Source organism: Mustela nigripes, chromosome 11, assembly GCF_022355385.1.
Source record: "Mustela nigripes isolate SB6536 chromosome 11, MUSNIG.SB6536, whole genome shotgun sequence".
In the NCBI taxonomy this organism is placed as follows: domain Eukaryota; kingdom Metazoa; phylum Chordata; class Mammalia; order Carnivora; family Mustelidae; genus Mustela; species Mustela nigripes.
The window spans coordinates 8,649,128-8,715,375 of NC_081567.1; the positions used below are offsets into that span (position 1 = coordinate 8,649,128).

Here is a 66,248-nt window from a genome sequence, read left to right on the forward strand (position 1 = left end):
CAAGAAGTCCAGAGGAGGAAGTGGGTCTCATCTATTGGGGATCAAGGAGGGCTTCCTAGAGGAAGAGTTGTTGGCAATGCACCTGGAAAGGTGAGGCGGTTTTCACTGAAGTAGGAAGTGAGGAAACAGCATATCCTATAGGGTTAGGATTGCTTAGGAGCGCGTGGACCAGGGGTAGGAAGGTAGGTTTTTAGGCAGAAAATGACACACACGCGAAGCCAGTCTGTCCTGATCCCACAAACCTCCCCTGATCTGGGACTGTGAGGAGGCAGTGCCCTGGGGTAACTGGGTGAACAGCTCCTCCTTGGTTTTAGGTCCTGGGGCACCATGCACTGTGGGTACGTGCGGGGCCTGAGGCACTGTGGGTGCGTCGGGTCAGGTGCACTGTTGGTAAGGGAGGCAGAGCCCTGTGGGAGCTGCGCCCTGTCGCCACCCCCCCACCAGGTGAGGGCAGCGTGCGCCTGGTGGGGGGCACGGGCCCGTGCCAGGGCAGGGTGGAGATCCTGCACGGCGGCCTGTGGGGCACTGTGTGCGACGACGACTGGGGGCTGCCGGATGCTGCCGTGGTCTGCCGCCAGCTGGGCTGTGGGGCCGCCCTGGCCGCCACCACCAACGCCTTCTTCGGCTACGGCACGGGACACATCCTGCTGGACAACGTACACTGCGAAGGCGGGGAGCCCCGCCTGGCAGCCTGCCTAAGCCTGGGTTGGGGTGTGCATAACTGCGGCCACCACGAGGACGCCGGCGCGCTCTGCGCAGGTGCGGGCTGGGGGGGGGGGGGGGGCCCGGGGGGGGGCTCGGGGGCGGGGACAGGGCGGGCCGGGGGAAGGCTGGGGTGGAGGTTCCTCAATGCTCCCCGGTGCTTTCCAGGAAGACCCCGCAATTACTTTTAATGTCCGTCTCAGTACTGCTCTAGTAGTGCCTCTGTATGTCTTTGTGCTAGGTTTCATAGTATTGTGCCAGCAATATTATCTAGCAGCACCCCAAGAATGCCCTCGGAATTTTCTAGCAATTTCTAGGTACTCTTCATGGAATACTAAAGAGTAAAGTAATATTACTCTAGAATTGCACCAGAGGTACTCCTGAATTCTCTCACTGTAATCCAGCGATGAATCCAGATTCTGGATGCTCTTATAATAGTATTTTCACCCACCTGGTCCTTCTCCCATTTTAATAGTTTTTCTGAGCAAATAAGAATAATAGGACCGGGGGCACCTGGGTGGCTCAGTGGGTTAAAGCCTCTGCCTTCGCCTCAGGTCATGATCACAGGGTCCTGGGATCGAGTCCCACATCGGGCTCTCTGCTCATAGGGGAGCCTGCTTCCTCCTTTCTCTCTGCCTGCCTCTCTGCTTACTTGTGATCTGTCTGTCAAATAAATAAATAATTAAAAAATAAAAAATAAAAGAATAATAGGACCAGGGGCGCCTGAGTGGCTCAGCGTGTTAAGCCTCTGCCTTCGGCTCAGGTCATGATCCCAGGGTCCTGGGATTGAGCCCCGCATCGGGCTCTCTGCTCATAGGGGAGCCTGCTTCCTCCTCTCTCTCTGTCTGCCTCTCTGCCTACTTGTGATCTCTCTCTGTCAAATAAATAAGTAAATAAAATCTTAAAAAAAGAAAAAGAAGAACAGGACCAGTAATGGCACTTCACAGCTGGACTCTAGTCTACAAGATACAAATTGTTTGTCCATGTCTCATAGCAAACCAGGGGCCCTCATTCCTGGTTTACAGATGGGAGAGCGTCAGCCCCTTGAGGCAAAGCCTGACCCATGTTCCCATACCGAACCCGGGCAAAGCCACAGCTAACTTTGCTGCCCAGTCTGCAGCATGACCCTTGCTCTTTCTAGTCCTATTTTGTCTTTAAATGGGAGTGAACCTTGTTTTGCAACCCCTTATAAACTGTGGAATGTACAACAGTGCACCCCAAGTAAATTACATACATGGTCAAGCAGGGCAGACCTCCTTGGACCCCGTGGGGGGGGGGGGGGGGGTTGAGCACCAGTGGGCTTTTTACTGGAAGTAAAATCTTTTGTCTTCTCCAGGGACACCCTCCCATTCTCCCCTGACAGCCCAAGGCTGACCAGGAACCTTGGCCTCTGACCCTGCTCCCTTCTCTCCTGCTCTAGTGCTGGGCCCCCCGACTCTTACAGCACTACCACCCTTGGCCACAAGAGAGGACTGGGCCTGGCACACGGAGCCAGAAGGTAAGGAGCCCAGCCTTCCAGGCTGGAATGGTGTAGGGGCAAGGTAGGCAGGGCTGGGAATTAGAAAGGCTGTTCTGGATCTACTGGAAGGGGGCCCTGGCGCGCCAACCAGGTCTTTTGGCCAGATGGTGAAGAGGTGGGTGAGAGAACGAGGAACAGATGAAGCCAGGATGAAATCCAGAGCTCTGGAAAGTTCAGCAAGGCGGGAGGAGACAGTAAGGGAATGCTTTGAAGCTCTGAGGTAACGTTTGGGTGGGTGCTGAGGTTGGCAATGGAGTGGCCTTGAGAGGGTTGAGCTGAAGGTTGAACGAAGGCTGCCTGTATATTTGGAATTTGGTCTGGAACTATCATTAGGATCGAAATTAGGATAATGCCTGGAAATAGGACTCGGTTCATTCCAGTTAAGCTTCCCAAGCACCACAGGTGACCGACATGGCGACACTAGGATTGAAGCTGTGTGGGGTGCAGGTGTGGTACAGCTGGGGGATCTCGTAGGCGTCCCTGTGCCCGGCTGCAGGCCAGAAGGCCTCTTTGTCCCCTTCAAGTGCTCTAGATACCCTGTCTCTGCAGCTACAGGAGTTGGTGCCCTGCCTTCCAGGGAGATGGCACTGTTCACCACCGCTACCTGGGCCGCGGGGAAGAAAAGTAAGTGGCAGAGCCAGGGTTCTGGGGAGGGAGGGCGAGGGTGGGGCTGGGGCTCTGGAAGCCAGAGGTCGCAGCCCAGCCCCTATGGCCGCGGGCCTCTGCGCCCCGCAGGCGGGCGGCTGCGGCTGGTGGGCGGCCCAGGCCCGTGCCGCGGCCGCGTGGAGGTGATGTACGCCGGGGGCTGGGGCACCGTGTGCGACGATGACTGGGACTTCGCGGATGCGCGCGTGGCCTGCCGCGAGGCGGGCTGCGGGCCTGCGTTGGGCGCCACCGGCCTCGGCCACTTCGGCTACGGGCGCGGCCCGGTGCTGCTGGACAACGTGGGCTGCGCCGGAACGGAGGCCCGCCTGAGCGACTGCTTTCACCTGGGCTGGGGTCAGCACAACTGCGGCCACCACGAAGACGCCGGGGCGCTCTGCTCAGGTAAGGCCGCCGCGAGACCGAGCAGAGGCACGTACTTCGGCGCGGGCGGGGCCGCGCGCAGGCGCGTACTGCAGCGCCGGCGCGAGGAGGCGGGCTGTAGAGGATGGGCGGGGTCAGGCGTGGGGGCTCTCTGCGGCACGGCGGCGTGAGCGGGACCGGAGAGGACGCGCGCACTGCGCAGAGGGAGGCGGAGCCCGACCATCGACGCGCTCTGCGGCTGCGCGGCGCGGGCGGGGCCGGGAAGGGAGCGCCCTCTGCAGTGGGAGTGGGGTGGGGCTTGGTGAGGGCGTGCGCTCTGCGGCAGGGAGGGGCGGGCGGGAGGTGAGAGGCGGAAAGCCCCGGACAAAGTCTGGAAATCTGTGTTAAGGGAGAGGCCGCGGTGCTTTGGCTCTGCTGAGTCAAGGACCCACAAAGCCCTAGTAAGCAGAGAGAGTTCATCCGCCTTCTGGGAGCAAACGTCTGACCTTCGGGAGGAATCAGTGGAAAGGGGTGTTTGTAGAGTCTGACCTGTTTTTAAATGCTTCTGTTCATTGATTGGGGTGGAAATTGATAACTTCACCCTCCTTTGGTGCCCTGGGCCTAATAGCTTTGGCCGCAAAGGGGTAGCTTCAAAGGCTTCTGCTTTGGGTCCCAGGGTAAAAGAAAAACAATCCTCATTTATTGATTTGAGAGAGAGAGAGAGCAGGAGCAGGGGGGAACGGGCAGAGGGGAGAGAGAGTGGGGAAACCCACCACGACCCTGAGATCCTGACCCCAGTGGAAACCGAGAGTCCGACTGAGCCTCCCAGGCGACCCAGCAAACCCCATTTCTGATCCAAGTGGCAGAAAGCAGTTGTCCTTCAGGTCTTTTCTCTACCCCTAAATCAGGCTTCCCTTGGGAGGCCTGGAGGTAACCTGGCCTCAAGGAACGTGTTCCTTAAGGTGACAGCCACCTCTTTCTTTTTCTTTGTCCTCGCCGAGCCAGGCCCAGAGGAGCTAGGACTGCAAGTCCAGCAGGATAGTTCTGAGACCACCCGGGTACCCACTCCTCGGCCAAGGGACGGTAGGTGCTCACAGCCCTAAAGATGGAAGTAGAGGCATCAGGATAGGAAGGACCAGAATCCAGGGAGAGCATAGCCTGAGGTTACACAGCTCAACAGATTTGTACCAGGTTTGAGAATCTTTGTTCTGTGCTAGTCTGTTTTCATTAATAGGGATATGGTGTCCAAAAAGAGGTAGGGGGGGGGGTTCAAGGGAGCAATCTTCAGGATTCCTAGGGACAGGAACCAAAATAAGGGAATGTGTCTCCTTCCTGAAGAGATAAATGACAGGATTCACTTTTAAACCTGTGAGTGAGTGGAGATGATGACCTTCAGGGGACACAATCACAGTCTCCAGAGAGTAGCGCTGGGGCTAAGGGTCTGGGATTATGAACAGAGGACTAAGAACAGACATGGAGCACTCGGGATGTGCACAGCACCCCACAAAGGCTGGGGCATGCTCTTCCAGTCCAGAGACTGAGTCTGGACTGCTGCCCGTCCTATTTTAATCTGATTTGTCTGCCGTTATCCATCAGCTCCTAGAGCAATGCTGTGTCTCAGACCACCACCATTTGCCTCTTCTGTCTACCCCTTCATGGCCTGGCATGGGCCAGCCCCTGCAAGCTCTGATCCTTGTCTCCACAGGGCACCTGCGTCTGGTCAACGGAGCCCACCAATGTGAGGGACGTGTAGAACTCTTCCTAGGGCAACGGTGGGGCACTGTTTGCGATGACGCCTGGGACCTGCGGGCCGCCACTGTCCTGTGCCGCCAGCTGGGCTGTGGCCAGGCCCTGGCAGCTCCCGGCGAGGCCCACTTTGGCCCAGGCCGAGGCCCTATCCTCCTAGACAATGTCAAATGCCGAGGGGATGAGAGTACTCTTCTGCTCTGTTCTCACATACGCTGGGATGCCCATAACTGTGACCACAGTGAGGATGCCAGTGTCCTGTGCCGGTCATTGTGACCCAGCCCGTTCTGCAGACCATCTCTTCTGGGAGCCTGCTGTGGCTTCTCCCTCTTCCTCCAGGAAGCCCTCCTCCTGTGACAACTTCAGTTCACCCTACCCTTCCCTCCTCTTGCCTGGGAGAGAACACACTCAGACAGTGTGGTCCTGCCTGGAGGAGCCTAGAGCCGGACTCTACCCATCAACTTTCTGTGTGACCTCACCTGTCATCAGCTACCATGGGCCCGGTTCAGTGAGAGCTCCCACTTTCTGCACAGCCAAAACATAAAGCGGGGAGAAGGGAATGACTTAACTCTCTTCTTTGGTGGGGCTCCTGTTAGAGCATCTTCCTGGAGCCTGGTCCAGGAGGCTCAGGGGCTCTCTGTAAATGGGGTATCTCCCTTACCCCCACCCATATTGGGATTCTCCAAGAAGAGGGAAGGCAAGAGAGGCCCACAGCTCTTAACTTTGACTGTCTAGGGCTGCAGAAGAACCCTGGTCATTGCCCTGGCCTTCTCCAAGAGGGCCCAGACTCAGATGGTGCTTGGCTGGACAAGGGGACTGGAGGGGCCAAAGCAGGGACAGTGGCCCCTCCAAGCAGCTGGAACCAGCATCTCTGATTTATGCTGCCCCCACCACAGAGCCCCCACTTTGCAGTAGCAAAGAACCCTGGGGGACTGTAGCCACCTGTTCATAGGTGCCAAGTCAATAAAGCATTGTCCCCCCCAACCCCCATCTTTTAACTTGTGGGCACAAGTGCATCATTTGTAGCAGCAGGAAAGACTGGTTAGGACTCTGGAGAAAACTGGCTTGGGAACAGAGGGTAGATCAAAAGCATCCTGGAGAGCTCTCAGCAGGCCCCCACATCTTGGAAATGCTGAGTCATGATACAAGGCCTGGGAGGCCCCATAGGGTCTCCGAGCCCATCTCAAGCCCATCTCGGCCTTCCTTTTGCATATAGAGAAATTTTTCCACTGAAGGAAAGGGTCTGCTCCAAGACACATTGCAAGATGGGCAGAGTCACTAGAAGCAAAACTCAAGAAGAAGAAGGGAGAAGGGAGCAGAGCAGCACTGGGGCATTCCCAGGGGCTGCTCCTGGGGCAGCTCACCCAGAGCTCCAGGGGCAGAGAGAAGTGGGGGATCTTGCCAGAGCCCCTCTCAGGCTCAGAGTGAGTAACAAGCAACTGTCGTGGTCAAGCTTCTGTCTTCCATGTCTGGCCTGCAGGCTCTCTGCTTTTGCATGGCTGCGAAACACAAATTTATTATCCTATAAAGCTTTTTTTTTTCCCCCCTAAGGTTTTATTTATTTGAGAGAGTGAGCGGGGAGAAGAGCAGAGGGGGAGGGAGAAGCAGACTCCTCACCCACCGTGGAGACCCACTCGGGGCTCAGTTGCAGGACCCTGAGACCATGACCTGAGCTGAAACCCAAGAGTCGGATGCTCAGCCGACAGCTACCCAGGCACCCCATCCTACAGTTTCTTAGGTCACCAGTTTGAAGTGGGTCTCCTTGCGCTAAGCTCAGGGTGTGGGCAGGTTGGTGTTCTTTCCGGAGAATCTATTTCCTCAACTTTCCAGGCTGTCCACATCGCTCGTGACCTCCCTGCAGCCAGCAAGTAAGTGCATCACTCCGACCTCTGCTTCCATCATCTTCCATCATCTCATCTCCTTTCCTGACGCTCCTGACTCCCTCTTCCATCCTCTGAAGCCCATTGTGACTACGGGAGTCCCTGGATCATCCAGGATACTCCCCCATCTCAAAGTCTTTAACTTAATCCCGCCTGCAAAATCTCTTTAGCCCTGTAAAGTAACCCATTCGGGAGCTCCAGGGATTAGGACAGGGACATCTTGGGGGAGGAGAGTGGGGGAGGGCATTATTTTGCCTCCCACGGGCTCCAGACCTGGGTCCTGGCTCCCAGCCAAGGAGCAAGGCAGACACTTGAGCTCCACAGTCCATCAGCACTTGGCAGGAATGGCTTTGTCTCCATTTGTCCCGGAGCTCTGAGACCCACTGTGTCATTGGAAGGATGAGGACCCAAGCTATGAATGGAACAAAAATACTTGACTTAGGGAGTCTGGGCAGAGGGACGGAGACCCTCCTGCCAGCCTGAAACCCCCAGAGCTGAGTGCATGCCCCAGGCTCAGTTTCTGCTCCGCCCCATCTGGCCACACCCACATTCAGGTGTGCTCCTCCCTCGTCTTGAGAAGTATCACAGCTTCCCATCCCTGGACCCCCTCTCCCATCTAAACAAACTGCTTTCGTCGACACTCTGTCAACCCTCAAAGCAGCCCTGTGGAAGCATTAGCGTCCTTTCTTTCTTTCTTTCTTTCTTTTTTTTTTTTTTTTTAAAGATTTTATTTATTCATTTGAGAGAAAGAGCGAGCATGCGTTGGGGGAGGAGCAGAGGGAGAGGGAGAAGCAGGCTTCTTGCTGAGCAGGAAGCCTGATGCATGGCTGGATCCCAGGAACTCGGGATCATGACCTGAGCCAAACTGAACCACCCAGGCACCCCTGGCCTATGGGGTTTGTCTAAGACTTGTTTTCCACCCAGTTATCAAGGCTAGCACTGTTGTTATGACTGTTGTGGGTCCTTTTTTTTTAAGATTTGATTTATTTATTTGACAGAGATCACAAGTAGGCAGAGAGGCAGGCGGGGGTGGGGGGGGCAGGCCCCCCGCTGAGCAGAGAGCCAGATGCGGGGCTGGATCCCAGGACCCTGGGATCATGACCTGAGCCAAAGGCAGAGGCTTTCATCCACTGAGCCACCCAGGCGCCCCTGTTGTGGGTCCTTTTTAATATTCTGGGGGGCCAGGGCCTGACGACTGGGAGCACACAGATAAAAAAGACAGTGCTTATGCCCTGGGGAAACTCACATAATAATCGCTTGCTGACTTGCTGTCCCTGAGTGGGACAGGCTTTCCTGAAACTCAGCCTGTCCCACTCAGAACTTTTGTCACCTGTACCTAAACCTGGGTTTCCCTGTTCGGTAAGTAACACTACCAATCACTAGCTTAAGCCAGGAACCTGGGTGTTATCCCCAGCAATCCCCACCCCCCAAAACTAATTAGTCACCGAACGCTACTAATTCTATCTCCCAAACCTTGCTAGAATCTGCTTACTTCTCTCCATCTCACATTTCTCACCCCAGCTTCTTCACTGGCTCCCTATCTCCAGCCCATTCCCCACACCACAAGAACCGTGGGCTGTTGACGAACCTAACCTAACGCTGCCACTACCCTGCTCAAATACCTCCCATGGCTCCCCAGTGCTCTTCCTCAACTGCTTAGCTCAATTTGCAAGGTCCTCTCCAGCCTGGCTCTGCCTGTGTTTCCAGCATCATCTCTTGCCACTTGCTGCCAGATTCTTGCCAGACTGAACTACTTTCAATTCCTCTAATGTCTGGGCTCCCTTCCCACCGGGCCTCTGCACACGCTGTTCTCTCTGCCTGGGCTACACGTCACCCTCTCCCCTCCTTCCCCTGAGTCAACTCTAATTTAGCCTCATGTCTTAGCTTTCCTTTTCTCCAGAACGCCCTCTCTGATGCCTCCTCCTCCCGGTGTGGATGAGGCACAGCCAGCCTCATACTCTGTCTGAACCTCCCTAGGGACAGCACTCACCCCTGCAGAGACTGCTGACTTGGCTGTCTCTTCTACTAGCTCAGGGGGCCTTTGAGGGCTGTGGCTGGAGCTGTCATGCCCAGCTTCGTGCACAAGATGCTATGCACAGCAGTTGGTCAAATACTGGTTGTCGGGTGAGTGAAGGACATGAGCAAATATTTCTGAAGCTCTTGTGTGCAGGGCCAGGCTCTGGGGCTCCAGAGCAAGAAGAGACCCAGACCAGCTTCCTGTTTGCAAGGCACAGAGATGACCTTCAAGAGGAGGAGAGAAATGATAAGCCACTGAGCACATCCATAGAGAATTGGAGCTAGTGAATAGTGTTCTAAAGAACATAAAATGGGGGGCACCTGGGTGGCTCAGTTGGTTGAGCGACTGCCTTCAGCTAGGGTCATGATCCCAGAGTCCTGGGATCGAGTCCCACATCGGGCTCCCTGCTCCATGGGCAGTCTGCTTCTCCCTCCGACCTTCTTACCTCTTGTGCTCTTTCTCACTGTCTCTCTCTCAAATAAATAAATAAAATCTTAAAAAAAAAAAAAAAGAAGAACATAAAGTGGGTGTTGTGGTAGGGACTGGGTGGTCAGGGAAGGTCCCCGAGGAGATGAGACTTGAGTTGGGCCTCAGTAATGAGAGGGAGGTGGCCATGAAACTTTTGGCCACAGAAAAATTGGGGAGAGGAACATTCTAAGTCCTTCAGTGGGGATTTAGCTCGGACTGAAAAAGGGCCAGATACTTGGGGCTTTCTAAGTTGTGGGGAGCTTTATTCTAAGGGCAATGGGAATCCATTGGGAAATGGATGACACAGGTGCCCCCAGATGGCAGTCTCTTGAATACCTTCCACCTCTTTCAACTTTTTGAGTGCACCCTGCCTCTTAAAATTTACTTAAAAGGACCTAGTCACCAGGGCGCCTGGGTGGTTCAGTTGGTTGAGCATCTGACTCTTGGTTTTGGCTCAGGTCATGATCTCAGGGTCTTGACATCAAGCTAAGACTCCAAGCTGGGTGTGGAGCCTGGTTGGGATTCTCCCTCACCCTCTGCCCCACCTTCCATCCACACACTGGCACTTGGAAGAAAAAGAAAGGAAGGAAGGAAGGAAGAGAGAAAGGAAGGAAGGAAGGAAGAATGAATCAAGCCAGCTGGGTATTTTCCATTATAGTAAGGATACCCAGCATCACTACCAAAAACTCCAGGAATTCTTCAGAAGCTTGGACTCTGCCGAGCACTCCTGACGTTTGCTGACTTTTGCTTTCTCCTTTTCCTTTCTTTCCTTTCCTTTTCCTTCCTTCCTTCGATATATTCATTTATTTGAGAGAGAGAGAGAGAGCACAAGCAGGGAGGGGGCAGGGAGAGAGAGAATCTTAAGCAGTCTCTGCACTGAGTTCAGAGCCCTGAGTGGGGCTTGATCCCACAACCACAAGATCATGACTTGAGCCAAAACCAAGGTTTGGATGTACAGTTGACTGTCTGCCACCCAGGCACCTGACTCTCTGAATCTTTTATCTGCTTTTGCCTCCCCTGTAATTCTCCTTTCTCTTGTTCACTAACTAAGCCCTTCATTCCTGGTTTCACCAATTCTGGGCTGTACGTATAACACACTTGGCTGGTGATTTGGAGCAAAGACCCAATGAAGAGCTGAAAATTGAAAATTAGATTTTTTTTTAAAGATTTTTAAGATTTATTTGAGAGAGAGAGATCACAAGCAGAAGGAGAGGCAGAGGGAGGAAGCAGACTCCCTGCTGAGGAGGGAGCCCGATGTAGGGCTCGATCCCAGGACCCTGAGATCGTGACCTGAGCCAAAGGCAGAGATGTAACTGACTGAGCCACCCAGACGCCCTAGATACTTTGTTTTTACAAGCCCTTGTATATTCATACACACCACCACTGCCACCTCCCGCCCATTCACATTTCCAGATACTTTTCACTCATTTTTCTCTACTCTAGCCCTAACAGCCTATGCCAGTGCTAGGACCCTCCCTTTCTCCTATTACCTCTTTCCTTCTCCTCCCTGTTTTGCGAGCCCTCTGACTGCCACACTGTTGCTCATTGCTTTCTCCCCCTCCCCCCCACTAAGATTTTTGTTTATTTATTTGAGAGAGAGCAAGAGATGGAGAGAGCACAAGCAGTGGGAGTGGCAGAGGGAGAGGGAAAGGGAGAAGCAAGTTCTCCGCTGAGCAAAGAGCCCAACGTTGGACCTGATCCCAGGACCATGAGATCATGACCTGAGCTGAAGGCAGATGCTTAACCAACTGAGCCACCCAGGCACCCCCCTTTTTTCCCTATTTAAATAACAGTTTTATTGAAATAAAATTCAGTTATCATAAGGTTCACCCTTGTAAAGTATACAGCTCAGTAGGATTTTTTTTTTTTTTTGGGTTGTTTTGTTTTGTTTTTTAGTATTCGCAGAGTTGTGCAACCATTGCCACTACCTAATTTCAGAACATTTCATCCCTCTTCCCCCAAAAAAACCCTTACACCCGTTAGCTGAACTCCTCATTCCTCTTCCCTCAGCTCCTGGCAACCACTAATCTACTTTCTGTCTCTGTGGATTTGCTTATTCTGGACATTTCATAGAGACAGAGCCATGCAATATGAGGCCTTGTGTATGGCTTCTATCACCTAGAATAATGTTTTCAACGTTCATCTGCATTAAAGCGTGTATCAGGACGTCATTCCTTTTTCTGGTGAAATAATATTCCTTTGTATGGACGCAATCAATTGTGTTTAGCCATTCATCTGTTGATGGACACTTGGGCTGTTTGTACCTTCTGGCAATTATGACTAATGCTATGATGCACATTAGCGTGCACGCATCTGAGAATTTTTCAATTCTTTTGGGTATGTACTTAGGAAGAGAATTCCTGAGTCATGTGGTAATTCCACCTCTGACATTATGAGGAACCACCAACCTATTTCCCACAGTGGCCGCACCATCTCACATTCCCACCTGCAGTGCACGTGGGTTCCAACTCTCCACATCCTTGCTAACTTTTATTGCTCCCTCCCCATTAAAAAAAAAAATAGTGAAATCTAAAACAAAAACAAACCAAAAAATTTTAGCCATCCCAGTGGTTGTGAAGTGGTATCTCCTGGTTTTGATTTGAATCTTTTTTTTTTTTTTCTTCAAATTTTTATTTAAATTCTAGTTGGTTTACAGTGCAGTACTGGTTCCAGGAAGAATTCAGTGGTTCATTATTTGCATACAACTCTCAGCGCTCACCATAACAAGTGCCTGCCTTAATAGCCATTCCCCATCCCCCGCCTGATTTGCATCTTTTTAATGACATTCTGTTGAGTATCTTTCCCTATTCTTATTGGCTCTTTATATATCTTCTTTGGAGAGATATCTATTTAAGACCTTTGCCCATTTTTCAATTGGGTTCTTGCTCATTTTTATGCAGAACTGTCTAGCTATCCTGTCTACCACCTAGCCTTCAGGACTAGTTTTCCAATATAGTCCTTTTCGTTTTGCTAATCAAAGCTGGCTCTCCTAATTGAAATTTTGCTGCCTCCCATGAATCTATGTCATTTTTCCTCATTTCACCTTCACAACATGAAAAGAAGGTGAAATCCTTCTGATTTTACATACAAGTATTTAGGGGTTGGCCAAGGTCACATACCTGATTAACCAGGGTTAGGTATCTGCACCCAGAGCAAACTCCCCAAAGCCCCACCCTGTTCCTACCAACTAGCTGGTCCTATTGTATCTCATGACCGCCCAGGATCCTTCTCTTCTGCGCAGAGAAGAGGAACTATGGACAGAGAAGGGTCTGGACTTTCTCTAAGCCACATAGGGTGGTGGGTCAAGCCCATGAAGGGACTCCCATCTCAGTCCACGGATCCTCACCCAAGCCCCACCCGCTGTTTGGACTCCGAGAGAGTGGCAAGGCTCGGCCCTTCCGGCCCAGTCGGGTCGCGCCTTCCTGCTGAGTCACCGCCACGACACGGGGCGGGGCGCGGAGGACGGCGGAGGGGAGGCGGGTAAGATCCCGCCCCGCGTGGGAACTGAAGCCCCACCCCTAGCTCCGCGGTTTCCTCCCGATTGGGCAGACTGGGAACGGCCCAGCCAATCACAGCAAGCTGCGGAGTGCCGGTGGGACGCAGCCTAAGGCGAAGGAAACGACCCCACCTCCCCAGGAATCAGCCCCTCCCGGGCGCGCCCCGCGGGGCTTTTGGGAGCGTCCTGGGCCGGATCACTGAAGGGGTGGGGCTGGCCGGAACCTGGGCGGGGAGGCCGGGAGCAGCCCACACCCGGACGGAAAGGAACGCTCGGAAATGGCCTGCAGGAGGTTGGGGTGAAGGCGACCTTTTCCAGTCTGTGCAGCCATTCGCAGTTTAGAGGAGTGGCCCACCAATCGGGCGGGCTGGGGTCTCTACCCTTGTTTTCAAAGGGGAGTGTTGATCCACCCCAGCAAAGGGATGGGGTTGCTGGGTCACACTGAGGGTGTGGTCCCTGTTGGCCCTCAGCGTTTTTGAGATGTAGGCAAGGCTGGGGAGGTGGTCTCTGGCTCTTAGTGGTTTCTCAAAGTCAAGACCGGATGGTCAGCTCGGTCTCTGACGCTAGCTTCTGCTCCTAGTGTGACTTGGTCTGCTTGACCTTTCTCTTAAAGATTCCGTGCAGTCTTTCTTCCCTTCAGCTCGCTCAGCTACTCATCAAATATTCTGAGACTCTTCCTTGTGTCATGCAGGGATGAAAAGGTCCATTGCTGGGCTACCAGGTCCATGCCCTGCTCGAGTTTATATTCCAGGCGGGAGACAGAGCAAAAGTTGCATCAAAGCCTGATGAGCATTGCAATGGGACTGAACAGTGTTAAGTTAGGGGCAGGTCCTAGGGGCCTCTAATTTATACTGATTGGGACGAGAGCCCAGGGACTGCTTTGAGAAGAAAGGAACTTTTTAAGGAGAGGAAAGGGAACCTGGCTTTATTGGAATGGGAGGAAAATCGGAAGATTAGAATTAGAAGTTCAACCCAGATGGTGGGTGTAGAAGGGAGGAGAGCCTTGTAGGTCATTAACGATTATGGAGATTATCCTGAGGGCACTGGGAAGCTAACTTATCGGGTTATAAAGGAGAGACCTAATAAGATCTGAATTTTACAGAGATCGCTCTGGGCATCCTGTGGAGAAGAGAGAGTTAGTAAGATAATAAGATAGAAGCAGCGAGACCAGTTGGAGACTGATGGATTAATGCAGGGGAAGTGGGGGGGGGGGGGCTGGACTTTGGTGAAAGTGGTATTTGATGAGTCCAGAATGAGCAGGGAGCTCTAATGCTTCCTCAGGCTCCACTCATTCATTCTGTCATTCAGAAAATATTCTGAACCACTCTGAGCCAGAAATGATGCCCAGTCTCCCAGGGAAAGGGGCTCCTGTCTGACCCTCTCAGGGTAGAAGGCAAGGGGTGATGTCTGCAGAGGGCTGGTTCGGAGCTCTCTGTGACCCCACAACTCCAAAGTATTTGGACATCGATGTGGGGGTTCCTATGCATTTCAACCCTCACCAGGCTTTGACTCCCCTCTGCTGTCAGCCAGGAATTACTATTCCTACCTAGCAGATGGAGAAACTTATGCTCAGAAAGGGGACTGCCCTGACCAAGGTTACTCACCCTGAACTAGAGGCAGACTTGGGAACTGGGTATCCGGGTTTCCATGGCCTCTCTCCTCACTGTAGTCTGGATACCCACATTTGGGGTGTTTCAGGCTCAGAGACTCCCTTCACCCTGTCAGACAGAGGGGCGCCTGCTCCCTGCCTCTCTGAGCCCAGCTCCAGCCCCAAGATTGCTTTATTATTAGCAACAGCCCACGGCTGCACGGAGCTGTAGAGCCTCTATCTTGCCAGAAGACTTCACGTGCAGTATTTCATTTGATCGTCTGGCCACACTGGAAAGTGAAGATTATTATCCCCACTTTACAAGTGAAAAGATTGAGGTTTAAAGACAGTAATTATTATGCATCATTGAGCTCCACTAGGGTTCAAAAGCTTGGAAGTACGGATGCATTGAACTCTCACCCCTTGCTACGGGTGCTGGACTCGTAGAAAGCAAAGATGAATGGGATATGGTCTCTGCCCCCAGAGAGGAGACCCATATATAGGGATAGAAAGCATATACATTCCTAGACCTTGTATAAGACCCCAGCTTGCGGGTGCTTAGAGAAGTATTGTGAGTTCAGAGGAGGAAAAAGGCGTCAATCCTAGAAGTTCTGGGAAGACTTTTGGAAAAGGGAACATTTAAGCTGGGATTTGGATAGGTGGGGAGAGGGCGATGGGTCCCTCTATGCCCTCTTCCTGCATCCTGGACTCGTCACACCTACCAGATTTCCTGCGCCTAGTAGACATTCAACATTTGAGTGAACGAAGGAGCAAATGTATGGTGGAGAGGCTGGATGGGGCCCGTTTGCAGGTGGCCTCGGTGATCAGGAGTGTCTCTTTCAGCCCCGCCGCTGAGGGCTACTGTCTGGAGCGTGTCCCGTGGATAGTTAGGACAGAACCATGAAACTTGCTCTTACTTCCCTGTTGCAGCAGGGTTTGGCACTCAGCGTAAGTGCAGGAGGTAAGGGGCGCTGGATAGAGGAACCCTTAATTGGTGGGATCTTGACCAACTCTGCAGCTCCGGGACCTGAGGTCACACAATCACCCTCAGCCCAAGCCGCTTGGCCAGAGTTTTGGAACTGTCCCCGTAGTGAGCCAGGAACAGAAGGCAGCTGTTACCCCCCAAGTTCTTCTTGGCCCTAAAGGACCCCTGTGATGCCCCAGGTTACCCAGATCCCTTGTCTCTGTGGGGCAGAATCACTGAGGACTGTGGTAGTGGTTCTCATTTTAGAAATGGGACTGAAGACTGTAGGGGACCCAGTGACCAGGGAAACCTCTCAGCTAGTAAGGGGCAGAGTGGTGTGGGGGTGGGGTGGGGGGTGGTCCTTGTCCCCAAAGCAGTGCCCCCCACTCCTGCTGCCCTTGAGGAAGCCCTGAGGGCACACTCTTCAGTCTGCCTGTGGGGAAACAGGGTCAGCTGGCTGGGATTTCTGCGGCACACGCTGTGCAGGTGGTAGAGACAGCCCAGCTGCCCGGCTGCCTGGCGTGGCGGCCTCTGCCTTCCCAAAGCAGCCATCCGTCTTGCACTGATTGGGTCCAGCCCAGCAGCTTCCCGGATGAGCCATGGGCACCCAGCCAGCCTGCTCAGCACTTTCTCTCCCCAGCTCTGTCTCCGGCAGTCTGTCTTCTTGTCTGTCCCTCTGTCGACTTCGACTCCTTGTTTCTCTTTCTCTCTCTCTTTCTCTCTGGGGCTTTGTCTCTGCTGCCATGTGTCTGCCTGTCAATATCATTTCTCATCTCTTCTTTTTTTTTTTTTTTTTTTTTTTTGGTGAGCCTCAGGACCTCCTCCTGCCAGCTGGGCTCCTTGCAGACGCCTTGGGCAAGTCCCCTTCCTTGGGGCTGAGGCCTTGCCGCTAGCTCTGAGACTCATCCCTTTGCTCAAACAGCCCGTTCCTGGGTGGCATTCCTGAGGCCTGTGGCCTGGTTGCAGTTTGCCTTTTCCCCCAGGCCCGGCCTCCTTCTGGAAGGTTCCAGCATCCACAGGATGCAGCATCTGGCACCAGAGCCTCCTGAGGGAACCTCCTTAACCTCCTGGGCCTCACCCTAGCCATGTGCACTCCCGCAGAATTTTCTGCAGCCCTTGCGAGACTTCTGAGAATGATGACACTCCACTCTGGATCCTGATACCTCCCCTTCCGGGCTCCCCTTAGTGTCCCCGAGGACTCCAGTCCCTGACTCCCTTCTGGACTCTGTTTCCCTTACGTAGCCCAGTCCTTGGCCCATCTGGACACTCACTCCTCTGATATACTGGGCTCCCTGTCCCCCACACCGTTGGCCGTAGCTGACCACTGGCCTGCTTTGGGGGATCTGACCTTCACCTTCTCAGCTCAGACTTACACTGCAAGAGCTGCAGGAGAAAAACCACAGGGCTGTGCAGACTGGGGCCTTTGTGCCCGTGGCCTCTAGATGCAGCCGGTCCTCAAAGGGCTGGCCTTGCCAGCTCACTCCCCCGTCCTCTCCAGACACTTCCTCAAACCTTCAGCCTGTTCTCCAGCTTCCTCCCTCCCTCCTCTCATGACTCAGCAAATGACTTCAGCTTCTCCTTCTCTGAGAACGAGGTTCCCAGGAACCTCCCTGCTTTTCCCGGGGAGGCCCCTCCACCCACCTGCCCGCCCAGCTGACCCCTCCTTCGGGTCTCCTGCCCTCCCCCACCTCAACCCATCCACCTGTCCCTTCCAGTCCCCTCCTCTTCCCGGCCACTCTCTCCAGCCTCTCCTCCCAGCATTTAAACAACCCTCAGCCTCCTTCCGACAAATAAAACCCTCCCTCTGCCTGAGCCACCGGCAATACCAGCTCCTCTTTCCTTCATCCAACCATTAAATTACGGATGAAAGCAGTCAGCTCCAGATTTCAATTCTTGAACCCGTATCCCTTGCATCTGAAATGGCTCTTTTTTTTTTTTTTTTAAGATTTTATTTATTTATTTGACAGATCACAAGTAGGCAGAGAGAGAGAAGGGAGGAAGCAGGCTCCCCCCTGAGCAGAGAGCCCGATGCGGGGCTAGATCCCAGGATCTTGAGATCATGACCTGAGCCCAAGGCAGAGGTTTTAACCCACTGAGCCACCCAGCCGCCCCTCTGAAATGGTTCTTGCCTAGGTCAACAAGGGTGCCCTAACTCAAGAGAAGGCCTTCTTTTCTTGTCTTCACATGAGTTTTCTGCAGGCTTCTGGCCCCGTGGACACCAGGAATTGAGCACCCTGGACATCCTGGATTGGATGATCACATTGCAAGGTCCCCCAACGATAGGTCTGTGATCAAAGGAGCGAGACTGATACAAAGCGGAGGTCAAGCAAAGCTTTATTTTGTGCCAAGCATCGAGAAACCGATGGGGTCAGGTCTGCCTCTTACAGAGAGAGTGACCCCTCCCTGCCTTGCTGACTAACTTTTAAAAGGCAAGGGCCATGTGGTTGAGCCTGGCCACACACAGGTGGCCACTGAGGTTGTAACACACAGAGAAAGCTGCACGGTCATCTAGGTCACACGCGGGTGGCCAACTGAATTACAATTCACCCCATAGTAGCTATTTGAACTAGCCTATCATCTTGGTCAGAATTGGCACCCAAAAGGCAGGGCCCACACTCCTTGGTAGCTAGGGAGACAGTATGTGCGCCCCACTGATTGGATGTCTCCACCTGGCCCGACTCATCTCCGAATCCGGGCTTTGTTATCTCCACCTGACCTGACCCACCCTTGTATTTGGCCTCTGTTACCTGGGACTGGTCGACCATATTATACTAGTTTCCTGGGCTTGCTTTTAAGTAAGTCCCCTGGGAGGAGGCAGAGTCAGTTTAAGTTCTACTGCATAAACAACAAAATGACTGTTTAATCCGAGATGGAATTGCTCTGGCTAAATAGGTCCTTACAACATCATTCTGTGACTCCTGAGACACAGGGACCCTGGCTTTCCTGGTGCTCCCTCCATCTGCAGGGGCCAAACCCTTCAAATTTCTGTTTCCATGCCCCACAACCTGGCCATCTCATTTGGATATTCCTTCCTTTTTTTTTTCCTTTCTTTTTATTAAATTTTAAATCTTATTAATGTTTTAAATCTAAATTCCATTATAATTAGCATATACTGTTATTGCTAATTTCAGGTGTACAACATAGTCATTCAACAATCCTCTACTTGGATAGCATTGCGTACTGGTCACTTCCCAATGGAACCCATCCTCTTTCCCTTAAACCTGCTCTATGTAGCAGAATCGGACCCTCCCTATCCACCCACTTTCCTCGGAGTCATGCTGGGCATCTCCTCCCCCAGCCACTACTACTGCCCTAACCTGAGCCACCTCCTCTCAAAGGGGCTATTACAGGAACCCCGCCCCCCCCCAACAGGGGGCCTTCTTCCCATCCAGTCTGTCCTCTATCCCAGCTGCCAGAGTGTCTGTGTTCTCAAATGCAAGTCTGACCCCATCTCTGCCTCACTTAAAACCCCTCTTAGCAGGGAATCTGGGTAGCTCAGTCGTTGGGTGTCTTGACTTTGGCTCAGGTCATCACTCCGGAGTCCTGGGATTGAGCCCCGCATCAGGATCCCTGCTTGGTGGGAAGCCTGCTTCTCCCTCTCCCACCGGCCCTGCCTGTGTTCCCTCTCTCACTGTTTCTCTGTCAAATAACTAAAAATCTTAAAAAACAACAACAACAACAACAAAACAAACAAAAACAAAACACACCCAAAACCAAAACTCTCTTGCCTCAAGAATCTGAAAGGCAGCATCTGGTCCATTCTGAGATTCCCAACCTTGGTCCCTCTTGGCACCTTTTTCCCTATCCTCCCCTCCCCACCACCCCAGAAAGCCCCATGATGTCATAAATAGCCAGGAAAGCCCCATGATCTCATGGGGTGCTTCCGATCTGCCCAGGATCACCTGAGTTCAGATCATTTTAGGGAAGGTAACGAAATGTAAAGGTTTTAGTATTAAGCCAAGTGGCTCCTGTTGGGCTGATGCGTCATTGGTTCCTCATTTTGCAAAAGACGGACAAGAGTTCCAGAGAAGAGAAGTAATTTGTTTAAGGCTATTCAGCAAGTCATGTGTGGAGCCGGGGTCCTCTGTGGTCTCTTCGCCATCCCAGGGCTTGACTCCAGCCCGGTTGGCTCAGCCTCAGACAGTTACCTGGAAACTGCTGTCCCTCCTTCTCCAGAAGGGCCTTTTTTTTTTTTTTTTTTTAACGTTTTATTTATTTGACAGAGATCACAAGTAGGCAGAGAGGCAGGCAAAGAGAGAGAGGAAGGGAAGCAGGCTCCCTGCTGAGCAGAGAGCCTACGTGGGTCTTGATCCCAGGCCCCTGAGATCATGACCTGAGCCGAAGGCAGAGGCTTTAACGCACTGAGCCACCCGGGCGCCCCTCCAGAAGGGTCTTCCCCTCCTAGAGACCACCCTCCTTCCCACTCTCATGAGTGAGCAGGTCGCTGGCTTCCTCCCTCTGTTAGAAATAAACCCAGCTGTGTGTGGGGGGAGTCAGACAGCCTTCACTGGCTCCCCACACACAGGAGGGAAAGAAAAAAAAAAGGCAAGAAATCTCCACTGACAGTGATGCCTCTGGGCAGTCGATGAGGAGGGGAGACAAACAGAACAAACAAACCTCTCCACTCACTAGCTGTCTTACCTGGACAGGTTCCTTTCCTTCTGTGTGTCTTGGATTCGCCATCTGTGCTATGGCTTCTCTCCTAGCTACACGGGCAGGGAGCAAGGGCTCTCCTGGTTTTTTTCCTCCCTTACTGGCCTTTTTTTTTTTTTTTTTTTAATTTGCCTACTCTCTCCATTGTCTAGTAATACTGATTTGATGCTGGTGATTACGACTGTTACATTGTTGATTTTATGGATTTTGGTGTGTTCTTTTTTTTTTTTTTTTTTTAAGATTTTATTTATTTATTTATTTGTCGGAGAGCGAGAGCGCACAAGCAGGCAGAGTGGCCGGCAGAGGCAGAGGGAGAAGTAAGCTCCCCGCTGAGCAAGGAGCCCGATGCTGCGGGACTCAATCCCAGGACCCTGGGGTCATGACCTGAGCCAAAGGCAGTGGCTTAACTGACTGAGCCACCCAGGCATCCCTCCTTTACTGGCCTTTCCCTGCCATCTGAATATTGGAAACTCAGGTGAGGACTTAGTGGCAGGAGCCCTGATTACAGAGCCCCCCCCCCCCCCCCCCCACTCCCAGAGCTAGGCCGCTGACACAGCTGATGTGGGGAGCAGCTGACCTGGGCTTGGACAGCAAACTTCGGCTTGTGATGAAGTGCTCTTAGGCCTTATGTAATTCTCTGGCCCATGAGACGTCCGTTCTGCCAGGTCTGGCCGTCCAGCGACTTGGCCATCTCTCTGTTCCCATCATGCACCAGGCACTACGGCTGCGGAAAACACATGCTCAAACCTACTCTCCATGCCCGGGGCAACTGTCTTGGTGTGGAAACAGTTGGGCTTCACATGTTGTGGCCTTAAACATAAATGACATTTGGGGAGAAGGGTTCTCCTTTTCTTTGTAATGCTGGGAGGCAGAATGAGGAATGATGGGCAGATGCTCTGGGAACAGGGGTGCTGTCCCACAGAGGGAAGGGGACCTCAAGGAAACAACCAATGGTCTGGGGCTGCCACCCAGGAGATGGGGTGCTGCAGAAGGGGTCCCCCTCCTGGATGAACAGGATTCCTTTTCTGTGGTCCCTTTCCATCACAAACCCCAAACTCCAGAAACACAACGAGGAAGCATGACTGGTTCTGAAGCCTAGAACAGGCCCCATGCTCCTGAGTCGTCTAGGCTCACTCAAGACTTGGCATGGAGCGAGTGCCTCTGGCCCCTGCCCGTCCCCAGGCTCAGAGTGAGGAGTTGCTGCAGAGTATCTGTCCCTTGGTGCAGCCTGGGCTCCTGTCTGCCTGCTGTGTCAGCACCAGCGTTCCTATTACATGACCAAGTGGGATTTGCACTCTGGAAACGTCTGTGCTGGGCTGACTCAGCAGAATGGCCAATACGAGAAAATGCCAGTTCCCATACTCCTTCTAGCCAGCTCTCAGAAATCCTCTTGGCCGCTTCACTTCCTCCTTAGGAAACCTAGCCTGGCCTCCTTCCAAGTCACCAGGGCCTTCTAAGGTCATGCCGGCAGACCCCCTGTGGTGGAAAGAATTTCCCAGGAGCACACAGCTTCCCAGACCCCACTGCTGGAGATCCTGACCCGCCCTGTCTAGGCTGCACCTGGGACTCTGCATTCTAGACACATCCCCGCAGGTATTGGGAAGCAGTGATGCCCGGCCAGGTGGAGAACCACTGCTCAGCATCACCGGGGAGTGGCTGGTCCTCGAACCCTGCTTATCGGCTGGTCCTTGACCCCTGATTCCTGTCCCAACCCCTCCAGATGCTGCTCCTGTCATCCCATACCATCCCAGCTGATGGAGAAATTGCTTCCTGGAAATAAGCAAGAACTGGTGGGCTCTCTGAAGCTAGCAGTCTTCCAAAGACAAAAGGGTCACCTCACTCCGTGTGATCGATGGGCAGGCTGCCACCGAGCCCATCCCTGTCGGTCTCCCATGATCCTGTGCCCTCTGTCAGAGTTGCAGGGATCAAAACATTGCTTCAGACCCCTCTGCCAAGTCAAAGAATTCATCTGTGTCACTGTCCATTTCGGTGAGCAGGATGGAGGTTTCCCATGAAGGTTCAGTGGGGGAACCCCAAAGTCCTGATTGGTAAAGCATTTGGTCCAAGTTCACACAGCTGAGTTTTGGCAGAAGATTCTAGCTCAGGCTCCTCAGCTTTGGAATGCCCATCTCTTGAGAATGGCACAGTTTCTCTCTTTGCACATTTATTATTTTTTTTAAATCATTTTTACCATGGACAGTTCCTTGGTGTGGTACATTTTGAGGTTGGTTCCTTTTAGGGGAATGCAAAACATCAAATGTAAAAATATATTAGTGTTGCCTCGCTGGCTTCATCGGTAGAGCATGTGACTCTTGATCTCGGGGTTGTAAGTTCGAGCCCTGCACTGGGTGTAGAGATTACTTAAAAAAAAAAAATCTTAAAAATAAAATGTAAAAGGGCACCTGGATTGTTTAGTAGCTTAAAGCCTCTGCCTTCAGTTCAGGTCATGATCCCAGGGTCCTGGGATCGAGCCCGAATCTGGCTCTCTCCTCAACAGGGAGCCTGCTTCCTCCTCTCTCTGCCTGCTTCTCTGCCTACTTGTGATCTCTGTCTGTCAAATAAATAAATAAAATCTTTTAAAAAATGTAAAGATATGTTAGAGTTTTCAAGCTCTCTCTCTTTCCAGCTCAATCAGTTTTAGGGGATTTGAAAGTTAAGAGAGTTTGAGAATTAAGAGTTTGAGAGCCCTAGATCAGAGAAGCTGTTTTAGTAAGGAGTGCTCAGCCCCAGAGAGTAGAATAGAGCATTTCTGCTGGTAGTGAGCTCCCTGTCAAAAGGCCCTTTTTAAAAATCCTGTGTAGACGCCTCTTCAAAACGATCCTTTCTGGCTGGGGCCCTATTTGTTCTAGGACTGTTTACAGTTCTGCTTTCCTGAGTATTTGCAGCAGTTTGGTTGTGACTGCTTATTTTGGGGTAAAACTTTTCGAATCCTCCTCAAGAGGTAAGCCCATCACCAGGCCACTCCTTTCTTGAAGTGGAGAGTCATTTTCATTGAACCAGACTTCTCTGAACACCTGCACCATGCTAGGCTTGGAGCTCAGGGGTGACTCAGAAGGATCTCGTTGAGGAATCCATTTGTAAGACCTCAGGAAATGAGAGACTCATATAGATAGAAGTGTAAGAAGAGATTCAGACCTCTGGCTGGAAGTGCATAGCATAGGTTGGGGCCTCAAGGAGGAGCCATCAGTTCAACTTAAAGTGTCTGATTCTGATTCAGAAAGATAGGAGGTAACAGAAGAATGGGGATTGGGGGAGGAGTTTCCAGCAGAAGAAAAAAAAGAAAGAAAGAAAGAAAGAAAGAAATCTCAGCATTTGCAACTAGATGGAACTAGAGGGTATTATGCTAAGCGAAATAAGTCAATCCAAGAAAGACAATTACCATTTGATCTCACTGATACGTGGAATTTAAGAAACAGAATGGAGGATCATCAGGGAAGAGAGGGAAACATAAAACAAGATGAAACCAAAGAGGGAGACAAACCCTAAGAGACTTGAAATCACAGGAAACAAACTGAGGGTTGCTGGAGGGGAGGGAGGTGGCGGGATGGACAGTAAGGAAGGCACAGGATATAAGGAGCCCTGGGTATTACGTAAGACTGATGATGAATCACTGACCTCTACCTCTGAAACCAGTAATACATTATATGCTAATTAATTGAATTTAAATTTTTAAAAAATGAAAGAAAGGAAGGAAGAAAGGAAGGAAGGAAGAAGGGAAAGGCCCAGAGCTACAGTGTCTGGGTGGTTCTATGGGTTGGGCATCCACCTTTTGATTTCTGCTCAGGTCCTGATCTTGGTGTTGTACAATCAAGCCCCGTGTTAGGCTCTGTGCGCAGCATGGAGCCTGCTTGAGATTCTCTCCCTCTCCCTCTGCCCCTCCCACTCCTGCTATAAATAAATAAGTAAGTAAATAATAAATAAGTGGTGCACCTGGGTGGCTCAGAGATTAAAGCCTCTGCCTTCGGCTCAGGTCATGATCCCAGGGTCCTGGGATCGAGCCCCACGTCGGGCTCTCTTCTCAGCAGGGAGCCTGCTTCCTCCTCTCTCTCTACCTGCCTCTCTGCCTTCTGTGATCTCTGTCTGTCAAATAAATAAATAAAATCTTTAAAAAATAATAATAATAAATAAGTAAAATCTTTAAAAAAAAGAAAAGAAAAGCCCCAGACTTGGAAGAGGGTGCTGCATGGCTGGGAAATGCCAGTCGAGTGTCCTGTGAGAGATACAGCTAGGAGGGGCAGGGAGCCCTTAGGAAAGGCCTTTAACTCCGGGCTACGCAGCAGGGACTGAGGCCCATTTGCAGTGGGAATGGCACGTATGGTGGAGCCAGGGCCAGGGAAGGAGAAGTTGGAATGTATATGCGGAAAGATCTTTCAGATCTTTTACTGGGGAGGCTGGACAGGCACTGAATCAGGAAGGGCTGCTGTCACAGGCTAGAAGATCTTAAGAAGCATCCAGTTCTTTTCTTTTACAGATACACTGTCTCAGGCCCAGAGAGGTAAAGTGACTTGCTCAAGGTCACCCAGCAAGATCAATAGCAAAGTCACGCTTCAAAGTGTGGGTCCTGCCTCCCAGCCGGGGCTTCTTTCGCTGCCCTACTCTCCTTAGGAAGGTGGGCAACCCACGAAGATTTCCCTGTTGACCTTGGTCTCTGAATCCGTTCTGTGCTCTGCCCCTACCACAGCCCAGTCGGCTAGAAGAGTGTCACGAAAGTATTCCCAGAGGACAGGGGTGGGGAGTACTGCCTACATCATAATATGCTGCTGCTGCTACTGCCTCCCCTCCAATCAGGGAGCTTTCTAGCCGCAGGAGGAAGCCAGAAACCAGGGGATGGGGCTGCAGTGATTTATGACTGCACAGAAACAGCAGGACACTAATGTCTTTGGCTGGCCTGCTCGTCTGCCAGCCCAGGCAGAGAGCCTGCATCTAAAGGTCATGTCCTCCAGTACTAGAGATGGGGCGGAGGGTGAGCTGTCCAGGGTGCCCACCCTTTATCAGGTCCATTACCAGAGAGCAAGGGCCCCCCCTTCCTGAGCAGATGCCAAAGGGTAGATTCTCCCTAGCCTGGGCAGGGAGTCTGGGAGATCTGCCTGAGTTTGAATTCAGGCTCTCAGTCACTGGTGTGTGAAATTTGACTGGTCACACAGCCTCTCACACAACCTCTCCGTGTGTCGGCTTCCTCGTCTCCAGAACAGGGATGATTCTGAGCCGCTCAACCCTTGGGACTGAATCATCTCCCAGTTCTGCAGGTACTGATTCCCTGTTTCCACAGCTAAAGAGGAGGAACACGCTGAATCTAGAACAATCACTTGTCACAGCTGGGTGGGGCACTTGGTGCTTATTTTGTTTGATTTCTCCCTTCAAAGTTGGAGAAATTAAAACCCTGAGAAGGGACGGGCTTTGCACACAGAGCTGGGGGCTAAGCAGAAGCCAGGAAGCTAGTTTTCTACCTCCCTGCTCCAGGTTTTTTGTGGTTTTTGTTTTGTTTGTTTGTTTACAGCAGTGGAGAAAGGAGCCAGAATATTAAGCCATTTGCTCTGTGTTAATGCCGGCTCTGAAGTCGTCCTCCAAACAGCCAGGAGCTGTGGGGCTGCTGCAGCTTTAAGCTTAGAGTCTTAAAAAAATCAAAAAGGAAAGGAGGGCAGGGCCAGCTCTCCCCTGCACCATTGGAGGGAAGCTTTGATGTGGAGACTGCAGATGTCATTCCTCTTTGGCTTTGGAACATCCTTTTCTTTGCATCTGCTTTATTTTTCCCAAACAGATTTGGCCTGGATTTTTAAAATGGTGATGATTTGTAATGCACATTGGACGGGTGGAGAAAGGAAATGAGGTGGAGAGGTTAGAGAGGCAGCCTGAAATGTACCGGGAAGTTCCCAAGATTTTGTGTCAGGGGCCCCGAATCACTGACACCTACAACGCACAGGAGGACCAGCGGGGTTGGCTAATCAGGGCTCATTGCCACAGACCTGTGATGCCCGGGCTGGAATGGCTCAGGCCTGGCCTGCAGGAAGGAAGAGAGAGGAAGAGGAATGACTTGGCCAACACTCCTGTAAGAGACAGAAGGAAGTGGGAGGGTTTATTCGCCAGCAGGCCTGTATTTTGCTGGGTGTTTGTAGTAAGGGAAGAGAGGCTACATCCCATGGTGGTGGTGGGGAGAGCTATTTCCTCCCTAGAACCTCTCCTCCACTGAGTCCGTCTCCACTTCTGCCAGAGCAGGCTCCCTGAAGTGCATCCATTCCATAATTCATTTATTTCATATGTTTTACATATTTACTATGTGCCAGGTGCTGTGCTAAGCTCTGAGAAGGCAATGGTAATGAATACAGATGCAAATCTCATCATTTTCTGCCCCTCATTAAGATCTCTCCACAGGTTTCCTATTTATTTCAGGATAAAGTCTTCACTCCCTTGCCCATCATTCGTCATTCGGGGCTTCTCATGTTCTGGCTCCTGACTCCATCCCCGGTCCCACTACCCATCACTTAAGGCAACAAACACATTGGATTCTTCACCTAATGATAAATAAATGCTTCAGGGAGAAACCAGCCTCTGAGTCCTGCTGCCTGTAACCCCTTCATGCTCTCAAATGCTACACACCCTTTAGGAGACTCCTTCGTTCTAGATTCTCATACACAACAGTTCTTATCCTGTATTTTTTTTTTTTTTAAACTCCTTATCACTTCCTAACATACTCTACATACATATCCTTATATCACATATTTTGGGGGGGTGTAGGGATTTTTTATTTTGTTCCTCGCTCTCCCTGTTCTCTTGCTTAGAACAGTGCTTGGAACACAGTAGGTGCTCAACAGATAATTGCTGAAAAAAATTAAGCAGATAAAACGTACAGTCAAAACTGCGGGTGTGTGAGCTACATGGGATGCGGAAAAGAGAAACATAGGAGCAAGAATTTGCCAGCCTGACCTCTGTGTATAAGTTCTAGGTGGGGAGGGAAGGGTTGGTTAACCCTCAGATACAACCTCGCGTTAAGCATGCAGTAGGCTCTGGGCAACAGAACTGAATCTTTGACACCCCACCCTGGAGAGGAAGGATCTCCCCAGGGGTCAGCCTGCGGACAGCTGCATCCTTTCTGTAAATCAACCAGAATGCCTGGCCAGTATTTGTCTTTCCATGTTTTCACCCCTTCGGGTCCACGAACCTCAACGTGGGTATGGGGAAACAGAACCTTGTGGGGGAGGGTGACAGTTTAGCTCCCAATATTAAGCTCCTTAATTCAATGCATCCCGCAGCGGGGCACTACCCCGGCCTGTCTGGATCTGCGGCGGACGCGCGTCCTGTCCTCTGTCCCTCCCCGGCCTGACTGCTACTTTAGCTCAGAGACGGGGGCCAGGGCTGAGGTCCTGGCCCCCTCCCCTCGTAATTTCCCGGAGAATATGGGGCGGGGCCGTGAATCAGCACTCGCTCGGACTGATGCAGCCTTAGTCCCCGCCAGGGGTCCCCAGTGGCCGCGGAATTAGACCCCCCCCCCAACTTCGCCACCGCTCACGCGCTATGACCATTGGGAGTTGTAGTCCTGACCGCCCCTTTGTCCTTGGTTTCTCCAGCGTATCACCCCACTGCTGGGTGAACTACAACTCCCAAGGGCCCACGCGCCGGGCCTGACAGGGCGGAGGTGTGAGGGGGTAGTGTGTAGGGTAGTCTGGAGAAACTGGGGCGCAGGAATCGGGGCGAAGTGAAGAACGGGGAGCCTTGGCAAGGGGTCGGTGGAAGAGGGGGACGCCCAGAAAGGGGCCGCGAGCTCAGCTGGGGAGGGGAAGCCCGAGAAGCGGAAGGGCCGGGGCGGGGTCGGGGCGGGGCCGGTGGCGTCACGCGGCGTGGGCGGGGCCGCAGGGGGTTGTCCGCCCGCGGCACGCACAGCAGCCGCAGCCGCCTCGCGCCCGGTCCCGCGGTCGCAGCTCCAGCCTTAGTCTCCGCGCCGCCGCCGTCGTCGCCTCGGCTGCTCGCTTCGTGGGTCGGCCCCTCCGGCACACGGGCTCCAGCCGCGCCGCAGCCGCCCTCCGAGCCCTTCAGGTCGCCCCGGTCTCCTCACCCGGCCCGACCCAGCCCGCGAAGATGGTGGACCGCGAGCAACTGGTGCAGAAAGCCCGGCTGGCCGAGCAGGCGGAGCGCTACGACGACATGGCCGCGGCCATGAAGAACGTGAGTTTCTCCTCCCCTCCCCCCGCCTCGCCCCAGTCCCTTCGCAGACACCGGTCTTCGCGTGGACGGCCCGGGGACTAGTCGCCAGTCGCGACTGCAGCGTTGACCGCCCCTCCCCACCCACTCGCGGGGCTGGGGAGGGCCCCGACAGCGATAGGGACTCGAGCTGTGACGCGGCCTCTCCTCGAGCGTCCCCCAGGGCCGGCGGCGCTGCCTCGTAGGCCCTCCCCGGGCTCGGGCTGGAGCGGGATCTTGCAGGGCTGGTCTCGGGATCGGGGTCCCTGGCCGCGTGTCTCCGGGTCCGCTGGGGACCTGAGCGGGGGCCGTGAACATCCTTTGTGCCCCACTTCCCCTCCTCCCAGCCTGGGCGTGGGGGCGGGGGACCGCATGGATGCGGTTCCTCTTTCTCTCCCCGGTGTCTGGGCGGCGCCTTTCCCATTCACTCATCAGGTCTCCGGGTTTTCTAATACTGCCCCCCACCCCCACCCCAGAGATCTTCCCCACTGCCTCTCCTGATGGATCCTTTAGAACCTATCCGGGAAAAATGTAGGCTCTCCTGAAACCCTGGGCTCAGTGGTGCCAAACCGAAACCTCCTTGCTGCTCTCACGTTTTTCTTAACAAAAGGCTCCTCTTTCTCTATACCCCAAAGCAAGTCCTCTTGCTTTTAGGCAAGGGGAACGTATGTCTCGCCGGCTTTTTCATTGATCGTTCACGACATGCCCTCTCCATTTCCCCCTAATTTTTCTTGTATTTAAAAGGGTAGGTAATTGTCTTTAAAATAAAGGTTATGCATTTAGCCGACTGGTTCAATTTGTGACACATGCGGTTTCTTTTTTAAATAGAGGCACACATCTGTTGAAATGCCTATAAGTCGAAAAAATATTCTTTCTGATCTGATGTTGCAAACAAAGCAGTGGTGGGAGGCAGTATCAAGTCATTCTAGAAGATTCTGCATTTGTCATATTGCAGAGAGCCTAGACTGGGTGGAGGCTGGGAGGAGTTATTTTAAAGGAGGAAAAAGTCTTTTTTTTTTTTTTTTTTAAATTTGTTGTAGGTATAGCTGAGGCTTTTTTTTTTTTTTTTTAAATAAGAAAAGCTAGCGCATCCTCATACTGATGAAAAGAGAATGCTGATCGCCAGTTGTCGCATTTTGTCTGGGATTCCGATCCTTGCCTGTATTGCACCATTTTGTCAGTAACACTACATTTTTCTAATGGGCTCTCAAGGAGTTTGATATTGGAGGAGGGGTCAAGTATTGAGCATTATTATGAAATACGGGGAATTATCTAATGAATGATTGAGGTTTCCCACTATCTTAACATTTAACTTCCTGCCTTATGTAACAAAGGTTTTTGAAAATGCATCTCCGGCCTGAAGTGGATTCAGGAGTGTATCCTCTTGGCACGTTAAATCTTTTTAATGAAGCAGTGTAGGTATCCCAGGTTAATTCTTAAATAATTTTGCTATTTCATAAAAGATAACCGTGCTGATGCTTTTGTTTAAGCCAGCTGCCTTAACGAGAACGATTTTTCTCATTAAGGAAGAGCCCTGATTCTGAAATTGGGAGTATTGCTGTGTTAATGTATTGCTCCAGATGCTATCTTTTTAAAACATTTTTAAAGCTCAGCTGGTAACTTCTGCTTTTAATAGAGAACAGTATTGGAAATATGTGTAGTTCATGTTAGACTCTTCTAATTTTTCCATATTTCTAGTTTCACAGGAAAGTGAGTGACCTCGCACCTATATCCATAGCAACCCAGTGATGTCACACACAATGACACAGAGGCTGCAATGCACCTAAGGGCTGGTAGGGAGTATGCAAATGGCATTTGTCCAAGGTAATGCAGAAATTAGCAGATAAGCAGGTGGACTTGAGCACTTCACCTTATTCACCAGCTAGGGGGTGGCCCCAAAAATAAGGATTTCATTTACCTTTAGGCGTGCAAATCGGTGACCTCTAGATAGGCCTGTCCATTTTCCAATTTCTAGTTTACTTAGGAGAGTATAAGATACATTTGTATTTTAAAACATTTTTTTCATTGTTAAAAATTGAACAGTAATAAATGTAATTTAATATATAATATAAAACAACGATTTTAAACAAGAATGTCTTCTGATCATAGTGCTGGGTGGACTGTATGCTTGGGTTTATTGCAGATTATTAACTTGGCAGGTTTTAATAAAAGACTTAAAAAATTATGACTTCCTTGGTCATTTTCAGTAACGTGAGAGAGTGAGAATTCATTACAAAACACTTTTAGATTGAGATTTGGGAAAGTTCTCTTTTGCCATAGTTACTTCTGCTTCTTGTCAGAATATGGAGGAAAGAATAGTTTAAAATAAAGCAGACCTTTTTTCAAATCTGTTCACTGTGACTGAGGAAGTATGCTTACCTCTGACCCTCATTTTCCTCATCGGTAAAATAGGTCAATATCTACTTGAAAAACTTGTGAGGATTAAATAAGGAAAGTAGTAGTGCTCAAAAATAGTAACTATTTGTAAAACTTGGTTTCTTCCTGTGTTTATGAAAGTCATCTCATCCTGGAGAATTTGGAAAGTACAGAAAGATACAAATAAAATACTCCATCCTGTCACTTAAGTAAATACCCTTCTAAGGCTGAAATCATCATGATGATAGGGAGCTTAAATTTATTTGCGCTTAATGAAATTATTCTGGTAATAATACTGTTGGGACTTGTGCAGCGTGGTAGTTGTGTGTAGGTGATGAGGATGGGGAATAGCATGCAGTGTTTTTTTTTTTTTTTTTTTTAAGATTTTATTTATTTATTTGACAGAGAGAGATCACAAGTAGGCAGAGAGGCAGGCAGAGAGAGAGAGGAGGAAGCAGGCTCCCCGCTGAGCAGAGAGCCCCATGCGGGACTCGATCCCAGGACCCTGAGATCACGACCCGAGCCGAAGGCAGCGGCTTAACCCACTGAGCCACCCAGGCGCCCAGCATGCAGTGTTTTGAGGAAGGAAGGGGGAAGTTTAAGAGTTGTGGGTTTTTTTTTTTTTTTTTTTTTTTTAAGTAATCTCTACACACAATGCCAGGCTTGAACTAACCACCCAGAGATCAAGAGTCACATGCTTCACTTGCGGAGTCAGTCACACACCCGAGAAGTTTAGTTTTTTAAGAGAAACCTGTAGTCTTCCATTTAAGGGGGGAGTGAACACCTAGATGTTTCTTGCGTTGTCCTTTGGATTCTAATAGCCTCTCCAGAAGTTAATAAGCTAAGTAGGCTACTGGTACTTGCCTCAGGAGGGAGAAAAGGTTCTGGGCTACTCATCTTTTTAAAGTGACTGGATTGGGGGGCACTGGCTGCAGAAGGCTATCTTAATTATATAAAAAAGGATTCTTGGAATCAGTATAGTTGAAAATTCTTGCTATCTTGGGGCGCCCTGGGTGGCTCAGTGGGTTAAAGCCTCTGCCTACTGCCTACGGCTCAGGTCATGATCCCAGGACCCTGGGATTGAGCCCCAAGTTGGGCTCTTTGCTTAGCAGGGAGTCCACTTCCTCCTCTCTCTCTGCCTGCCTCTCTGCCTACTTGTGATCTCTGTCTGTCAAATAAATAAAAAAATCTTTAAAAAAAAATTCTTGCTATCTTAAATATTTTTTTCTTTTTCCTACTGGCTCTTCCAGGAGGCTAGATCAATAGCCATTATCACTAATGGAGTAAGGACACCTCTGCGGACTTAGAGGTGGAGTCCTGCCAGCCATTATTCTAAGTCATGTGGTCTCAGTTGTTCTCTTTGAAAAGAATACAGATAACAGTTGGCTTTTTATGCAGTATTCTTTGCAATAACTGAAATGACATTAAATGCTTTTTGTAATTATTTTTAAAAAGCTTCCTATGTATCTTTTGAATTACATCAAGATAAAAGGTGTTGCTAAATGTAGATCCTTATTTTTTTATTTATTTGAGGGAGATCACAAGTAGGCAGAGAGGCAGGCATGGGTGGGGGGGCAGGCTCCCTGCTGAGCAGAGAGCCCAATGAGGGGCTCGATCCCAGGACCCTGAGATCATGACCTGAGCCGAAGGCAGAGGCTTTAACCCACTGAGCCACCCAGGCGCACCAATGTATATCCTTATTACAGAGCTTTGGATTAATAGCAGACCATGGGGAAAATTTCATCCCCTAGTACTTTTGGGAAGCTGTATTTACTTATTAAGCCAAACTCTAAATTGTCAAAAAGTAGAGAAAATTATGTTGTTTTTACTGAGGTAAAAGTCACGTAATAAAACTAACCGTTCTCCTAGTGTACAATTTGGTAACATTTAGCACGTTCACAATGTTGTGCAACCGTCATCTCTAGTTGAAAAAAATGAGAAAATGATATTTCTAAAAAGGGATGATGTAGCTGGCTGGATTTCAAACCTACTGATTCAGGAATGTGTCAATAATGAAGTAACTACAGCAGCTCTCAGCCAATGTTAATTGGCACCCTTTTGTCTTTGTTTTCTGACATTTGAACCTTTTCAGCATAAATTGAAAAAAGAGACTATTTTAGCTAGGCTTATATTCTATTTAAGAAGTTATAGAGAATTAAAACCATTTGATGTTCCCCCAGATGAATAAGAACAATTTATCTGAAACCAGAACAAACTATTAACTATTGGGAGATTATGGAAATGTTGGGTTCTTACCATGACTCATTTTCCACCCCAATGCTGACTTCGTTATAAATGCTTCACTGCTGTGTGGCAGCGGCCCCCTAATGAACACTGTACAGCACGGAGAGGGTGAGTTCCTCAAACACGGATGCTAAAGTGATGGGAATCCCCTGTGTATGATGTTCTGTCCATCGTTTGGGGGCTTCTGAGGCTGCCAAGATCTCTCCCATTATCACCAGCCGTCACCCTTTTATCTGGCGGGGCATCTGATTATTCCTGTATTGCTGTCCGATTCCATGGGATGTGGAAGAAAAGCACAGACCATTTTATAGGTTTAATGGTCAAAGGGGGCGGAAATCACATAGATTAGGTCATTGTCTTTTGTCTTTTTTGCTTAAGTAAACTCTGCCCGATGTGGGGCTTGACCTCAGGATTCCAGGATCAAGAGTTTATGCCCTATCATCTGAGCCAGCCAGTTGCCCCTCTTGTCTTATTTTCTGAGTTGTATTTCTTTCTTTCTTTCTTTCTTTTTTTATTTTTTTAAGATTTTATTCATTTATTTGACAGAGAAATCACAAGTAGACGGAGAGGCAGGCAGAAAGAGAGAAGGAAGCAGGCTCCCTGCCGAGCAGAGAGCCTGATGCGGGGCTCGATCCCAGGACCCTGAGATCATGACCTGAGCTGAAGGCAGAGGCTTAACCCACTGAGCCACCCAGGCGCCCCCTGAGTTGTATTTCTTAGTGCTTGAGCAGATATTTAAGACTCATGGGCAGTTCTGCTTGTTTCTGTAGGTGGAAAAGGCTGCCAGAATCTACTGCCTTATGTTCTTTCCTTTCATAATCATTTCCCTGTCGTTTTCTCCAAATTCTATTCCAGATATCAAATCCGATTTGGGTTCACTACCACCATATCATCTTACTTTAAATTGGCACTTGGTAGAGATCCTTGAATTTTGATTTTACTCATTTATTAATTTGAGTTAAAAAAAAAAAACAGTTCCATGAAACGTGATCAGTAGATGTTCCCAAGAGAACTTCAGTTTTAAGGTAAATGGTTAAAGAATTGGTTTGGTCCCATGATTTTGCAGCAACAATAAAAGTGAAATCTTAAAGACTTTGCATGGGTCTTTTTTCCCTTCCCTTCTAAAGCACTAGTGATGTCAAAGCCAAATTGGCATCTGTTTTTCACCTGTAAGGGCGTGTCCCGCAAGGGTTTTTTTCTTTACCCAAGTTCAGTACTGCTCAGTGTACTGCGTAGCCTTAGTTGGGTTGTGAGTAGGTAAGTGGGAATGAGCGTGTTCTCACATACATACTTTTTTTTAATAAGATTTTATTTGTTTATTGGACAAGAGATCACAAGTAGGCAGAGAGGGGGAGGCAGGCTCCCTTAAGAGCAGAGAGCCTGATGCGGGGCTCAATCCCAGGACCCTGGGATCATGACCTGAGCTGAAAGCAGAGTGAGCCACCCAGGCACCTCCGTACATTTTTTTTTTTTTTTTTAAACACGAGATTTATAAAGTAAATTTCCAGGTAAACTCATTGATCTCCTCCTCTTAATCTTTGGAGCAAGGTCTTCTTTTTGGAGAGATCGGAAGCCGGACTGAGTAGGACTGAGGTGTAGGGTCAGCTCTCTCCTCTTAATTCTGTTACGAGAGCAGGGGTGTCAGAGCTGGGGATAGGACAGTGGCAGCAGTGGGCAGCTGCGCAAGTAATGACAGGAGCTCAAGAGGAATCCCTTAGGGGCGCCTGGGTGGCTCAGTGGGTTAAGCCGCTGCCTTCGGCTCAGGTCATGATCTCAGAGTCCTGGGATCGAGTCCCGCATCGGGCTCTCTGCTCAGCGGAGAGCCTGCTTCCCTCTCTCTCTCTCTGCCTGCCTCTCCATCTACTTGTGATTTTTCTCTGTCAAATAAATAAATAAAATCTTTAAAAAAAAAAAAAAAAAAAGAGAGGAATCCCTTAGCCCCCCCCCCCCCCCCAGCCCAGTGTGCAGAGCAGCTGCAGCGGCAGAGAGAAGGCTAAGAGGTGAGGAGGAAGGCTTTTAAAGATGCAGGTTGGTTTTGAGGAGATAGGTCGTTTTCAATTTGGGGGGCTTTCTGAAAGGAATTCTTAATACAACACTTGAGCCTACCATATTTAAATTACCCGGATCTAGGCAACAGTGGTCTCTGCCAAGTAGCTCTAGGATGCGGAAATAAGCTTAAGTTGGTTTTTTTTTTTCCACTGAATTGTTTCAATTCAGTACCGTTCAGATCAGCACAGTGCTCTTTTTGTAGCAGTCTAACATGAGAAAGGGGACAATCGGCCTCTACCCTGGTGGGCGGGCGGGCGTGGATATGGTAGGGGTGCACATACTCTGTCCTTGCCAGCACAGCCTTACGGGTGGGGGGGGGGCTGCCTGATAGATGGATGCTATTTTCAAATGTTACTCCACTCCTCACACATGACCTATAGCTAGTGATTTTTTTTTTTTTTTTTTTAAAGATTTTATTTATTTATTTGACAGACAGAGATCACAAGTAGGCAGAGAGGCAGGCAGAGAGAGAGAGGAGGAAGCAGGCTCCCTGCCGAGCAGAGAGCCCGACGCGGGACTTGATCCCAGGACCCTGAGATCACGACCTGAGCCGAAGGCAGCGGCTTAACCCACTGAGCCACCCAGGCGCCCCAGTGATTTTTTTTTTTTAAAGAATTTATTTGACAGAGATCACAAGTAGGCAGAGAGGCAGACAGAGAGAGGGGGAAACAGTCTCCCTGCTGAGCAGAGAGCCTGATGCGGGCGGGACTCCATCTCAGGACCCTGGGATCATGACCTGAGCTGAAGGCAGAGGCTTTAACCCACTGAGCCAGCCAGGCGCCCCTATAGCTAGTGTTTTTTTTAAACTACATTTGTGTAATAGAAATAGACTTCAGGCACTCAATTTTTACTGTTAAGTTGAAAATTACCCAGTGCAGAAAGGCAAGGAGGGAATAAGATAGGAGGCTGAAAACAGCAGGAAAGGGCATCCTGGGGCAAGGAAAAGGTAGTGGGAACAAGTGGGTAGGAGAAAAAGGAATATTTAAAAAAAATTTTTTTTTAAATTTTATTTATTTATTAGAGAGAGACAGTGAGAGAGGGAACACAAGCAGGGGAGTGTGTGAGGGAGAAGCAGGCTTCCTGCTGAGCAGGGAGCACTATGTGGGGCTCAGTCCCAGGACCGGGGGATCATGACCTGAGCTGAAGGAAGATGCTTAAGGACTAAGCCACCCAGGTGCCCCTAAAGATTTTATTTTTAAGTTCTCTCTACACCAGTGTGGGGCTCTAACTTAACACTGAGATCGAGTCGCATGCTCTACTGACTGAGCCAGCAAGGCACCCCTGATTTTTTTGTTCTGTTTTGAGAAGGAATATTCAGGAATATTTTGAATTTCAGGATGCTGTTATTTTACTTTTTTTTTTTTTTTAAAGATTTTATTTATTCATTTGACAGAGAGATCACAAATAGGCAGAGAGGCAGGCAGAGAGAGGGGGAAGCAGGCTCCCAGAGGAGGAGAAAGCCCAAAGTGGGGCTTGATCCCAGGACCCTGAGATCATAATCTGGCCTGAAGGCAGAGGCTTAACTCACTGAGCCACCCAGACGCTGTAGATGCTGTTATTTGCTAAGGGATTCTGATTTTTTGGAAGGCTGTCATCAATGGGACGGATTACTGGTGACAAAAATGTCTGGCCTTTAGGATGTTAGGAAATTTGGGGAAAAAATTACAGGTACCACCGTAACAATTCCCCATGCAGGGAAATTTCCATCATGTCTTTTCCTGTAGGCTTTAGACTTGATTTTGTACCTTGCCTTCTCCCTTGACATTATTTCGAGGATCTTTTTTTCCCTGTTAATAGTATGTTCAGTGGCCAAATAATTTCGTGGTTGTGTCATAATTGTGTTTTTCTTTAACATTTATAGGCTTCCCCAATTTGTAAGTAATATTGCCATGAATACCTTTGTGGCTAAAGCTTCCAGCATAATTTATATATAGACCCAAAAGTGGAATTGCTGAAAGGCTGGCCAAGGATAATTTTTAAGGTTTTTAAAATCATCGGTAGGTAATGAGTTTTCTTAAAAGTAGTGAAAAATGTAATTGAATAGGCATTACATACACATGGTTTAAAATTTAAGGATACCCCATTGCGCTTTTACTATCATGAGGAAAAATAAAATGGAGTTGGGGAGTGCTTGACTGTTGGCAGGAAATCTCCCTTGTGTTACTTTTTGCATTTAAAAAGAAATGGTTGCATTTAAAAAGAAATGGGGCCCAGAGTTGGGCCCCCTGGGGGGCTCTGCTGTTGAAGCCTTTGCATGGTCTCCAGCTCGGGATCCTGCCATTGGGCTTTGGGAAGCCTACTTCCCCCTCTCTTACCTCCCTCTCAGCCTACATGTGATTTCTCTCTCTGTGTCAAATAAATAAAATCTTAAAAAAAAAAAAAAAAAAAACCACAGGGGTTGCCTGGCTGACTCAATCCCAAGAGTATACTACTCTTGATCTCTGGGTCATGAGTGCAAAGCCCGCATTGGGTATAGAGGTGACTTAAATAAACAAACTTTAAAAAAATAAAAAGAAAACACTAATATGGACATTTTCAAACACTTATAGAGGTGAGTAGTAGAAGTCCTATAACCAGCTTCGCCACTTGTCAGCATATGTGCCTTGTATCAGTGTGCCTTCCTCCTGGTCGGCCCCCTTGGGATTTACCGTCCTGGAAGATGGCTTCTTACCGACCTAGAATTACCCCTTATTCGCCATAAACGCTCAAGGTACCAGCAAGATCTCTCTACATTCACGTTTGGCCACCTCAAGTAGAGTTTCTTGCTTATAGCGTTTACTCCAGATGGCAGATGATTTCCATTTTTTCCCTTAAAAGAGGTGCTTCTCTAGAGTTGTTAGCAAGTACTGCCTGCCGGCAGCCTTTTCTCCTGAGGGGGATGAAAGCCTGCGTAGGTCCTGAGGGGCCAGAGGACGGATGAATTTTTACAGGAATCGTTGAATTTTTACAGGACTGTGATTCCTCTTCTACTGCCTTAGTTTTTGTTTTGTTTTTGGAAAGGTAGATTGATTCTTCCATCAGTTCTGGCTTTTATCTCTAACCTGAAAGAAGAGCTAAAACCCAAGTTGATTAGTTGAGGATGATGTGAGTAAACAACTTTGCTTCTCTTTGGCTTTGTTGCTTGCCAGACATTTTTTTTTTTGTTTTGTTTTTAAACATTTTTGCCTCCAGGTCTGTATACTGCTGGGTGTTCGGGTGGGTGGTGGGTAGGTAGTAGGCATATATCCTAGCTGTCTGTCCCCAGACAGCCTGGCTTTGCATCCCTACTCACAGCTATGGAGCTGACCAATTTAATGATGTTACAGTAATTTAGGTGGGTAAGTTGCCATTTTATCTATTTTTTTGCCTTTTGAAGGTCATGTAGGGAAACTTGAGATTTTTGGAAGGGGATGCATTTATGGAAAATAATGTGGTAAATTTCAAACAGATGGAAACAGAGCGACAGGACATGGAAGTCACACTGGATTCAGAGGATATTTGAAGTGTAGGGTCTTGGGGAATAGGGAGGGGGAGAGCATGGAGGAAGGGGTGTCGGGGCAGACGTGTGGTTACATAGCATCCGGGAGCAGAGTGCGCAGGGGTGTGGGTTTGAGGGGTGCTCAGGAGTCCACAGAGGGGAGCGGGGGCCAGTTCACAAAGGGCCTCACGAAGTCCCGAGTTCTTCCTTAAGCTGTGGAAAGTCCTGGAAGGATTGTGGGCAGAAGAGGATCATAATCCGATTTTTGGTCTGAAAAGATCTGGAAATTGAAAAGGACAGTGAGGCAAAGGGAAGGAGACTGATGAGAGTGTTCCAGGGGTCGAGTCTGAAGGGAGGAGCGCCTGGACGCGGACAGTGAGGGCAGGCCGGAGGGAGACTCTGATGGCTGGAGACTGAAGAAGAAAGGCGGGAGGAAAAGTGATGGATGAGATGAATTCCATCGCGGTCGAGCGGAGTTTGGGGGGCCACGTAAGTGGAGGCAGCCACATGTTACCACATGCAAAGCCCTTAGAACAGTGCCCTGCACGGGCAGTAGTATTCGTTCATCGAATAAACATTTTTATAGGACCAATTAATGACTGGGCTCTGGTCCTAGAGCTGGGGAATACATGGCCTACCTCATGGCCTTCATGGAATGGACATTCTAGTGGGGGTCACTGTCCATCAAGGTTAAAACCCGGCGTAGTAAGGTCACCTAGGGAGAGTGGAGAGTTGGAGTCAGAGTTGGTAGTGATGAAGGCAGGAAACCAGGAGACAATGGGTCAGAAGAGAGGAGTGGTCGGCGTGTTGGGTTCTTTTAGGAATAGAGATTTAAGTTGAAGATCCAGGGAAGCGTTGGTTGGGGACTGGAAATGGGAAGCAACAGTCGATGGCTTTTCTGAGTGGGTGCAGGGGTGGTGGGGTGGGGGGGGTGAAGGGTGAGGTAGTGCTGAGAAGTGTGGACTTGATTTTCAGGAGCTTGGTTGTGCGGGAGATGAAGAGGCCTCACTTACTTGGGTGATACGTGAATGGGAAAGAGCGGGAGAGGAGGAGCGAAGAGCCCTGGAGAGTGACTGCTGGGCATGTCTGTGGGGGAAGAAGCTGGGCTGGCGCACAGCGCGGAGGCAAGCGGAGGCAACGATAGCGCCAGTTGTTTGCTAAGAAAAGGCTCGGCTTCCCTCGTGGTTGCTCTCCTCTGTGAAGAGGCCGGAGAGGCCAGAGGCAGTAAGTACAAAGGGCTCCGCTGAGGTTAGAAAAACCTTACTGTGCTGGGACTAGTCTTGGGTCGGTGTCTCTCCCTTCCCCCATCTCCTCTCAGCTCAGTCGGAAAGTTTGTTTATATTCACACGACAGTAACTGAATTGCTGAATCTTCGAAGAAAGAAAGCCTGGAAGGAAAGCGAGAAAGGAGGGGGTTCAGGAGCACGAGCTAGCACAGGTACGAGTGAGGACTGGTACTGGATGGAGGAGGTTGTAAGGGTTTTATTTTATTTATTTTATTTTTTTAAAATTTGACGAAGATCAAAAGCCAGGGGGGGGGGGGAAGCAGGCCCCCTGCTGGGCAGAGCCCCCCCCCCCCCCCAATGCGGGGCTCGATCCCAGGACTCTGGGATCATGACCTGAGCTGAAGGCAAAGGCTTTAACCCACTGAGCCGCCCAGGCGCCCCAAGAGTTTTATTTTAAAGGCGAGTGATTTTTTTTAAGATTTTCTTTATTTGACAGACAGAAGTCACAAGTAGGCAGAGAGGCAGGCACAGAAAGTGGAGAGCTGGATGCCGGGCTCAATCCCAGGACCCTGGGATCATGACTCGAGCCGAGGGTAGAGGCTTTAACCCACTGAGCCACCCAGGCAGCCCAAGGCGAGTGATTTTGAACAAGGAGGTCAGTGTGTGGGTTGGGGGTTGTCAAATTTGGTGAGAGAACCGAACTATTGGTTTTTTTAATTAATTTGGAGGAATGGTCTTGGATAATGGAAGAAGAACCAGAGATCTGCACACGGATCTTGACATAGGTGAACAGACCTAATGAAAGTGAACAGGGCATTGATTCCAGGGGAAGTTGTGGAACCCCCCCCCCCAAAAAAAGGCATAAAAGGAAATTATTGTGAAGGGGAGTCAGTATGGGTTTGTATGAGAAGCTGTTTATTTTATTTATTTATTTATTTAGAGAACACTTGAGCAGGGGGAAGAGAGAGAAGCGGGCTCCCCACGGAGCAGGGAGCCCAGCACAGGGCTCAGTCCCAGGACCATAGGACCATGACCTTAGCCATAGGCAGATGCCTAACCGACTGAATCACCCACACTCCCTAAGAAACTGTTTAATTTTTAACTAATTTTGATTTAATTGCTTGTTAGAATAAGGTTATGTGACTACTAGCCATGGGAATGCTAGAATTAGTATATCTGAATTTTTTCAAGACTTTCGATTGGGTGTTTTCCTGGTATGTGGGATTAAACAGTAAGCTGCAAAATTCTGACAAATCTAATTGTTAGAAAGTGGGGTCAGACCGGAGCGATGGGTGGAATCTAGGCTACTGAAGTGGCCTTATGTTTTGCCTAAACTCTTGGCCTTTGGGCCCCAGATTCAGTTTTTTGTATTTACATTTGGTGCAGATGACGCCTAACAGCAGTAGCACTTGTTTGCGGGGCGGGGTGGGGGGGGGGGGGGGGGGGGGGGGGGGGGGGGAGGCATAGGGCGGTACGTGTGAATTGAGGCTGATGGATTTTCAGAAGTTAATTTAAGCAGAATTTAACACTGCAAGATAATAGTATTAAAATGAGCATATAAGTTTAGTTTTTTTATGTCAGATTACCCAAAAGAAAGATTTATTTCTTAAACAGTCCTGTTGGTTGGCCAGACTCAATGTGGCTCATTGAAACCACCGTGGCCATGGGTGGTTCCCAGCAGCAAGCCCTTCCTGATTCACAGGCACTTGTCAGGCCTCCGCTTGCCTGATGCTTGCTGCCATTCCACTGGCTAAAGGAAGTCACATAACCGAGTGCTGCTGATGGGGTAGAGAGCTAGATTCCATTTCTTCATGGGAGGAGCTACAAAATCAAATTGCAGAGGACAGAGATCTATGCAGGGCTGGGAGGAATTATTAGTGCCACTTATGCAAACAAGCTGGGCTTGGTACATTGTGGGCAGATTCATGTCACCTAAATATTCAAAAGTTACTGTTCGGCACCAGGGTGATTCATTGGTGAGTGCAGTGTGGTACCTGCCCTGAGGACTTCAGTCTTTCTGCGGAAAGGAGGGGTATACAGTCAGCGGTACAGGGCATTAGAAGTAAGCAATATCGGGGTGCCTGGGTGGCTCAGTGGGTTAAGCCTCTGCCTTCGGCTCAGGTCATGATCCCAGGGTCCTGGGATCGAGCCCCGCATCGGGCTCTCTGCTCAGCATGGAGCCTCCTTCTCCCTCTCCATCTGCCTGTCTCTCTGCCTGCTTCTGCCTACTTGTGATTTCTCTCTCTGTCAAATAAATAAAATTTTTAAAAAATCTTAAAAAAGAGAAGTAAACAGTATAAAAGATGCAAGGTAAAAGTTACTAATACCCAGTGAGCAGTGATGAGAGCTGCTGGAGAATTTTCCAGAAGCTTCAGGAAGGAAGTATATGTAGCATTTGAATTAGGACTTGAAGGATATACAGAGAATTTTTCCTTATGGGTTCTGGAAATGTGTTGAGGCTGGAAAAGCATGAGAACATGGAAGTGTATAGTATGAGGAGGTGCAGTATGAGGAGGAGTGGGGGGGTATAATGACCCAGTACTGATAACTTGGCATAGGGTTTTTCCTACCTTGGTCCCGTTGGTATTTGGACCATGTTGTTCTTCACTCTTGTAGGGGACTGTCTGTTACAGTGCAGGGTGTTCCGGTGTATCCCTGGCCTTGGCTCCGTAGATAATTTCTGTAGAGCTGGTTTTTTTTATAATTATTTTATTTTATTTATTGGACAGACAGAGATCACAAGTAGGCAGGCACGCAGGCTCCCTGCGGGGAGAGCCCAATGCAGGGCTCTATCCCTGGATCCTGGGATCATGACCTGAGCTGAAGGCAGGGGCTTAACCCACTGAGCCATCCAGGCGCCCGAGAGAGAAGATTCTTAAGGCTGGCACGTGGCAGTTGTAGGGAGCTAAACTTGGTTTTACCTTGAAGTTAGTATCTAAAGGTAGAGTTAGGCTGAGTGCCCGCAGAAGTTGTGCAGGTCGAGGGCACACAGACCTTCACTCAGGGTCTGTAAAGAGGGGAAGCTGCTCTGGTTTGGTGTTCCTGTGGGTTGTCGGTACTTCGGGAAGTGACCTGTGTAATGTCAGTATGTTTCTCTCCTTGTCGCCGCCCCCCGCCCATAGTGGCAGGATTGGATGCTTTATAACGACAGATACCTGCGGTAGGAAACGTGTATTTCTTAGCCCTTTTGAAGTTTGCTTAAGTGTACCTGAGCAGTACTCTGCCTCTCATTTCGGGGGAAGGGATGAGAACTGTTCACATCCGTCAAGACGACACAGGAGTTTATTTGAAATCACAAGAGGAGAATTAATTATTAGCGGTTTGTGCTCCGTGACAGTGACTTTTTCTTTGTTTAAGCCCACGTACTGTGAAGTGTGAAGAACTTGGAATTCAGAATTCCGCGACCACACACAAGTTCATGGGTAACTGCTGGTGTGTGAGAGGTTGCTGTACAGACTACGGTATAGGGCAGCGGTTCTATTTTTTATAGTTTTATTGAGATACAATCCACATGCCATACGGGTCACGCATTGAAAGTGTACAGCTCAGTGGTTTTTAGCGTTTCAGGGTTGTGTTAACTGGCGCCAGTATCTGAATCCTAGAATAAATATCGTCATTTCCCCAAAAGAAACCCTGTACCCATGGGGAGGCACTGCCTACTCCCCTACCCTCGGAGCCCCCAGCCCTAAGCAGCCTCCAGTTTTGTTGTGTGTTTCTGTAGATACTCGGGACATTTCCCGTCCCCGGAATCCCTTAGTATGTGGTCCCTCGTGACAGGCAGAGCCTCTTCGCTGCCATCCACGTTGTAGCCTGTGTCCTGCTCCATTCCTTTTTGTGTGTGAGTAATGCTCCCTTGTTTGGATAATACTGCATTGAATTTAGTCTGCTTACCAGTTGACATTTAGATTGTTTTCTCTTTTGGCTCTTTTGACTAATGCTGCTAAGAACGTTTGTGTACAAGTTTGTGTGTGGACGTTGTGTTTTCATTTCTTTCTCCCGTATATATTCACCTTCATGGTGGAATTGCTGAGTCATGTGGTAACTCGCCATTTTGAGGAACACAGTGCTGCCGTGCTTTTTAATTTTTTTTTTAATTAAAAAAATTTTTTTTAATTTTTTTTTTTGAGAGAAAGAAAAAGTAGAAAGGAGAGGGAGAATTGGGGAGTCCTCCCCACTGAGCAGGGGCCCCATGCTGGGCTCCATCCCAGGAACCTAAGATCACGCCTGACCTGAGCTGAAGGCAGGCACTTAACCGACTGAGCCACCCAGGCGCCCCTGTGCCGTCATCTCACCTCGCAGAAACAGACAAGTGTGGATTCCACACGGTCCTGAATCTTGAAGGCGTAGGGCTGTGTAGGGGGTATTTAATTTATTTCAGTTAATTTATTTTTAAAGATTTTATTCATGTATTTGGAGAAAAAGAGACATGTGCACACGTGTGTAAGCTGGGGGAGGCGGAGAGAGAATCCCAAGCAGACTCTGTGCTGAGAGCTGAGCCCAGCTTGGGCCTCAGTCCCGTGACCTGGAACAGATCATGACCACAGCTGAAATCAAGAGTTGGATGTGGGGCGCCCGGTGGCTCAGTGGGTTAAGCCTCTGCTTTCGGCTCAGGTCATGATCTCAGGGTCCTGGGATCAAGCCCCACATTGATAAAGCCCCACATCTGGCTCTTTGCTCAACGGGGAGCCTGCTCCCACCCCCCACCGCCCCCGCCCACCTCTCTGCCTACTTGTGATCTCTGTCTACCAAATAAATAAATAAAATCTTTTTTTTTTTTTTTAACGATTTTATTTATTTATCAGAGAGAGAGGAGGGTAGAGAGCGAGCACAGGCAGACAGAATGGCAGGCAGAGGGAGAATCAGCCTCCCTGCCGAGCAAGGAGCCCGATGTGGGACTCGATCCCAGGACGCTGGGATCATGACCTGAGCCGAAGGCAGCTGCTTAACCAACTGAGCCACCCAGGCATCCCAATAAATAAAATCTTTAAAAAGAAAAAAAAAACGGACGCTTTAAGCAACTGAGCCCCCCCAGGCGGCCTGGGGGATATTTTATAAAAAGCTTCCTCTCCTTGGTTGAGAACTAGTTCTGTAATGGAAGGCATAGAGGATTTTGAGCCATTAGATTTGGGTTCCATCCTTTGGCTCTGAGCCTTAATTTTCTCAACTTTAAAATGGTAATAACAATTCTAGATCATAAAGGGTTATTTGGAAGGTCAAAAGAGGAATTAAAATTTGGTAAAGGACCCGTTTCTTTTTTTTTTTTTTTTTTTTAAAGATTTTATTTATTTATTTGACAGGCAGAGATCACAAGTTGTCAGAGAGGGAGAAGCAGGCTCCCCGCTGAGCAGAGAGCCTGACGCAGGGGCTTGATCCCAGGACCCCAAGATCATGACCTGAGCCGAAGGCAGAGGCCCAACCCGCTGAGCCACCCAGGCACCCCTAGGAGAAGTCTTTTCAACCCAGAGTCAGTATTTAAGAAAGAAACGCTGGAAGTATTCCGTTAGATTCAAAACAAAACGGTGCCTGTGATCAACATTAGTAACATTGCCCATGTGTGTGCGTGACCTGTAATGACAGGTACAGGGAGTAGAACCACGGGAAAGCGAGTGATGCTTGGGAGCCCTGAGATTATGGAGAAGGGAATCAACTGAGAAGATCTATGAATTAGTAATTGGTTTAATAAAACAGGACTGAAATCTTTAGTATATATTCTATATCCCGGCCCTGATCTGTATAAAGATACTGTGAAAGATTTTTATACAACAAAAATAAGTGAAAAAAGATATTCTTGGGGTGAGGTAGTGAGCACATTCTCTTTCTCAACAGATGTGGGTCTGAGTTAATTATTTATATCAGTAAACTTGTTTATATAAAACTACTGCCTTTGGGGGTGCCTGGGTGCCTCAGTGGGTAGCACCTCTGCCTTCGGCTCCCGTCATGATCCCAGGGTCCTGGGATCAAGGCCGCATTGGGCTCTCTGCTCAGCAGAGAGCCTGCTTCTTTCTCTCTCTGCCTGTCTCTCTGACTACTTGTGATCTCTCTTTCTGTCAAAATAATAGAATCTTTAAAAAAAAAAAGTACTTACTATCTTTGGGCTTTTCTTTTTTACTTGGTTCTCAAAATTGGCTTTAAACTTTTAATTGTAGATAAAATATCAGGGTGAATTATGGAGTGGGTTTGTTTGAATTGGTACTGTAACAGGTCAAAAACAGTCTTCTCAATCTTGACTGCTTCCCAGCCACTCTGTTTTCAGACCTTTCTAGAAATACTGAGAAGACACAGATACTTTTTGAATGGCTATCTAAGAATTCTACAGTATGGATGTGGCGTAATCTTAATTACTTTTTTTTATATGATTAAAAAAAAATTATTTATTTATTTGACAGAGAGAGCGCACAAGCAGGGGGAGCAGGAGTGGGAGAAGCTCAGCCTGGAGCCCAATGTGGGGCTCATTCCCAGGACCCTCACATCAGGACCTGAGCTGAAGGCATATGCTTAACCACCCAGGCACCCCTAATGAGTTTCTTTCTTTCCTTTTCTTTTTTTTTTTTTTAGGATTTTATTTATTTATTTAACAGAGATCACAAGCAGGGGGAGAGAGAGAGAGAGAGAGAAGCAGGCTCCCTGCTGAGCAGAGATCCTGAAATGGGGCTCTATCCCAGGACCCTGCGATCATGATCTGAGCTGAAGGCAGAGGCTTAACCCACTGAGCCACCCAGGCCCCCCAACCATTGAGTTTCTTATTAAAGACCATTTAGGTGGTTCCAGGCTTTCCCTGTTAGCAGTAATATTGTTAATCAGTTTCTAGAAAGGAAATTGCAAAGGGGTGCCTGACTGGCTCAGTCTGAGCAGTGTGTGATTCTTGATCTTAGGATTGTGAGTTCAAGCCCCACGTTGGGTTTAGAGCTTCCTTTAAAAAACGGGGGAAGGGTGGGGATTGCAGAGTCAGAAGGTTGTTGAATATGTGTAATGTTGTTAGTCCTTTCCAGATTGCCCTGCATAAAGGGTGTACCAGTTAGAGTTTCGCACCGCGGATGAGCGTGCTGTTGGTGCACGGCATCACCTTCACAGCGAGTCATTGCCGGTCTGACGGGAGACGAGCGAGCATTCAGAGTGGATGCGACTGGGTGCTCCGCTGGGTTTCCCTGTTCTTTAACTGCCTATTCCTTTTACTCCTTTTCCTATTACCTCTTGGTCCAGAACTCTTTTTGGAGGCCTGTGTATTAGAGAAGTTAGCCCTTTCCCTGTGTTGGTTACGGTTATACTCTCAGAGACACAGGATGGGAGAAAGAACGCAGGCTTGGAAGCTGGAGGCTTGGAAGCTGGAGGCTTGGAAGCTGGAGGGCCCGCGTTTGTGTCCCATCTCTGCAGTGCGTTCGTGGTGTGACTGGGGGGAACTCGCCTTTCGTTTGTCTGCATCCCGCCGCTGAGTAAGTGTGATGTCCACCTCGTAGAGAAGTTGTGGAACAAATACAGGGCTTCGTGACTATCCAGAGAGCCTGGGTGTTTCGCCAGCTCATCTGTCATGTGAGACCTTGAACTTGGCCCTGTTGAATATGAAGTTACAGGACTCCTAGGATGCTCTTCTTCCTGAAATGTTTCCCTTCTGCACAGTTTTTATCTAGGGTGGTTGCTGCTGGGTGGTGGTGGCTTTTTTTAAAAAAATATTTTACTTATTTGACAGAGCGAGTGAGCATGAGTGAGTGGAGAGCACAAGCTGGGAAGTGGGGAGAGGGGCTGGGGGGCAGAAGCGGACTCCCCACTGAACAGGGAGCCCAACATGGGGCTCTGTCCCAGGACCCCAGGATCTAATGTTGTCCTTTCTTTTTTTAAAGATGTTATTTATTTGAGGGATGCCTGGTTGGCTCAGTTCATTAAGAGGTTGTCTTCAGCTCGGTTGTGATCCCAGGGTCCTGGGATTGAGTTCACATCAGGCTCTCTGGCAGGGAGCCTGCTTCTCCCTCTCACTCTGCCTGCTGCTCCCTTGCTTGTACTCGCTCTCTTTAGCAATGAATAAATAAAATCTTTTTTAAAAAAAGATAGATTGAGAGAGCACACAAGCCAGGGGGAGAGGGAGAAGCATTCTCCCTGCTGAGCAGGAAGCCCCATGGTGGGCCTCATTTCTGGGACCCTGGGACCACAGCCTGAGCTGAAGGCAGATGCTTAACCAGTTGAGCCACCGGGTACCCCTCATGGTGTCATTTTCTTTCTTTCTTTCTTTCTTTTTTTTAATATTTTATTTATTTATTTGACAGAGATCACAGGTAGGCAGAGAGGCAGGCAGAGAGAGAGGAGGAAGCAGCTCCCCACTGAGCAGGGAGCCCGATGTGGGTCTCGATCCCAGAACCCTGGGATCATGACCTGAGCCAAAGGCAAGGCTTAACCCACTGAGCCACCCAGGTGCCCAATGGTGTCATTTTCTAGTTAAAATTTCCTCTATAAACTTTGCAGACAGAGTGCTACCCTGAGAATAAAGTGAGTAAGTTTGTGTTTCCTTCTCAAGGAGCAGCACCTTGAAGGCTATCTCACTACGTTTTCAGTCCTCAGAGAGTGGTGGTGTATGACCCGTGCTAGATTCTCAACAGATGCCTGATGAGTTATCTCCTGAGTGGCTGTTCTGTAATTTTCCTTGTCATCGGACCTTATGGCACACATTATATCAACTTTTTGAGAATGAATGTTTTGGGGGTCCTCAAGACTCGACCTCCTCGACCTCAAGCCATGGTCGATGATGTGCTAGGACTAAGCGTGTAGTTGTACTTAGGGCTGTGATTTATTACAGTGAAAGGATACAGAGCTAAACCAGCAAAGGAAAAAAGATAGCAATAAACCAGGTGCAGGCGGCTGTGTGTGTGAAATGGTGCCGGCCAGGGAGGGTCATAAGAGATTTAGTGCCCGAGGGTTTTGCTGGGGCTGGTCACAGAGGTACTGTCTGCCCAGCACATCCCAGTATTCAAGACTCCTAGAAGGAAAACAGGTGTTTACCATAAACCACATTGTTTACGCAAACAGTTGAGGGGCAGGGAGCCATTCTTATCTGGGAATGGTGGGAAGCCTTCCAAAATTCAAGTTTCCAGATGCCAGCCAAGGGTCCACTTTGCAAGCAGATCTTTCTAAAGTTAGCATTCTCAAGCCTGTTGTGTTAATTCTTCTGCACAGACCATCATTCAAGTTTAAGGTATTTTACTCAGGCAAGACATAGCTTCAGATGATTGAAAATTTCTATAGTTACTTAGTAGTCCTTTCTAGAATACATGATTACCTGTATATTCAGACACGAAAGTGTCACATTTGTTTCCAGTGGTTTAGTCCTCTGCACAGTGTATAGGTACTTGTGTCCATTACATGGACACTGGTGCCCGTCCTGCACCTTGTCATCTTACTTTCTCTGTTTTTGTTCGTATACAGCAATCACTGCATTTATCTTTTTCATGTCCTCTTAGCACTTCTGGGTGATTAGTGCTCCAAATACTCCAAACCTTAGGGACACAAAAGAATGCAGGATGGGGCCAAATGTTCTACCTAGTGTCTGCTAGCCCCTCCCCCCCTTTTTAAGAGTAGTTTCAGGTTTACTTTCAGGTAGAATGGAAAGCACAGAGTCCCTGTACACTCTGCCCACAGGCCTCCTCCCCATGCATAGGATCACCCGCTATCAGCATCTCGGTGGTTTGTTACAGTGAGTGGCCTGAGACCTACAGTGACACATCATTATCAGCCCGTCCATGGTTTTTACTTTAGGGTTCACTTGTGGTATACATTCTGTGGATTTTGACCAGTGTGTAGTGACATGTATCCAACATCAGAGTATCACACGAAATAGTTTCACCACCCTAAAAATCCCTTTTATCTTATTTTTTAATTAAATATTTTAATTTATTTATTTGACAGAGAGAGCACAAGTAGGCAGAGGAAGAGGAAGAAGCAGGCTCTCCGTTAAGCAGGGAGCTCGATGTAGGGCTCTATCCCAGGACCCCCAGGATCATGACCTGAGCTGAAGGCAGCCACTTAACCAACTGAGTCACCAGGCGCCCCCTATCTTATTTTTTGGATGTGAACCCAATTGTTTGTAGAGACTTTCAGCTTTCTTAAATCAGTGTGTCTTATGTTCACCACTCTAACTCCTAAAGATTTTTTTTATTTAGTAGAACAGAGAGAGTGTGCATGGGGCTGGGGGTGGTGTGGGGTAGAGGGAGAAGGGGGAAGCAGGCTCACCTCTGAGTAGGGAGCCTGAAGCCGAGCTGGGTCCCAGGACTTGAGCCAAAGGTAGAGGCTTAACCAGCTGAGCCACTCAGGCGCTCCTTATTTTGTAGCTTCTGCAAAAGCTTTTGCAAGGTAGAAATAGGTTTTAAATAAACTAAGCCCGATGCAAGTTTTTTCTTATTTAAGAAGATTAAATGTAATGAAGTTGCATTTACTACCATTTACGTTTCTTGATAAGTTGAGGAAATCGTAGAAGACTGGGTGCTCTAAATGTTGGGGTCAGAAAGTCATCTAAACAGCTTTCCAAGTTTCTTAGGGGGTTGCTAATTTTCCGTTGAAGTCTCTGCATCAACTGTTAGGGGAGAACAGTTGGTGCTAATTAGTATCTGATTCCTTAGCAGGGGATTTGGGGCGTTCCAGATTGTAAACTGTCTGACTCTGTCTGAGAATAACAGACTTTTGGGGTCTTTTTACTCATCTGTTTATTTTTAACTCACTAAAAGAAATCTGAACTTTGGGTAGTATCCTAGGCCTCGAGAAGAGAGAAACCTTAATTTTGTTTTTAAGCTGAATATGTGACATGCCAGAGGATACAGACTTTCTACATTTTACAACAGCGGTGACAGTGTATTTTAGGGAACATATTTACAAGTGTTGCATTCTTAGAAATAATTCAGTGACTATTTGGAAAAATAATTACCTCCCTTCCCAGATGATACGTATCTCTCATCTTCCCACATTGAATTCTCATTCTGTCTTGGTTAAGTCTTTTCTTGGACACTATGAACATAAGTTTTTTCCTTTTAAAAAGTTATTTTTTGACTATATTTAAAAATTTTATTCATTTGAAAGAGAAGAGCACAAGCGAGGCAGATTCCCCACGGAGCTGCAAGCCTGATCTGGGGTTCCATCTCAGCTCTTGGGGAGATCATGACCTGAACCTCACAGACACCCCATCTTTTAACTTTTAAAACTAGTGTGGTTGGGATCTCTCTTTCTTTTCTTTTTTTTTTTTTTTTTAAGATTTTATTTATTTGCGGGGTGCCTGGGTGGCTCAGTGGGTTAAAGCCTCTGCCTTCAGCTCAGGTCATGGTCCCAGAGTCCTGGGATCGAGCCCCATATCGGGCTCTCTGCTCAGCGTGAGCCTGCTTCCCCCACCCCCTCTCTCTGCCTACTTGTGATTTCTAGCTGTCAAATAAATAAATAAATCTTTGAAAAAAAAAAAGATTTTATTTATTTGACAGAGATCACAAGTAGACAGAGAGAGGAAAGCAGGCTTCCCCCTGAGCAGAGAGCCCTGGGCAGAACTCGATCCCAGGACCCTGGGATCATGACCTGAGCCAAAGGCAGAGGCTTCAACCCATTGAGCCACCCAGATGCCCAGGATCTCTATTTCAATGTAAAAATCACAGATTCATTGTCACACACGTTCTTTAGATCTTAAAGATTTTTTTTGAAATTCAGATTTAAGGTTTTTAGAGAAACTTTGAGCGGACTTTTTTTTTTTTTTTTTTTTTTAAGAAAAGATTTTATTTATTTATTTGACAGACACAGATCACAAGTAGGCAGAGAGGCAGAGAGAGAGGAGGAAGCAGGCTCCCTGCTGAGCAGAGAACCCTACGTGGGGCTCGATCCCAGGACTCTGGGATCATGACCGGAGCCAAGGCAGAGGCTTTAACCCACTCAGCCACCCAGGCGCCCAAGAAACTTTGAGCGGACTTTAAGAGTTAAAGGTTTTTCCCTCTAACTTAGTTTTTCAGTGGCAGAGAACATCTGAGTATGTTCCAAATGTGGTTGAGTTTACTAGATCTAAAGGTGACACTGCCACTTCCTAATCTCCACGTTTCTCCTGGTCTCAGGCAGTTGTGCAGACTTTATATAGAAGCACACACACGGTGCTGCCTTTGGGCTCTGCAGCCCTAACTTCATTTGCAGCAAGAGGAGACCCAGCAGTATAGGGTACTGGTGAGGTCATGTGAGCTTTAAATAGTCGCTGGCTCTGGAAATAAGGACAGCATGATTTAGGGGAAAGGCTAGAACTCAATGGCCTTAGGCGTTCTGGCTTCTCTTTGCATTGGAGACCGTGATCCGGTTGCAATAGTGGCGGCGGGAGTCCTGTGGTATGTGCCTGAGGCTTACAAAGGCCTCAGCTTGTTTGAAAGCCAGTCGGGGGAGTGTTTTCAGGCTATATGACACTAAAGTTTATGGAAAGGAAGTGATGTAAGCTAAGGAAATTTCAACTTAGAAAACAGGATGAAACGGAGACGAGATACTTGATACAGGGATATAAGCTGGCAGATGGTTATGTAAGAAGTTTAGAGGCTGCTTATGCTGAGAATTAAGATGGAAAATTATCCAAGGTATTCTCCAAAGTAATTGCTCATGTCTTTGTCACTTTACTAGGTCAAGAGCACTTTATCGTTTATCTAATGCACTCTTTACACTAACTTTATGGAAAAGGCAGAAATCTAAGTTTTACAGAGAGGAAAATCGAGGCCTAGAGATGAAATGTTTGTCCTCAAGGTCACTTAGTACGGTGGGATTGGTGGGACTGGGAAAACGGGAGTCCCGGGTTAGCTGAATACACATCAGAAATCAGCAGGAGTGACAGAGTGATCTGTGGGGTGCCTGGGTGGCTCAGTGGGTTAAGCCCCTGCCTTCGGCTGGGGTCATGGTCTCAGGGTCCTGGGATCGAGCCCTGCATCGAGCTCTCTGTTCAGCAGGGAGCCTGCTTCCCTCTCTCTCTCTCTCTGCCTGCCTCTCTGCCTACTTGAGATCTCTGTTTGTCAAATAAATAAATAAAAATCTTCCAAAAAAAAAAAAAAAAAAAAGAGTGATCTGTGGGTTGAGCAGAGGGTCTCCAAAGCTCTCTATAATATGTAAAGAATTGGATGTGGGAGGGGAAAAAAAAGAATTGAATGTAAGACGGTATGAGCTGCTTTATTCCAGAGAAGTGGTGTCTCCACAGGGGAATGGGGTTGGGGGTCATAGAACAGAAAGCACTGTCCTGGTTTCCTTCTGCTCTCAAGTCCAGTAGTACAGAAACCTTGTCTTCCCAACTCTACCGTCACAAGAGAGCCATGTCTGGTAGAGGTCTTGTTCTTCAGTATAATGGGAGAATCAAAAATGCATAGTAAAAGGGTAACATAAGAGAAGCTGCTAATCGGTATGAGAATTTTTTTTTTTTTTAAGATTTTATTTATTTGACAGAGATCACAAGTAGGCAGGTGCTGGGCTGGGGGTGGGGAAGCAGGCTTCCCCAATGAGCAGAGAGCCCGAAGTGGGGCTCAATCCCAGGACCCTGGGGTCATGACTGGAGCGGAAGGCAGTGGCTCAGTGGGTTAAGTGTCTTGCCTTTGGCTCGGGTCATTATCCCAGGGTCCTGGAATTGAGCCCCATATCGGGGCTTCCTGCTCAGTGTGGCAGCTGCTTTGCCCTCTGCCCCTCCCCCCACTTGTGAACTTTTGTTCTCTCTCTCAAATAAATAAAATCTCTCTCTTTTTTTTTAAAGATTTTATTTATTCATTTGACAGACAGAGATCACAAGTAGGCAGAGAGAGAGGAGGAAGCAGGCTCCCCGCTGAGCAGAGAGCCCGATGCGGGGCTCGATCCCAGGACCCTGGAATCATGACCTGAGCCGAAGGCAGAGGCTTTAACCCACTGAGCCACCCAGGCACCCCTAAATAAAATCTCTTAAAAAAATACTTGAGTGAGCCACCCAGGCACCCCTAAATAAAATCTCTTTAAAAAATACTTGAGTATATATCATTTGCTAGATATTTTGGGAATTAGCAAACTTGATTAATTCTTTCAAAGAATGAATTAATTGCTGGCGCGTCTGGGTGGCTCAGGGGGTTAGGCCTCTGCCTTTGGCTCCAGTCATGGTCTCAGGGTCCTGGGTTCCATCCCCATGTAGGACTCTCTGCTCAGCGGGAAGCCTGCTTCCTCCTCTCTGCCTGCCTCTCCACCTACTTGTGATCTCTTTTCTCTCTCTCTCTCTGCCAAATAAATAAATAAAATCTTTAAAAAAAAAAAAAAGGATAACTTGCTTGCAGTAAACTAATAAGTATGATGTGGTTTGTGTTCTGATTTAATTATCTCTTGAGAGATAATATTTAATTTACACAACCAGTTGCGCTAAGCATAACCTTCCGTACCTCTAGGTTTATGAAAGTGCCATACATACTAAATGTGAATGATTCACAAGTAGAGAAGTCTCTTGGTATCCCAGTGCCCCCAAAATAATTTTGGTATTTCATTTTGGATTCTGTCTCCCCGCCTGCCCCCCTCCAACACCTGTAATTAATACAAATGTAATGTAGATGCTGCGGTTGGTGCACACCCAGATCAGTGAGGGTTCAAGAGAGTGGCCAGTCTTAACGGTGTGGAAGGAAAGATGGGGAAGAATCCTAGAGGACGTGAAGATTAGCTGTTAACTTGGTTCTTGACACTTGTCCACGTCTCCCGGGCCGGGGGAGCAGAACAAAGGGCAGAAGTATGACGTTTTTGTTGCACTTAACAATGCTGTGACTGGATCCACAGGTAGGAGAGGACAGGCGAGACAAGTATCTAGTCTTTCTGAAATAGCAAATGGCCTGGGATTCTTGGTGTTGTGGCTTAGCCACTGACATAGTACCCCAGTGTAGACACAACAGCCAGACAAATAAAAATCTCTTGTCTGATTAGGAATAAAAAACGAGAGAGCTCTGTCCTTCTTGTAAAAAGTTTCTCTTTTACGTGGTAGACCGTGGTATATGGCTCTGATACGACAGGCATGAGGGGACATAAGGGAATGCGGTGTGATGGACTCAGTTTAATTTTTTTGTTATAGGCAGTTGTTTGGAAATGTAAAAATGCAGAGCATTGGCGTGTCGTTGCTCTAGTTTCCTCTGGGTGATTAATTGTTGGGGTGATAAAGATCGGAACTTAGAAGTGCCCATATTGAAAGAAGCATTAATTTCTCTTGGCCCCTCCAGCTTAGAAGTACCTTGCTTGCCTCTCCTCTCTTTTGTATGGCTCGTAGCGTACAGCGTGCGACAAGTGTGTCCTCGTAGTTGCTGACATTTCTGTGTTCAGACTCAGTCCCGTGCCCCCATGTGACTTCCCTTCCTGAGATGTGTGGTTCATACGCTCTTAACCCAAGAGCAGAAAAGCCGCCTCGTTTCCCAGAAGGCACCTTGAACTTGACTTCAGAATATTCTCACTGAAAAGGGATGGAACTGAGCAGACAGGACATGGTTAGAAGGAAAGTGTCTGTCTGATTGCCTAAAAAACTGTTGAGGTACGTAATAGCCATCTGTGCTTCAAATCCCCAGGATTGGCATGTATGTAACGTTCCAGGAGAGAATTACTAACCGTATCCGATTGAGATCAAAATCTGGTTTGTTGTCCGAGAGCTCAACCTGATGGATCTTCAATGAAACAGCTTTTCTAGGGAGGAAACGGGTTCGGGCACCACTGCTGCGGCTGCAGTGTTTGCCTTCTTTGTCGTTCGCTCTTCCTCTGTCCCCCTGTGCGCACCTGCACGGTCTCGCCGTTCTTCCTGTCCATCGCTTGAGTCACCTGGAGAATCTGTTAGTGTTTAGTCGCGTAAAGATGAGATCAACCCAAGGGACATCCTCTGGACGCTAACTACTCTTCATTCTCTCCTTCTCTTAGGTGACAGAGCTGAACGAGCCACTGTCCAATGAAGAGAGAAACCTCCTGTCCGTGGCCTACAAGAATGTAGTCGGGGCACGCCGTTCTTCCTGGAGGGTCATCAGCAGCATTGAGCAGAAGACCTCCGCCGATGGCAACGAGAAGAAGATAGAGATGGTCCGTGCTTACCGTGAGAAGATCGAGAAGGAGCTGGAGGCGGTATGTCAGGATGTGCTGAGCCTGCTGGATAACTACCTGATCAAGAATTGCAGCGAGACCCAGTACGAGAGCAAAGTGTTTTACCTGAAGATGAAAGGGGACTATTACCGCTACCTGGCCGAAGTCGCCACCGGAGAGAAGAGGGCGACCGTCGTGGAGTCCTCTGAGAAGGCCTATAGCGAAGCGCACGAGATCAGCAAGGAGCACATGCAGCCCACTCATCCCATTAGATTAGGCCTGGCTCTTAACTACTCCGTTTTCTACTACGAGATCCAGAACGCCCCGGAGCAAGCCTGCCACTTGGCCAAGACCGCCTTTGATGACGCCATCGCCGAGCTCGACACTCTGAACGAGGACTCCTACAAGGACTCCACTCTCATCATGCAGCTCCTCCGCGACAACCTCACGCTCTGGACAAGCGATCAGCAAGACGACGACGGCGGCGAAGGCAACAATTAAGGCCCCCAGGTGGACTGGCAGCGCCCGCTGATGCTACTACTGCAGTCTTTATTTTTTCCCATGAGCTGGGGGTCGGGTGGGGGAGGGAAAGGGAGGGATGACCTTCCTAGGGAGAAGCCCACGACCTGTCCTGTCTTTGATCGCCTCTTTGACATTTTTGCCAAAATACCACTAGTGGAAAGTCAGGCTAGCTGTGCTCGTATTGGAATAGCAGCCTCACACTGGCGTCTGGACTGTTCTGTAGATGGAATGCAGGCGGAGCTGTCTGTCTTTAATCTAACTTATTGCTAGAGAATAGGGTTTTAAGACGAAAAGAAAACTGAAACGGGATTGGCCCTCATTCAGTGAGTTCTGTGGTTCCAGTAAGGATTTGTATGTACATACACTCTTGTCTTACGTTTTGGGTACTCTTGTCTCATCTGTTCTAGCTGTGCGTTTCTTTTCAGGGTGTACTCGACCAGCCATGGACTAGTGTAAATCCCGAACGGACAGACTTGGAACATAAGGCGTGTTTATCCTTATGGTTTAGGCCTGGCCAGTTTCCCGAGTCTCGGATTAGCTGACAGTATTAACACTAAATTGCAGTTTACAGTATTTCTACATGACAGCCATACGTAACATCAAGCCATTGATTGTGTATTTTCCTTTGCTAGTTTACTTTGGCTTTACATCCATAGTCAGCCTTATCCAGGTTGGGTTTTGCTGTTCGCTGTCTCCCAGGCCACAAGGCTTGCCTGAGGGGAATCACAGCTCCTTTTAGGTTTTGGTTATTAGGTGCTTGGCTGGTGGCTGTGGGATTTGTACCCTTCTTCCTCTTAACTCAAATCCACTGCAAAAATGATGAATCACTTTAATAGAAACGTTTAAACACCACAAAAATAGAGAAAATTCAGGTCTGTATGTCATTGATTGTGTTGATATTTTCAGAGAACTCCTGATTTTTAAGCTGCCATGCTCCTTCCTCAGGGATCACGCTGCCATCACTCTGGAGTGTTCCCGCTGGACCTTTTGCTGGTGGCTCTCGGGACGGTGGAGACGCCGTTGAGCTGGAGAAGCTGGGCAGTCATCTTGAGGAAGGTTGTGGTGCAGTGTGTGGAAATTCAGGTGCTAGAAGCTTACTGGTAGAAAAACCCAAAAGGAAGGGAAGAGCTCTTCTGTTCATAAGCACGCTGTCCGATTTCGGGAGCCTCGTAAGCATGTCCGTTTTTCCTCCCCGAAAACACTCCTTCCCTAAGCAGTTGCTGTAGGAAAACGAACTAAAGGCATTATCAGATAATAAATCACTCCTATTTGACCAAGACTTTTTCTACATTTTTTTTTTCTTTTTAATGAAAGCATCAAAGCGAGAGAGTCCTTTCTCTCTTGTACAGTTGACACATGCTCTGGAATCGAAGGAAACTACATTGCTGTTTCCACAAATTTGTTCTCAGTTTAGCCTTAGGTCCTTCATTCTTATTTTGGAAAAATCTGTCTGAAAAACGTGACCTGTTGAGTGTGTGTTCAGCCTTTTTTTTACAAGACCAGAAGCGGTGTGAACTCCCGAGATACGGAGGTAGTAACGCCAGACTCGCTTTGTTTGTTGCTGCGGTTTAGTCAAGGAGAGGTATGAGGAATAATTGAGGAAACACTGACCATTGCTTTTTGCAGTTTACCAAAATCGGACTTAAGAGTTGGGAAATGAGTATGTGTGACAGGATCCAGGTGACCGTGAGGACGAGAACAGTGATGCCCTGTAGCATGGCACAGTCTACCCAGCGTGACTTTCCTTAGAAGGTTCCCTCCATACGCTAGAGCAAAAGTCCCAATTAACTGAACCCTAGCAGAACTAGAAGAGAGCTGTACAGCTTTTGTGCCATCACCGGGGCCCTAAAGTCAATGCCATGGATGGGAAGTGGGGGGGGGGGGGGGGGGGGGGGTAGGTGGGGGCTTTCCTTAACTTATCTTCATGTCCAGTGAGCAGTGTTTTGTCCTTCCTTGTAGCCTTTGGAAATGATTTACTGGAATTACAAAACCTATTTTTTCTTTTAAATTTCAGCTTTGGCTCTGGCTGCTTTTTAGAATAATGCAAGATACCAGTTATACCTGAGGGCTAAAAATGAAGAGGGAACGGGAGACTTGATATTTAAGCAGCTTGAATGGTTTCTTTTCTTTTCTTTATTTTTAAAGAAATGCACTTGCCTCTGATACTGTCTCTCCAGTGAAATGATTACTCCTCCATTACTCTATTGATACAATATTGTGCATGCTAGTGTTGTATTTCTATACAGTAGCTTGAAATTTATTAACTTATACTGTAGGTGTTATGTATTCCTATGACAAAAAAAAAATTAAGTCTTCAAATTTTTTAAAGTTTTTTTAATTTAATTTTTCCTTTGGGGGTACAGTTTGCTCTACCAAATAGTGATCGTAACAAATTGATCTGTTTTGGATGTTGCTATAGTGACATGCAGTTATATATTTTGTTTTTGGGGGGGGGGGAGCAAAAGAAACACCAGTGTTAGCTTAATCTTAATGTCTGGTGTTTGTCATGGTGAAATTATAACTATTAATTACAGTGTAGGAGAACAATGACTATGTTCTCTGAACGAGCCTTTGTGCTTTTTGTCATGTTATGCAGTGAACTATTTTTAAGGTCTAATCAGTGATGATTTTTCCAACTCCGTGTTTCTCTAAGGAATTATTTCACACACGGACCATTCTTAGCAGTTTTCCTCAGTGATGGAATATCCTGAATGTGAGTCAGTATGTAGCTGTCGTACATTGAGCAAATAAACTTACAGATCTGATGTCAGTGCCACTTAGTTTTATTTAAATGACTTTAATTGCCCTTTGTTTCCCGAGGGTTGGTGGGACTGGGGGCAGGGGACATCCCTGTCTTGGAAAGTACCTAGAACTGGGGGGGTCAGACCCGGGTTTGCTGACCTTGAAAAATCATTGCACCTTCTGGGCCAGTGTTTCTCCTGCAGAATGAGCACGTGCAGGTAGATCTCAAAAGGCCTATCCAGGGGTGTGATCTGTGAGAAGCACAGACCTGAGTTTGAGTTATGGCTCCTGTCAGTCTTGGGCAAATTCTGAAACTTCTGAGCTTTGGGGTGTAGGTCTAAATGGAAACCGGGTCATGTGCCTGGTTCAGTCTCCCAGGGAGGCGCCCGGTATTGTTGGAGATCTCATTAAGTCTTAGCTGAGGTGGTGCTCTGCGTTGAAAATGTTCATAAATAAATGGTCTTGGGTCTAGTGCCTCAGCTGGTGAGGCCTGAGCTCTCAGGAGCGTTGCTGTTGCTGGTGGCAGCTGTCAGAGTGTGCCCACCGCATGAATCACGTCCCTGGGTGTGGGGGTGTTCTGCCTCGATCATTGTGGGGAGGGATATTTATCTATAGGGAGGAAAAATGCCAAGGTGAAGGCTTTCTTCTGTCACCTTGGGTGTGCTCCAGCAAAGGGGTGGGGGTATTTGAAAGAGGGTGGCTTTTTAATTTTGGGGTAATCAGAATTCACATTGTAGGAATAATGATTTGTGCAAACCAAGTTTTTGCCACGTACTGGATGATTTCACCTGTGTTGGCTCCTTTGTTGCTCACAACCACCCCGAGTGCCACCATGGGCACAGCTGCGGATAGAGAAGTGGTAGATGTGCCTAAGTTCCTACGATGTCAGAGCCCTAGTCCTGGGCCTTCCTGAGCCTTGCCTACAGGCTGCTTCTCTTCAGCCAGGAGACTAAAAAACTGAGTGGCAGCCACCATTCAGCACGCGGTGACAGCTCATTCAGTGTGGGAGTTATTGAGGGTAGAGAGATGATCAGACGACATCTTCCCAACGGGACAGTACACAGGCGGGCAACACCAGGGCGGTCCCATCACTGGCTCAGCAAAGCTCAGCAGGAAGAAGGGTGGCTTCTGGAAGTTCGCTGCCGTTAACACTCTTGTTTCCACCTTATCTTCCCGTTTTTTATGAGTGTCTGAAAATTGACAGAAGATCAGAAATTGCCCAGAATACTTCCACGTACACTTAAATTTGTCCTAGGACAAAATGCTCTGTTGGTGCATTTCTATCCAGTTGGAATAGTTCCCCTTCACGCAGTGGTTCTTAAACTTTACAGGACCCCTTTACAAACTCTTTAAGAGCTTTTGCCTACCCCCGGGGGAGGGTGGGGTGTATCAAAAAACAGAAATTAAAAATACTCATTTCTTTAAAAATAATAGAAACCCATTACATGTTGTGATAAGTAACCGTTTTGGGGTGCCTGGGTGGCTCAGTATGTTAAACGTCCCAATTCTGGATTTCGGCTCAGGACTGTGAGCCCCGCATCGGGCTCCACAGTGGGCGTGGAGCCTGCTTACAATTCTCTCTCCTTCTGCCCCTCCCCAAAAAAGGAAAGAGGAGCATTGTTTTACTGCTAGAGGTTAGCTGGACTCGGTGTACCCGCAGTTGCCCTCCCTCCATTGTTTTGTTTGTTTGTTTGTTTGTTTGTTTAAAGATTTTATTTATTTACTTGAGAGAGAGCATGAACGAGGAGAAGGTCAGAGAGAAGCAGACACCCCATGGAGCTGGGAGTCCGGTGCGGGACTCGATCCTGGGACTCCAGGATCATGACCTGAGCCGAAGGCAGTCGTCCAACCAACTGAGCCACCCAGGCGTCCCTCCATTATGTTTTTTGAGCTGAACTATTTGGAAAGAAAAAAAAAAAACCCTGACATCACAATGATAAGTAGTTGGACACGGGTGGCCCCAAAGAGTTCAAGTTCTAATTCAGAAACTGCACAGTGCCCCATGTACGGTACCGGTGATTGTGGGTCTCCTTAGCGTACTCCAGAACATAAAGCGAACTGGTAGCGGGAAGCAGTTAAACGGTGGGTGACGGGGGAGCAGAGCAGAGTATAGGAGCAGAATTCCCCATTCCAAGAACGTGAGGGTGGGGTGGAAGGGCTGTCCACTGAGGTTCAGTGGCGAGGGCTTTCCATGTAGCAAATCAGTTGCTGTTTGATGCCAGTAGTTTCCCTCCACTCTATTTATGTGTAATGACCACATGCATTGGCCTCTCTGCTGGTCAGCTGAGACTGCCTGTTGACTCCCACAGGCTGATCTAAGTAGCTAAGAATGGCAGCTACCGCCTCTGGGGTGTACAGTTGTCAAAGCAAGCGTGGAGAAGCGTGGAGAAGCTGGGTAACGCTTCTCTGGTTCGAGGAGTGACATTAAGTGGTAACCCAGCCTAATCAGAACATTGAAATGTGGTCCACCAGCTTGCCAAGTAGCCTGCTGGTTTGAATTTTCCAGTTCTGATACGAATCAGGATAAACGGTTGACTCTGAATGGCCACGAGCTCTAATTAACCAGATACCCGTGGTTGGTAGGGGTTGGGCCGAGAGTCGTTAGTACCAGGTCAGCTTTTTTGGTATCTCATGTTCATGCTTTCTCCACATGTGCCAAGACAAATGGGTTAAGATTGCCCAATATAAGTACTACTGTAAGATGGCATTCAGTTGATCCCCCTGGTGGAGAGGAAAGTCAGGAATTTGGGGACCGTGAAAGGATGTTTTTGGTTTATATTTCAGTAGGTAGTGCAGACAAATGAGAAATACGGAAGTGCAGTCTAAAACAGGTTTTTGTACTGCCTTCAAGCTAAGAATGTTTTCCACACTTTGAAAGGGTTGCGAAGGGAAAGAAAGAGCAAAGGGACAGTATCTTCCCCCACGGAACTTAGAAGTATTTGCCAGTAGTGGGGCGACCCCTGGTTTGTGGGTAATTCATTCTCCCATACCTGTTTCTAGCCGCCCACCTCCCCTTCTCAAAGGTAACAACTCTTCTCTGTTCTTTATCTGGCTCAGTTGGAGAGAGCAGACTAGACTGGCTTTGAGGTGGATTTCTGCTGCTTTTGAGCAATAAGTGACCTTTGGTCCATAAAAGGTTTTGCCTTGTGAGTCTAAACATGGTTAATTGAAATTGGGTGATCCTGGGAAAGTACTTCTCGAATTAGATTTAACCCTGTTTAAAGCATAGCGAGGTGGTGGTGGGTGGGGGGCATTTCACCCCCAACAGTCTATTTTGAGAAACTTCAAACAGAAAAGCTGAAAAGAATGATGCAGTGATAACCAAATAATGACTTTTTCAAGAAACCAGGCATCTGTAAGACATGCCCTTTTTAAAACTTTTTTAAAGAGTTTATTTTTAGGTAATCTCTACACCCAATGTGGGACTCGAATTTACAACTCCGGGATCAGGAGTGCCCACTCTACCAACAGCTGCAAGAGGTGGTCTTAGAGAATGTTCCACATTCTGGGTTTTCCAGTTGTTTTCCTCCTGTGTTACTTAATTGGTTCCCATCTTTGTTTTGTCTTGGGTGAGACTCACTCTCCCCTTCCATCCAGTCTTTTCAGTGGTGTATGTGGAGTTGAGTTTGAATTGAAAGGGAGTCTGTTGGTGTGTACCGGGAACCAGGTGATCTTAAGGAGTAGTAAGCACCAGGGCCGGTTACATGAGCCCATGAGGACTAAGCTGAAGGACAGGCTAGAGGGAGTGCCTGCCACCCATGGGAACCATAGGTTTTCTGAGTCTTCTTACCTAGGATGTTTTGCCTCCTTACAACTCTCTCCTGCACCCCCCCCCACCCCCATGGATGAAGTGTTAGGTGCCCTGTCATCACTTGATTTTAAAAAAATTTTTTTAAAGATTTATTTATTTGACAGAGAGATCACAAGCAGGCAGAGAGGTAGGCAGAGAGAGGGGGAAGCAGGCTCCTCGCAGAGCAGAGAGCCAGATGCGGGGCTCAAGAGTCCCAGGACCCTGAGATCATAACCTGGGCTGAAGGCAGAGGCTTAACCCACTGAGCCACCCAGGCACCCCTCAAGTTGTTTTAACACAATCTTGGTGTTAGCTGCTGCTTCCTACAGTGACGGACGTTTCCCCTACTTAACTCTTAGGGACCAAAAGAGTAATCAAACCCTTCTTTTTCACTTAGCCTGAAGCTAGATTTTAGGAATGGGGTTTCGATGGCTGGTGGGTTCCTTAAAGCCTGGTGGAAAATTCATTTTGGGTTCTGTTGAGTTTGTTATCAAAGCCTTCTGAAAGTCCTTGCCTCCCCAGATAGGGAGGTATAATGTCATTAGGGTTTACAGATGTTTTTGCCTTCTCCATTAGGAACCTGCTCAGTTTTGTTTTAAGATTTTACTTATTTATTTGAGAGAGGGAGACACAGTGAGAGGGAACAGAAGTAGGGAGAGCAGGAGAGGGAGAAGCAGGCTCCCATCAAGCAGGGAGCCCTATATGGGGCTCGATCTTAGGACCCTGGGATCATGACCTGAGCCGATCGATGGCAGAGGCTTAACCACCGAGCCACCCAGGAGCCCCAAACCTCAGTTTTAAAAACCTATCTTTTGGGGAACATTGTGGGCCCTCGAAGATGAATTCTAAGTTGCAGAGGATTGCGTAGTGGGCAGACTAGGAGTGAAACCTATTCTCTTGCCCTAAATGAGGAGACTGGCTTAGAAATAGAGACAAGATAAATTTCAGGAATCATGGCTAGGTAACCGATATAAAGGATAAGCAGTTTATGGATGACGATTGCACACATTTTTAGGCGAGTCCCTTTCCACGTGATCTCCCCAAATTCTGTCCAAAATCAAGCAGCTGCTGCATCCGTCTTCTGAGCGGAAGGGGCAGTAATAATTGGTCCCCGCAGTCTATTAGGTAGGACTTAAGGTTCCTTTGCCTAGTGGTGACAGGGCCAAAATGAACCTGGACAGCAGAACCCCAAACGCCTTTGTCCATCCCTCACGACTCGCCCTCCTCCCCCAAATGCACCAGCGACGACTGGTCAGGCCACTCCTGTACCATTACCGGGGGTACCAGCCGGTTTGCTGGGCGCTGGAGCTGGGAGTAAGGGGGGGGGGGTCCTCCATCCACCTGGGCACGGCCCCGCCTAGGCACTGCCCTCCCCCCACCCCGGCTCCCGCCCCGCGTTTCCTCCAGGTTCTGCTTCCTGCCAGCCTCTGGGCAGCCTCGGTGCCAGCACACGTGGGACACCCGTGCACGGGCTTCTCTCGGGTCACTTCCCATCCCAAACACCTGGGCCCTGCCCGCCTCGGTTCGGCGCAGGCACATGAGCGAGCCGCCCGGCCCTACACGGGCGCGCGCACCCCGCAGGTGCTCGCCCCCACGCTCCCGCCACGGGACTACGGACAAGCCCGCGCCCTGAAGAACGCGCGGCCCTCACAAGCCGGGGTCGCGAAGGTTCCAGGACGGGCCAGGCACCCGGATGGGAGCTGGGCGGGACACGGCCCGCCTTCCAATCTCGGACAGTGGCGAGAACCAATCACAGGCCAGCCTGTCCCGCTCTTCCAATGGTCGGCCTGTTGCTAGCCCTGCGCCGGGATCTGCCTGCGCAGGCGCGCAGGCCCGATTCACGCCCACCGCGGGGCTTGGTCCTCCCTTTCCGCTCTGCCTCAGACCGCCTCCGCTCTCCTCGGGCGCAGTTGTCCCCCTGAGGAGCCTGGTCCGGGCGCTGGCGGTGTTATCACGCCGTGCAGGCGGTTGGCCACGTCTCTGGGCGCCCGCTTTCCCTCCGAACCAGTGCCTGCCCCTCCGTTTCCGAACAGCCGGCGGAACCGCAACCGCCCTGAGGAGGAAGCCGGGGCTCAGTGCAGCCTCCACCCTAACAGCAGTCGAAGGGGCTCAGGGAGGGAGGCGACTTGGGTCTGTCACACGGAGGCCCCATGGCCCCGTAAGCTGGCGTCGGGAAGCGCAGAAGCCGCCCCGGCCTCTTCCTGGCATTCCAGGCGTCGCCTGCCTCACAGCCCCGTCCTCCTGAGGGAGGGAGGGCTGGTTTCACCCCCACCCCCCAAAGGCCCTCTGTCCCCCCTCACCGCTCCCAACTTGGTCCCAGCTTGGAACGGGCGGTGGCAGCCCAGGGCCGGCCCCAGAATCGGACGGCAGGAATGGTAGGGAGCGCGTGCGCTCCACACAGAACTAGGGCACCCTGAGGCCCTGGGGTCTGGGCGTTAGGGGGTCGGGGGGTAGGGGGGGCGAGGGGAGACGGGCAGGTCAGCTCCTGCTTACGGAGGTGACATTTCCGTCCCTCAGCCACGTCTGTCGTGTTCCAAATGAAAGGGCTGTCTGAACTCGCGCCCTGCCGCGTCCCCGTGGTGTGGTGTGACCTCTCGAGTTCGTGGCCTTTCAGCGTCTCCCAGCTTCGGGATCTGTCAAGTGGGGATAATGCGGTCGACCTCATAAAAATGCCTGCCGTGGACCCGGTGTTTAGCGTGTGGTCTCGGCTCTGGTTCAGACTTCCCTTGTATTAGGAATCCAATCAGCTTCACTTTGCAGAGGAAAAAAACCAAGACTTAGTAACTTGCCCGAGGTCCCACAGTTAGTAAGCGACCCAATGAGGACTAGATTTTATTTATTTATTTGACAGATCACAAGTAGGCAGAGGTGGGGGGGCGGGGGACGTTGGAGCAGGATTTGGGGCTCGATCCCAGCACCCTGCGATCATGACCTGAGCCGAAGGCAGAGGCTCAACCCGCTGAGCCCCCCAGACGCCCCCACCCGATGAGGGGATGAGGATTTGAACACCCCCCCCCCCCGCAGTTTTGACCACTGGCAGAAAGCATAACCACAAGCCTCTGCTGCCTCTCAGTGGCATGGGGTTGCTGCGAGGGTTTCAGACGCAGAGGAGTGATTGGCAGCTAGCAGGTGCCCAGTACATGCCAGTTGTGACCAGTAACAGAAACAGCGGTGAACACCTATGCAGCGGACACCTATGCAGCGGGGCCCAGAGCAGGGGGGGCTCTGGCTTCAGGCCAGGGGCAGGGGTGGCGGCGGCTGCGGCGGCGGAGGGAGTGAGCTGGGTACTCACAGATGGGATCTTCTTGAGGCTTGAGGGTTCTCAGAGAGTGAGCCCCAGAACAAAGAACAGGGCCAAAGTTACGGCAGGTGTGGGGCGGCGGAGGGGGTCCGTGGTTTCCAAAAACCGGGTCTCCTGCCCCGTTTCTGCCTGGGGCCTGGCAAGACCTAGAACCTGGGCAGAGGTGGCTGAAGGTTCTGGGGTAGGCAGTGTTAGATGTCTGAGTGTCTCTGGGAGGGCACCAGGGGGCAGTCATTTACTGTTCTGTCTGGGCCTGGGGGAGGAGAGGGGAAGATGGGGGCCTGCCAGCCCCAGGGGGTCCTGCAGGGCTCAGTGGCG

General features: G+C 49.2%; 2 protein-coding genes across 3 annotated transcripts in view; both read left to right on the forward strand.

The window, feature by feature from the left end:
* The window catches only part of SSC4D (scavenger receptor cysteine rich family member with 4 domains), a 12,275-nt gene extending 6,280 nt beyond the window's left edge, over window positions 1-5,995 (forward strand). Inside the window, exons 6-11 of the mRNA XM_059415931.1 lie at window positions 445-759; window positions 2,123-2,200; window positions 2,771-2,845; window positions 2,957-3,268; window positions 4,232-4,309; window positions 4,932-5,995. Of these exons, the coding sequence (XP_059271914.1) occupies window positions 445-759; window positions 2,123-2,200; window positions 2,771-2,845; window positions 2,957-3,268; window positions 4,232-4,309; window positions 4,932-5,248 (1,175 nt within the window). The 3' untranslated portion in view covers window positions 5,249-5,995. The remainder of the gene's footprint in view (window positions 1-444; window positions 760-2,122; window positions 2,201-2,770; window positions 2,846-2,956; window positions 3,269-4,231; window positions 4,310-4,931) is intronic.
* A 21,880-nt stretch (window positions 5,996-27,875) lies between these two features.
* Window positions 27,876-57,658, forward strand: YWHAG (tyrosine 3-monooxygenase/tryptophan 5-monooxygenase activation protein gamma). 2 transcript variants are annotated; one of them, XM_059414655.1, is made up of 3 exons: window positions 27,876-28,195; window positions 55,420-56,085; window positions 57,043-57,658. In XM_059414655.1, the coding sequence occupies exons 1-2, from the start codon at window positions 28,109-28,111 to the stop codon at window positions 56,074-56,076; spliced, it is 744 nt and encodes a 247-aa protein (XP_059270638.1). In that variant the 5' UTR covers window positions 27,876-28,108; the 3' UTR covers window positions 56,077-56,085; window positions 57,043-57,658. The 2 variants fall into 2 exon arrangements, with proteins under 2 accessions (XP_059270638.1, XP_059270637.1); XM_059414654.1 differs by having other exon boundaries at window positions 55,420-57,658.
* Window positions 57,659-66,248: the final 8,590 nt, after the last annotated feature.

Coding starts and splice junctions, on each gene's coding strand:
- YWHAG (XM_059414654.1), top strand. CDS start 28,109: ATGGTGGACCGCGAGCAACTGGTGCAGAAAGCCCGGCTGGCCGAGCAG. Junction 28,196..55,419: donor TGGCCGCGGCCATGAAGAAC/GTGAGTTTCTCC, acceptor TCCTTCTCTTAG/GTGACAGAGCTGAACGAGCC.